General features: G+C 37.2%; 3 protein-coding genes and 1 long non-coding RNA gene across 7 annotated transcripts in view; 3 read left to right on the forward strand and 1 right to left on the reverse strand.

Moving 5' to 3' along the window:
• The first annotated feature begins 1,164 nt into the window (after positions 1-1,164).
• Positions 1,165-24,311, forward strand: LOC121257125 (protein BASIC PENTACYSTEINE2-like). 4 transcript variants are annotated; one of them, XM_041158023.1, is made up of 3 exons: positions 1,165-1,182; positions 22,369-22,458; positions 23,167-24,311. In XM_041158023.1, exon 3 carries the CDS (start codon positions 23,172-23,174, stop codon positions 24,012-24,014), a length of 843 nt encoding a protein of 280 aa, XP_041013957.1. In that variant the 5' UTR covers positions 1,165-1,182; positions 22,369-22,458; positions 23,167-23,171; the 3' UTR covers positions 24,015-24,311. The 4 variants fall into 4 exon arrangements, with proteins under 4 accessions (XP_041013957.1, XP_041013955.1, XP_041013956.1 ...); XM_041158021.1 differs by lacking the exon at positions 1,165-1,182 and adding an exon at positions 22,853-22,969 and having other exon boundaries at positions 22,300-22,458; XM_041158022.1 differs by lacking the exon at positions 1,165-1,182 and having other exon boundaries at positions 22,302-22,458.
• A 7,299-nt stretch (positions 24,312-31,610) lies between these two features.
• On the forward strand, positions 31,611-35,563 carry LOC121257126. The gene is made up of 3 exons (XR_005939158.1): positions 31,611-31,621; positions 31,945-31,949; positions 35,337-35,563. It is a non-coding gene; the product is annotated as an uncharacterized LOC121257126 (long non-coding RNA).
• Positions 35,564-66,655: 31,092 nt separating this feature from the next.
• On the reverse strand, positions 66,656-67,525 carry LOC121258689. Its single transcript, XM_041160232.1, has 2 exons — positions 67,304-67,525; positions 66,656-67,213 (listed from the first exon to the last, which is right to left on the reverse strand). Exons 1-2 carry the CDS (start codon positions 67,523-67,525, stop codon positions 66,656-66,658), a joined length of 780 nt encoding a protein of 259 aa, XP_041016166.1.
• Positions 67,526-67,831: 306 nt separating this feature from the next.
• LOC121258690 overlaps positions 67,832-72,089 on the forward strand; it is a 4,308-nt gene continuing 50 nt past the window's right edge. The window contains exons 1-2 of the mRNA XM_041160233.1: positions 67,832-67,984; positions 71,804-72,089. The exon at positions 71,804-72,089 is cut by the window's right edge and continues 50 nt beyond it. Of these exons, the coding sequence (XP_041016167.1) occupies positions 67,832-67,984; positions 71,804-72,089 (439 nt within the window). The remainder of the gene's footprint in view (positions 67,985-71,803) is intronic.

Consider the following 72,089-nt stretch of genomic DNA (forward strand, 5'->3'; position numbering starts at 1 on the left):
GCTCAGTGCCTTAATCATTCTTATAACTCATGGTTGGATACCTCATGGCTCCCCTATGCACCGTGTGTTCCCCGTTAGTTACCGCATCATCCAACAGTCCACTTAACCTTGGTGACTACGTCATATTCTTTAACATAATTACAGCAGTTCGCATATTTTGCCTTCACCGTATGGCACCCACTAGGTTTTTGTGCAACCTCGCTCTGGTAGCCTTTCTACAAGGATCCATTCAAGGTCCGTCGACTGTACTTCATCGACCCAGGGGCTACCACTCTATTTTAAACACTCCAGAGTGGACAAAGGAGTTCCACTAAAGCATTTCCTCGTCCTAGCATTTGGGGTCATGATAAAACGTTTATTGACTCATTTTCTTGAAAACAACACAAACCCAATGCATGTGACATGGACTTATGATGCTTTGTTCCTTACATGGATCATGTAATCATCTATGTCGAGATTCATGCATTCATAAAAACAATATACATCCCGCATTACGTATTGAAAATATTAGAACATGCGAATACTTGATTTACACATACAAACAATGGCATTCAACGATTAACAAAGGGTAAAACTGATTCACAACATCATTCACTATGCTTGGCTGAAATATATAGTACCTGAAAGTATGATTTTACGAAGGTAACATGGACTTATAACATCTAACATGTTTGGTATAACATCATCAAGCAACATGGCAACATAGTTATATAGATCCAAATACAAGGCATGGTATTCCAAGAGATTTCATTCAACCAATGATCAATATGGCAACACATAGGTAGGTAAAATTGAGTATACAACATGATAAGAGATTTCATACAATCAAATACTAAGCAAATGCAAGTTCACATGTCATATATACATATTATCCAAGAGTAGGTTGAAGGTCTACATACAAAAATCCAATTATTACAAATAGCAAGCTGAAAATGCATATCGAGATTCATTAGACATCTTCATCCGAAACCCTAATTTCTTTTGTGAGTGTGTGTCGTGTACATAGCTCATGAAACTCATTCCCGCAGTAAGAAGGGCTCCTTAGCATTTGGACTTCACTCTCAAATCCCAAACTTCATGAAGAAATAAACCGTAGCTTATCTAAGTGTAGTGGTTGTGGATCTCCTTCCTTTTCAAAGCTTATCTAAGCAAGTGGTGGTTCAGCTCTCTCTCTCCCCCTTGAAGAAAAACCCTAGCACTCCCGAATGTATGTGTTCGCGTGTATGTGAAAACTCATAAAATTCAAAACCCTATTGTTGTTTCTCTCTTTGATCAGTAGGTGCGTGTGTGGTGTTGGATGGAGGGAAAATAGTGAGAAAGAAAGAGAAAGGTGTAGCCGTGTGTTACAAGGGAAAAATTAGAAAATAACCAAAGGACTATCCATTTTTTACTCCACCCTTCTTATAGGCATCTCCACCCTCGTTGCAAAGCCAAAAGTCTTAGTGCATGGATGCCACTTGGCATCTTGGTTGAGTATCTCTTCACCTTCCTCATGATGGGATTGTGTTGGAAAACTAAAGGTCTTTTGGACAAGTGGCGTGTGGCTTCCCCAATCCGAAATCCTAATTCCATCTATGCCCTCCTCCATGTGTCTAGGTTCATTGATGTCGACGACTCCCAACCCCTGCTTGGGATTGGACGGTGACTAAAGCATCAGGACATGTAACTCAAGGCTACATACCTTCGTACATGACAGTTGAGATGCAATGTACCTACTGATCTAGCAGTATGCAATAAATCGCAACGAAAAAATTTTCTTAACTACATAAGACTTGTGGCAATATAATAACATGGTACCAAAGTGTAAGCATCCCAATAGTTTTAAATTTCATCGCAACACTTCTAAAATAGACGTTGTTTCAAAAGTCTCCCAAAAGAGGGGACCATCAAAAGTTGATTTCACAAAAAACCCGAGTCATTTCTTTTTCTACCACTATTTCCATGGTCCTTTTTTCCAAAATACAATTAGTCCGGCTTCTTTATCTTCTCAAAAAATTGGTCCATGTCTCGATTCCTTAACCTCTTACACTCGTCAATGTACTGTAATGCCTTGGTAATGAGCCGGTCGGCGTTCTCTACCTTATCCAACAAAGAGGCCTCCATTGAGCTCTCATTGATCTTAGGTACCTCCTTGATGGTCGGGGATACCATCCTCTTTCTTTTCACCATGGGGTGATCTTCTATACCTATCACAACTTCTACCATTCCATGTGGGGAATGGTAATGGAAACTACCACAGTGAGATTTCAAGAAATTTCAGCAAGTAAACAAGTAACAAATAGCAGATAACATAAGCTTATAAGAGCAAACCATAATGAAAGCATGGACATGTACTTTGATATAAAACTTGACTTATTTACGCAACATCGACTTTTTCAAAATAACGTGTAACATAAGTCTTTTAACCTCTTTCAAAAAAATGTCATTTCATCTTTTCATTCGTGGTTCTTAAGCATATAACATATCATAGGAGCTCAAGTTATTGGTCATTCACATATCATATCATATCATATCTAGTCATATCCTATCATTACATGTCATATCATATCATATCTTGTCGTATCATGTCATATCATATCATATTTTGTTGTATCATGTCATAACATGTCGTATCATATCATATCATTGAGCTCAGTGCCTTAATCATTCTTATAACACATGGTTGGATACCTCACGGCTCCCCTATGCACCTGTGTTCCCTGCTAGTTACTACATCATCCAATGGCTCACTTGACTGTGGTAACTACGTCATATTCTTTAATATGCTTATTAGAGCAGTTCACATATTTCGCCTTCATCGTATGGCACCTACTAGGTTTAGGTGCAACTCCACTCTGGTATCCTTTCCACAAGGATCCATTCGAGGTCTGTTGACTGTACTTCATCGACCTAGGGGTTACGACTTTATTTTAAACACTTCACAGTGGATAAAGGAGTTCCATTAGGGCATTCCCCTGTCCTAGCATTTGGGGTCGTGACAAAACGTTTACTGACTCATTTTCCTTAAAACAGTGCACAAACACAATGCATGTGACATAGACTTATGATGCAATCATACAAACAATATACATCCCACGTTATTGCTTGAAAATATTAGAACATGCAAAGACTTAATTTACACATACGACAATGGTATTCAACGATTAACAAGACTAAAGCCAATTCACAACAACATTCACTATGCTTGGCCGAAACATGTAGTACTTGAAAGCATTATTTTACAACTTTGATATGGACTAATAACATCTAACATGTTCGGTATAATATCATTAAGCAACATGGCAACGCATAGTATTACAAGAGATTTCATTCAACCAAAGATCAAAATGTGGTAACACATAGGTAGGTAAAACCGAGTATAAAATATGTTACGAGATTTCATCCAATCAAATATCAAGCAACCCAAGTTCACACATCATACACACATATTATCCGAGAGCAGGTTGAAGGTCTACTTACAAAAATCCAACGATTATAAATAGAATGCTGAAAAAAATAAATATTGGAAATCATTAGATACGAACATATGAAAACCCTAATCTCATTTGTGAGTGTGTGCCGTGTATATGGCTCATAGCTCTCCTTCCTTTCCAAAGTTTCGTGCTCATGTACATAGTGCTAAGGGTAGATTGGTTCTTTCCTTGATAAGAAAACCCTAGCCCTTTTCCTAGTTTCCAAGTACAAAAGAAGGCATGGATCACCTTCTTTACTCAAGATAGATGTGTGTGTGTGTGGATCTTCATGGGCATGTAAAACCCATCAAGTCTGAAACTCTCTTTTTCTTTGGCCGTGTGTGTGGGTGTAAGAAACAAGCGAATGGTTCTCACCTCGTGTGCTTCTCCTCCGTATGTGGCTTTGGTACTCCTTGGTGTGCTTGAAATGGTGTTTGGGTGAAGAGCAAATATTGAAAAGTAAGAGACTTGTGTGAGGATGGTGTAGCCGTGTGACACAAGAGAGAAAATTAGAAAACTGACAAAAGGATTTTTCACTTTCGGCCTCTCCCTTCTTATAGGCACCTCCTCCTTCTTTGGAAAGCCAAAAGTCATTGTGCATGGGTGCCACTTGGCATCTTGGCTGAATAGTCTCTTCATCTTCCTCATGAAGGAGTTGTGTGGGGAAACCAAAAGTCCTTTGGACAAGTGGCATGAAGCTCTCCCATCCGAACCCTAATTTCCACATATACCCTCCTCCATGCATCTAGGTTCATTGTATTTGATGGCAGAAAGGTCAAAAACTCAACTCTAAATCATCCTTGGGCAATTACACGTATGCATGCTTGCCATTTGGCAAGTGAGGCATGTGGGTGGGTGTGTTGGCCAAAAATCCCTTCCTCTTCTCAAGACAATCATTTATTCTTCATAGATCTAGGTTGGCGTGTGGTTGATTCCCTAGGTGGTTAGGTGGCATGTACAAGGCTCCTTGCACTAGCCGATCCTCTCTCTTCCTCTTGCCTCCATTTCCCATTAGGATTCTTCTAGAATCCTCAAGGGGCATGTGTGGGCTATTTCCCAAGCAACCTTTCATTATCATGATGATTCTTTCTCTAGTGTTTCCAAGTGAGTGAAAAGTGGCATGTGTAGGGAGTGTGTGTGTTGGCCGAAACCTAGATACTAGGATTTAGCCCATCCCATGCAACTCTTCCAGTTTCCTATCATTTCAATCTTCTAGAAAGCCATGCATGAGTAACACTTGGCAAAAAGTAGTTAAAACTCTTTGGTAGGCGTGACACTCTCTTGAAATCGAAACCCTATCTGCTTAATGGGTCATGCCTTAGCCCTTTGAACTCCCCTAGGCGCCACCTCCCTACAAGATTTTCTTTGAACTTACATGGTCTTGACAAGTGGCATGCAAACATGAGTGGTTTGGTGAGGGGTGCGTTGGCCGAGTGATCCTTGGCCTTCCCCATGTGTCCATTCATTTTCCTTCCTCTAGAAGTCCTCTAGGCTAAAGGTGTTTCTCATTAAATGAGGTATGTGGGGACTTTTAGGTTACCAAACCCTAAAGTCTCTCACCCCTTTTCCCTTATATCACATCCAGGTTCATCGCACCTAGAGTAGGACACAAATAGTTGACAAGTGGCACTAACTAATGGATTGGGCGTGTGCTCTAAGGTCCTCTAGGCTTCTAAGCCCTAATCCTATGCTGAGGCCAAAATACATGGGCCTTGTGTGCCTTTCTTGTGAGCTTTCATGTCTAATGCACCAAAGTCCAAGAATGTAAAAATATCTATAAGCATCTTCTATCACTTTGCATGGCCCAACAACTATACATAATGAAGACTTGACTAAGTCTGGGATGTCACAATTGAACTTGGTGGCAAAAAGGTCAAAATCAATCCCTAAATCAATCTTGGACAACTAGACGTGTGCATGCTTGACATTTGGCAAGTGGGGCATGTGTGTGAGTGGTTGTTGAAAATCCTGTCATCTCCCCAGGAAAACCTTTTCTGCTTCCTAGGTCTAGGGTAACGTTTGATTGGTTCCTAGGTGGGTGGTGGCATGTACCACTCCTTACTGTAGCCGACCCTCTCTCTTCTTCTTACCTCAAGATTCTTCTAGAATCCTCAATGGGCGTGTGTGTGTCATTTCACAAGCAAGCTTTTCCTCTTCCCTATGATTGTCTCTCTAGGGTTTTGACAAGTGAGTGACAAGTGGCACCATGTGAGTAAATGTAAGTGTTGGCCAAAACCTAGGGACTAGGTTTTTGCCCCATCCCAATGCAACTCTTCCACTTCTCAATCATTTTCACTCTTCTAGAAAGTGATGCATGAGTGACACTTGGCATTTCCCCCTTGAAACCGAAACTCCATCCTCTTAGTGGGTCGTGCCCTTTCCTTTTGAACTCCCCTAGCACCCCACTTCCCCATGGGATCCTCTTGGAACTGACACAATCTTGACAAGTGGCATGCAAGCATGAGTGGTTTGGTGAGGGTGCGTTGGCCGAGTGAAATCCTTGGCCTTCCCAATGTGTCTCATCTTTCCTTCCATTAGATGCTCTATAGGTTGGTGACAAGTGTCAAGTCAAGTGCTTTCCTCAAACAAGGTCTTCTGCATGCGTGAAAAATGGCAAAAGGTAGGTGAGCATCCCTTGATAGGCATGTGGGGCTTTTGGGTTACCAAAACCGTCAAGTCTCTCACCCCACTTTCCCCAGATCACATCTAGGTTCATTCCACCTAGTGTAGGACACAAGTGGAATGACATGTGGCACTATATGGGAAGTTGGGAGTGTGCCCTAAGGTCCACTGGGGTTTCCAAACCGTAAACCAATGTGATGGCCAACCTTGTGTGCTTCCCTTGTGGGATTTCATGCCTAATGCACCAACAACTAAACATGACCTGTTAATAAAAATATGAAGACTTGGCTAAGTTTGGGATGTCACATGAGATATAATGCCCCCAAACTCCCGCTCAGGATGTAACAGAGACTTGGAGTGTATGGACATACTACACAAGATTTCATACCCCCATTCATAACAGTTACTATGTAATGCATCCTAGAATGCAACTTACAGTATGCAATAATTGCAGCAAAATAAGGGTGAATAATTATAACTTATGCCATAATGAACTAAAACATCTCAATAGCATTAATATTCATCATGAGATAAAATGATAAGGTAGCATATCCTCAATACAATATACTTAAATAATAAGTCTCCATGATTAGATCTAATGCTGCATACGCTTGAAGGTACGAAGGGTTAGCGCTATGAACATCAAAATAAGATTTAATGTTTGATCAAGGTCTGGCTCCTCTTCAATCAATCAGATCCACTGGTCTATCATGTCCATCTTGGTCTGGTCCTAATACAACTTCTATCATCCCGAGAGGAATGATAGTGGGTCCATAAGGGATGAGATTTACTTGAAATTTCAGTATGTTAAACAACCAACATGCACAAAGATAAATTGTGCATGATAAATAATAAATATGAAATGCATGCTATGCAAAAGATTAGTATTTGTCTCCTATCTAGATACCTCAACTTTTTAGAAAAACTTTGACGCACATTTTCTTATAGAGAACGTTTTCTGAATTCAACTTTAAAAACATAACATTTTATCATTGTTATGTATCATTAGCAATCACATTAATCATAACATATGGTATCATCACAGTTCTCCATATGTATTGTGAGTACCTGTTGGTGACAATAGCACATCTCATGTTGAAACTACGTTATCTGTAGTCTCGTTTTCAATGCATTGGTAACATAACATAACATTATCATAACATCATAACATATACACCCACCAGCCTTACCTATCATAAAATTTTGACTTCGCTCTGGCGTTATTTTAAAAGAACTTATTCGAATCCCATTAACTATTTTCCGGCGATCCAGAGGTTACCACTCTATTTTTACTCACTCCAGAGTGGACAAAGGAGTTCCACTATGATAAATCCCATCCTAGCTCTTGGAGACGTGACAAAAATTAAGTTTCCATGCTAAGCTTGAGAATATTATTCATGACATGCATTTATAAGTATGTTTCATGTGAAAAATACAATTTTGTATAAAATGGCTAAATGAATGAAAAATTTCACGTTATGTAAGTAAGTAGTCATGTACTCATTGTATCATATAACATGATGTTTCATGCTCAAATGAAATTTATATAATGAATGTGGCATTTATCAATACATCATAAATAAATTATAAAAGTGTAAGTTAGAGGCCAACTTACAAACTGTCCGATTTTGGAAAATCATAATGGCTATAAACAAGGTTATACTTGGTTAGTATTTGAGCTTCTAAAGAAGATGTTCAAAATCAAAAGGGTTCCAAAAAAATAGGTATCTACAAAAATATCCCTAAACTTTCCAAAATTGCCACTAAGGCCCTAGATTTTCAGTATTTGTGAATGAGCCCCAAAATTAACAAAACTTCATAAAACCCATATTTTCTATGTTCTAAAACCATCTATGCCTTTAGAATTGCAATATTCAAATCAAAACTATGTTAATTAGACTCAATCCGTGGCATGCATCATTTTAAGGCCCATGTGTGATTTCATTCTGTTTAACCTCTGTGGACACATGTGTATTCAAATTCATTAAGTACCATCAATAATTACAACCTTAACGAAAAATTAAAAACTTAAGTTCAGATCATACAAGTTTATCCCAACACTTAAGCATGGATTAAGGCCAAATTATCACTTAAACCATCCATTAAGCATGCATGATGTTTCTAGCTTTATTCCCCAAGAGATGTTTCAAAAACTTAATCAAATCATACCTTTTCATTCTTACCCAAATCACAAGGCTTTTTCCAAATGCACCTAGGTAAATTAAAACTTCCATAAGTTAAGCATAAACTAATCAAAACCGATGCATGCTTAGACGATCAACACAAGATAGATTTAAAGCCTATCATGGCATGCTGCTAACTTCAAATTAAACCTTCAAGATTCACTAGAAGACATTCTTGAATCATATAAAATTATTCTAAGACATGCCACAACTAAAATTCAACTTAAAAACGATTCATGAAATCAATGATCCTAATTGACCTGGTTTTGAACTAAGCGGGTAATTCCTCAATTAAAGTAAATCAAACCTCATTCTAATGTCATATATTGAAACTTAACATATCATTATAACACTTAACAAAAGGATAATCATGAATACTTACAAAGGTCGTGGCCTTGAAAGCCCCCAAACACTCACTTCATGAACACACAAACTCTCACTCAATTTCACTCACTTGCACACTAAGGGGGAGAAATACTCTCAATAACTCAAGAGGAGACTTGGAGGAGAGGTGTGGAGAAATGAGGAAGTGATGGGAGGGGGACATTAGCTTTGGATGAAGAGGGAGCTTGGGATTGGTTGAAGTGGGCGGTGGAGTGTGGTGATGCAAGTTTCAGCTTGTGTCATCACTTGTACAGGTGAATAGTATTCAAACCTCCATCATTTCTTCATTCTTAGGTGTTGCATTGAGTTATGTCGGTGCAGGTGCTACCATGGTGTAGAAAAAAGATAGAAAAATTAAAAACCAAGGCATGTCAAGTCATGCTACGATGTCGTCAGGTAGAAATATGAAAATTTGGATAGATTTTCATCTCTTGCTTGCATTACTTTTGCTCTATCTCCTTGGCTAATTTGTGCAGGTATCATGACACTCTTTGAAAGATTTTTTAGGTGGAGGATTGGCTGCCAAGTGCTCAAGTATGTGCAGCTCATGGAAGAGGGTGAGGTTGCCAAGTGAAACAAGTTTGATGCCCTTCGGTTTGTGGTGTTTGGCTTGAGGGAAAATTTGGTCAAGACTTCATGATGTCTTTGAGGAGCTCATGGGGATTGGGGGGAAAGGGAGGTAGAGTGTGGTGTTGGCTTAAGGAAGAGTAGAAAAAAATCAAACCAAAACACCATGACACGTGGTGGCTCCAACTAGTTTTCCTAAGGGAATGGTTGGATTTTGGTTCGGTTTATTGGAAGAATTTTGCCCAATCTAGAACTGAACCATAGGGGATGTGAGGTGTAAATAGTTAAATTTCCCTTGAGAGAATGGTGCAAAAGGCGTGGGCTAGGGGGCTGATTAGGTGCACTGCACATGAAGGTGCATGTGTGCCAATTGGCCATTGACATGTCTATGCCTCTATTGACATGTGTTAGGTCAAGATTAAACTTCTATGTTAGTCTAAGAATAATGCAACTCAATAATAAAATCAATGAATTTCAGATAAAAAATGTGGAACATAATTAAAAATAAAATTAAGCTCAAAACATGGTTTAGAGGTCACTAATTGTGTGTAAGTTGATTATTGTCGTTAACTCAAGCTATAAGCTTAATTATATATTCAAGTGGGGACCTAAGGGGCATTGGGTACTTCTTGGGCTTAAGGGAAACCAATGGAATGGTGTATGTGAGTTTCAATTAGAAGTGTAAAAATGGAACTTGTAGGGCTATTTGTGTAAGTCTCTTGGTGTGGGTCATTGAGTGGACCTTATGTCCAGATTTTAAGGCTCATATAATGCCTCAAAGGTCTACCAAGATTGGATCAAAATGGCATGTCTTTCTAAGGTTGGGCCAAGGGCCTCTACTATCACCAAGTTAGGCCCAAGGACCTCATGCCTTCCTCATGTTTATGCATGAAGTTCTGTGACTTGACCTCTTCGGGCCTTAGCCTTTCTAGGATGGGCCCCTCCATTACAATACCCCGCAAATTCCTACCACGTGCACGTAGTGGGAATTCATAATATTCTAATCATGGTGCCACATGTTCGGCTTCTGTCGCTTCCAGTTCCCAAGGCCAACTACCTCTGGAGGGGCACCTTTCCCCTTCTCCCGAGGCGGTCCCATTTCTTGATGATCGATTGGACGTGTTGGCCACCCTTCCCTTTACATCTTGGGACCTCATTGGTCCATGCCACTCACTTTCTTGACATGACGCCTCCCATATCTACCATAGCTTCAGAGACCGTGCGCCGCCCGGTCGCTTTGTTTCCCTCCGCCTTCAGTATATAGGGCCCACCCCCTTCTTCCACACTATTTCCTCCTACCTTCGTCTATCATGTTTCTACCATTTCTCGCTCTCTTTCTCTCCAGTCGTCATGTTCCCCTCCTTTCTTTTTTCTCAGTCATTGTTTTCCTGTTGCTTCCCACAGCTAGGGCTGCAACTCGATGCCATCCAACCAGGTCTGGACTTGATCCGACCCGACTCGACATTGTTTGCACGCCAAGCCGGCCTGGGTCGGGTCTTCGGTTTTTTTTTTTTTTAAATCAACTTTGGTGAGCTATGTTAAGTTACAGCTGAATGTGACCTGTGTTAAGTTATAGCTGAATGGACGGAATATAGCATGCAAAACAGGTTCACTTAGATCTCAAATACATCAAAAAAATATTGACATAAACCAGATGAAAAAAAAACCAAAAGAACTAGAATATTAATTCTTCCAAGAAAGAAGTAAAGGTGCAAAGGCAGGATGTGAATTAAAAATAAGCATATGCAAAGACATCAAAAACAAGGAGCCCTTGGATAGACTTTATCCATACTGCCCATGATACCACTAATTAGTAATCACCCCAACTCCCTTCCTTAGAACTAATAAAAAAATGTACATAAGCCATCTATTACAAAAATTATCTAAATTACAAAAATATGAACATCAACGGATAAATGAATGAGGAGCATCCAACGATCAAATAACAGCAGCTTCCCATCTCTTCCTCTATATCTGCCATTATGAAAAAGTCTAACACCAAATCAATAATCGCACATCAAATAATTCAAGTCAACACAAAGTGGTTTAGTTTCTCTAACAAAGAAGTGAAAATGAAAAACATACCATCATGCAGAGCATAAGCCTTGAGTTACTCCTCATCAACGTAAGTAAAACTTGATTTTGGATCAAACTCTAAAAAAACACATGATAATTATTAAAATATATAAAAATAAACATTATGAAAAATTTTAAAAAATATGTAAATAAGAAATAAGTTTATTACCCAATTCTGCCTCAAAACTTTCAATATTATCCAAGAAGGCACGAAGATCAATGGGTATTGGATCCCTCAACCAATTTTGTGTACAAACGAGTGCCTCGACTGTTCTTGGAGATAGTGAACTACGAAATGGGTCAAGCACCCGACCCCCTGTACTGAAGGCTGACTCATAAGAAACAGTAGAAACGAGAATGACCATCACATCCCATGCAACTCTTGCCAAAATAGGATACTTTAGTTCATTTATTTTCCACCAATCTAAAATATCAAAATTTGGAGCTCGTGTCTCACAACCATGTTCCAAGTACTGATCGATCTCCGATTTGTTCATCAAATTAGATTCAATTATTTCTTGCTCATACTCAATCCAAAAACTCTGTTGAGAATCAAAATCAATCATACTAGGATCAACTGAGGAAGGAGGCTCAGAATAGGAAACTCCACTTGAACTCTCATACACAACCTATCCTTGTTTGTTGAGTAAAGATGTCAGAATACTATCCTTGTCTATCCAAAGACTAACGATGTCGGAATACTATCCTTGTTCGTTGAGTAACTCGCGTAAATCAACTAACGATATCGGAATACTATCCAAAGACCTAACTATGGAGGCTGCAAGCTCCATGTTGCGTCTACGACGTCTAGTCAACCTCCTCCAGTCTGCCAGTGTAAAAGTTAGAAATTAAATTCTAACAACTAGAAATATAAAAAGAGACAATTTAGAGTAAAATGACCATTTTACCCTCTACACGTGAAAAAAATGACCATTTTATCCCGAACTTAAGGATTTTTACATCCTAACTCCAAAAATTACCAAAATTTACGTTCCTCATGTAAATTTTGTCTTAAACTCAAACATCAACTCAGAAAAATTTAAAACCATTCACAACTATGGAAAACTCACTATGGCCAAAACATCCTTAGGATTTTTCCCTTGGTTTTTTGTTGTAATTTCTTCCATCTTCAAAACCCATGATTAAACCAAAATTTTGTAAGAAAAATCTTCCTATCATAAGTTTAAAAACACACTTAAAATATCCATTAAGAAAAAGTTAATAATCAACACCAAACTTTTTGTAAAAAGACCCAAACTTTTTAACAAAAAGTACTCTCTTAAATCACAAGTTTTGACCTTAATAAAAACATCTCCAACAATTCCAAAAAAATCAAATCTTACTTCTAACATATTCATAATATCATCCTAAGATCAATCATGCTTTAAATCATCAAACAAAAGTCCCCAAAAATCACAAAATAACATTTGGAGTTTTTGGTTTTACACTTGGTCCAAAACAGAAACTTTTCTCTCAACTAATTTTGATCAATCACTTAATCCATGACTTAAAGACATGTGATCTTCAAACTCCAACATCACATGGTTTAAAAATATGTCCTAAAGACCATCATTCTTAAAATCACATGGGTAAAACTCAATAAAACATGGATCTAACCCAAAAAATCAAATCTTAAGCCTAACCAAAATCCTGTTGCATAGAAAAATCAAATCTTTAAAACTAATACTAAATATTTTCAAAATAACATCCTAACATGTATGTAAGAGGCTTAGGATCATCACATAAAAATATCAAAACCTTTGGAATAAGATTAAACTACGAAATATTCAAACTTTCACACAAATCAAAAACTTTATTCATGCAACAAAACCTCAATGAACATTCATAAACACATGCTAAAAACACTCCATAAAATTTTCGGACCATGATATGTCCATTAGCTTGGTCAAAAATTCCAAAACATAACATACTCTCCAGTTTCACACCCAGAATGACCTTTCCATGGTTAAAAGTACTTTTGACCGACCAATGAGCCTGGAATGAAACTAATAAGATATCCATGGAAACTATACTCAAAGATGAACAACTTTTATGAGGAGTCATCTTGCAAAACTACTTACAAATGGTCGAAAATCTCCACGCAAAAAGACCAAGAAATCTGCCTGAGAGAGCTCTTTTGAGTTTCTCTCTAAGAACGGGGTGAAGAAGTGATAAAAGGGAGTGAAATGTGTCTTGCACGACTTTAGACTTCTGGAGGGGGAAGTTATAGGCTTAAATGACCCTTGATTGGAGGTGGTTATGTAACATAAAGTGAAAAATAGAAAGGAGCAAGCACTGCCTCTAGCAGCTGTGAGATACGGAGTTTGATGGGGTGAATTTCTTCTTCACATCAAGGCACTATTGTGTGCAACAAATGGTAGTGGATGGTCTGTCATGTAGGGGCAGAAACATCTTCAAAAAACTTTGGTAAGGTGGCCAAATTCATGGGCCTTAGTGGGCCTCAACTAAGTGGGCTTTAATTTGAGGTTTAAAAGGAGTTTGATTAGGGTTCGGGATGCTATCAACCCCAAATCTAATTTTTCTTGACCCAATCAAATTTTCAAGGTTTAAAATGTTGGATAATGATGTCATAACAAGTTTTGATTACTTAATAGCATGTGTATCAAGTGATTAAACACAATGCTAGAAATCGGATTAAAAAGGGTTTGGAGGCCAACTTTAGGGTTTGGGAAACCGTTTAGGATTTTGGTTTCAACCAAAATTTTGGGGTTTCAATTGAAGTCCAACCATTTAGGGTTTCATTAGGATTGAAACCCTCTTTAGTCTACCACAATTTGGTTGATCAGATGAAACAAAGTTTTGCTTGGATGACATGATTTCACTACCTAATGGTTTCTCATGGTGCCAAGTGTCTAATACTATTTACTATGTGTGGCTAAGTTCTTTCCAGGTGTCCAAATAAAACTTCTTTAACCTAATTTGGATATTCCACACTGTAATTCTAAAAACACTACACTGGGTGCGCTTATTGAGATTACTATTCATTCTAAAAAAAATGCATAATAAACTTAATATTGAAAAATCCTAAATATTTATATTAACCTATAGTGAAAATTGTTTACCGAAATTCAACCCTGAAGTACCCCTAAAAGTAATTTCATAATTTATAATAGGCGTTTCGTTCGGAATTATGAAAATGGGTTATTGGGCCATAAAATCCTAAATATTCAATTGAGTTTAATGGCGTAGAGCAAAACACATTATGATAGTTCCAACTACCTCAAATAATTAAACTCATATTTCAAATACCATAGTGAGTGATAAAACTGACTATGTTGACAGACTAAAACCTGTGCAATTGGTCGATTCGTAAAAACTTATGGGGTTTTCACGAAATTCCTAAAATCAATAGAAATTCCACTAGTGAATTTCTAGCGGGCTGTTACAGCGCCCCCCAGTAGCTCTTCGTTGGTGCGTTTAAGGGTCGCATTCTCCTGTCGTAGCATCCCAGCTTCTTCCGTCAATTTCCTTATTGTCTCCTCCATGCTCGCGAGTCTCGCTTCCATCGTCCCTTCCTCGTCATCTCCCCTTCGTATAGCTTGGGACGGCATCGTTGCCAGCATTCTAAGTACACGCTTTTATGAAAAATTTATCCCACAGACGGTGCCACTGTTGATGTCGTGTTTCGCAACCTGAGCACTTTTGTGATAACCAAGCTCACGCAACTTGCAACTAAGAAGAAAGGGCTTCGGTGACATACAGGGTCACTCCGATGCCAAAGTCAGCGAACAATCCTCTAATGATAAGAACAACTCCGAAGAATAGTAAGAGCAATCAAAATTAAGAGAAGCCATCCCGTAGAAGGGATGACTGTTATTTATACCTGATATGGGTTCTGCTGCCGAGAGAGATCATGGCATGTCAGGTGTCAGACCTAGCACCACACATTTTCTACTACCTCATTGTGTTAGTCCATGGCTTAGGCGGTTAAGAGAGATCGTGGCGTGTCAGCTGTGCTAGGTTAGTCCTACTGCCACCTTTCTGCTAGGGTTGGTTGTTACATCGTGGGTGAGCCATCCTTTGTACATGGGGTGCATCGTTGCGTGCTGGGTTTCCTGACATATGCATTGAATTTGATGTACCTTGAGTCTGACGAGCCCCAAGACGATCCCATTGCTGGCACGTGGTCCTCTGGCCCGAACTCTTAGCCCACGGGAGGGTTTTGTCTTTAGGCCCTGAGTTCCGTGAATTGACAACCCCTTCAAGCCTGGGCCCGTCTGGGATGGGCTCTTCCCTCACTGACTCAATAGTAGAATAACTTATAAATGCCTTAAAGCTTTTTACAACTATGTACTAAGCATTTGTCAAAGGACACTTTTCTTATTTTGTGTACGAAGCTCCGTTTTGGATGCTAAGAATATCTCTGATCATTTGTGAATAATAGAAAAATAGTTTGTGGATAGTAGTGAATAGTAATAAACTATATGAATAGTAGTAAAATAATTTGAGAATGTCTGAAAACAATTATGGTCACAAACAATGCATGAAATAGTTCAAGTTTAATCATTGCTTTTGATGAGTTATTGTTATTTCCATACTTATTCTTGTTTTGGAGTTCAATTATGACTTTATAAATATTGGGTATTGAATGAGTATGATGAACCCAAATTTCTCTTTGTGAAAAGATGAACCTAAATTTCTCTTTGTGAAAAGGGAAAATCAAACCAAGCCATGATTTGGTCTTTTTATTAAGTACATAATTAATTATATACATAAGAAGTTGAAGAATATTATACATTAGTCACTATTCACTCTCACATTACACACCTATAACTTTTTTTTACATAATGTGTGAATGTTTTTATATAAGATATGGAGTGTAGAGTAGTAAATATTGACTGGTCAGAAGAATTTTTCTAAGAAGCTATGATTCTGAGACCAAATTGATAACAGACCAACCTAGGCAATGTAGGCATTACTTAATACTTCTTAATTGATCGATGCGGGGGTTACTTCTGAAAAGTCAAAACTCGTCGATTTACTTTCATTTATTATCTCTTTTATGTATATAAAAAAGAAAAGAAATACTTGGTCTATACGAAAATTTTATACAATAAAGTTTACAAATAGACATGATTTAATATAATTCGTCAAATTATAAAAAAAAATTATTGTAATGTGAATTTAACGTATTAATTAAAGTATATCAATTTATAAACTTTCTTATATAAGATTTATACGTAGACCAAATGCTCTAAGAAAATAATTTACAATTTCTTTTTTTTATATATATAGAAAAAATAATTTACAATTTCAATGTTCGTATTTACTTATAAAATATATTAATACGAGTCAAATTATAAGATTTATACTATTCGTTGGAAGTTTTTAGGTGTCAAATTCATCCGCATCGAATTATGCGATAACTAATAAGCATGACGAATTAACTCATTAATACCATTTATTTGCAACCTGATATTAGTTATACAACTTATAAAAGCATGTAAAAATTAAAATGATCGTCTCCGATTGGTTGAAATATTAATAGGGGTTAGTTTCCATAGTATTCCACACTAAAAGGGGTTACCATTGGAGAAAAGTTTTTCAGTTCAGTCTATGTAAACTTTGTTTTTAAATGTTCGAAAAACATGTATTAAAAAACGGTGAATCTCATATATGTAAAAAAGATTTATTCTATTATCAAGTCGATGTGTATGTAAAGCATACCATCACATCATTTAAATGATAAAATTTGATTTGTAAGATTCAAATTTTAAAATTTATTTTCGAAATCAAATTATGGCATTTAATTAGGGGTGTAAATTTAAACCGGGAAACTGGTTTGGACCGGATCAAACCAAACCATTTAGTCTGGTTTTGAACCGGCCGGTTTGGTCTGAAACCGATTCCTATATTATGAAAACCGATTGGATCTAGTCCAGTTTCGATTTTGTAGTTTCCGGGACCAGACCGGACCAGTTGAAAAAAATATATATATAAAAATTAATTTTATATATTATACAAAATATTTATATATATAAGTTTTATATATAATATATAATTAAATATTACATTTGTATATATAATATATGAAATAATTTCATATTATAATTTATAAATTATAACATAAAATGTTAATTTTAAATATGGACATTTGTAATTTGTTTGATCATATGTTATTAATATAATTATATATAAGATAATGTTATTATAATTTATAAAATAAAAGTTTAATTTTAAAGATGAAAATTTAATTGATCATATGCTTTAAACATAATATATATATATTAAATTATTAATAACATTTTATCATAAGAAATAACACTTTATTATATGTTTTTTACATTTTAAAATTTTCAAAAAATAGGACTGGACCAGATTGAAAATTGGTAAAACCGAAGGTACCGGTTTAAGAGGGTATCCAGGACGTAATCGGTTTTGAAAAATACAAAATTGGTACATACCAGTTCGGTCCTAGATTTTGTCTAAAACTGGACCGAACCGAACCAGTTACACCCCTACATATAAACATTTTGCTAGGTGTACCTACACACAAGCTTGATAATAAAATTTTTCATATAAGAAAATATAATAATTTAATAGGCTGGATTCAAAGAATTTTCTTCATGAATTCAGAATAGAAGAAAACTCTCTTTATGTCTTGTGATGAGATATAACAATGAAGCCATGCATTTGATCTGTAGGGGCATATGGAAATTTCACAAAGACAACGAATAATGTTATGAAAATCTATATTTTTATTTAAAATGGACGATAATATTTTTTACCCATTTTAGCTAATCGGTTTTAAGCAAACCCCATCCACCCGTTTATCTGAATTTTATCTCTATTGCATCCAAAAAATAAACAAATGAAAATATAAGAATAGATGCATGAAAGGAAGGAGATAGAAATAATAAAGAAGAGAGATTGAGAAAGAGAGTTTATGTAAAAAAAACATGCACCGATAAAGAGTGTAGTAAAAAAAAGTGGGAATTTCGACAGATTGGCAGGGAAATGGGAATCAGTTGGATGGATTAGGGAGAATACAATAGAAATTGGCAGGATGCATGAGGGAATTAAAGAAGTGGAGTAAAAAAAAGGATTATGATTCGAAAGGAAGATTGACCCAGAAATTTCAAACTCTACAAGAATTACAGTAGTAAAAAACAGAAGAAACAATGCAAGAAGTAAAATATTTGCAAAAGGAAATTGAAGATATGTTGGAAAGAGATCATTTGACATGGAAGCAAAGAACTAAAGTTACTTGGCTACAACAAGGAGATAGAAACACAAGATATTATCATTTGTGTGCCAACCAGAAAAAGAAAAGGAATACTATTCAGTAGCTTGCAAATGAGCATGGGGTAACTTTATCTGATCCTATCTTAATTGGGAAGGCCTTCACTGACTATTACAAAGATATGTTTACAACCTCTCAGCCCTGCAACATTGAGGCCTTCATCAATGCAACTCCTAAAAAAGTAACTCAGTCCATGAATGAGAAGCTGCTCTTACCTTTTTGCAAAGAAGAGATCAAGAATGCAATATTCCAAATGGGTCCTTATAAAGCACCTGGTCTAGATGGGTATGGGGCTTGCTTTTATCAAAGGTATTGGTAAGTGGTGAAAGAAGAGGTATGTCAAGCAACTTTAACTTTTTTAAACTCTGACCAGAATATGGAAGCCATCAATTTCACTTATCTTGTGATGATACCAAAACATTCTAATCCACAAAATATTTTAGAGTATCGACCAATTAGTTTGTGCAATGTATTATACAAGATCATCACAAAAGTGTTGGCTAATCGACTGAAACAAATCCTTCCAACAATTATTTCAGAAAACCAATGTGCATTTGTCCTAGGAAGGCTTATTTCTGATAACATCTTAGCAGCTTATAAAACACTCCACACGATGAGAACAAAAATGCATGGACAGAAAGGATATATGTCATTAAAATTGGATATGAGCAAGGCATATGACAGGATAGAATGGAGTTTTTTGAGGAAAACAATGCTGAAAATGGGATTTGATGAAAGATGGACAAATCTGATTCAAAGGTGTATTAATTCCCCTTCATTCTCAGTTTTGCTTAATGGGGTTCCACAAGAAGTATTTAAATCTTCAAGGGGCTTAAGACAAGGATGCCCTTTATCTCATTTTTTGTTTATTATTTGTGCTGAAGCTTTAACTGCACAGCTTCAAGAAGCAGAAATGAAAGGTACTATTTCAGGGGTCCCATTGGCTAGAGGGAAAGTAAAGATGAATTATGTATTTTTTGCCGATGATAGCCTGCATTTTTGTCAAGCCAATATGCAAGAATGGATGAGTCTAAATCGGATTTTAAATGGATATGAGCAAGCTTCTGGACAAAAGCTCAATAGACAAAAGAGTGCCTTGTTTTTCAGCAAAAATACCAAGCAACTAGCAAGAATTTATATCAACAAGTTACTAGGTTAGCAGATTCATCCAATTTGGAAAAGTACTTAGGCTTGCCATCTCTCATAGGTAGGTCTAAGGTAAGAGAGTTCCAAGGTATAACTGAAAGGGCTAGCAAAAGAATTGGAAATTGGAAAACTAAATTCCTCTCACAAGCTGGAAAGGAAATACTACTCAAGGCTATCAGTCAAGCTATCCCAACTTATAGCATGAGTGTCTTTCTCTTACCTAAACTTCTTTGTAATAAGCTAAGTTCTATGATATCAAATTTCTAGTGGGACTCTCAGGATAAAGCTACTAAGTTGCTCTGGAAAAATTGGGAGAATTTGAGTTTAAGAAAAAGGGAAGGAGGGCTTGGCTTTAGAGACCTAGGGTCCTTCAACTTAGCATTATTGGCTAAACAAGCATGGAGGCTGCTCACAAAGGAAACATCATTAGCAGCTCGAATCCTAAAACTATTTATTATCGTCATACTTCTATTTTACAGGCTCAAGTTGGTTCTAGACCTTCTTTTGCATGGAAGAGTATATGTGCAACAATTCCTATTATTAAGGAAGGTTACATATGGCAAGTTGGGGATGGAAAGAGTATTAAATTGTGGGAAGATAAATGGATTAAGAGAGAGGGGTCCTGTACAATTCAATCACAAAGGAAAATTCTATCTGAAAGTGCAATGGTTGCAGATTTAATTGACATACATGAAGGATTGTGGAATATTCAGCTCATAAAAGATATTTTCATGGCAGGAGAAGTGGAGGAGATCTTACAAATACCTGTTTCACAAACTGGCTCTTCAGATAGATTGGCTTGGAAAGGCACATCAGATGGAAGTTTTTCTGTACAAAGTGCTTATCACCTGCAAAGACAAAAACAAGGAATTAGAAAAAGGGGAATCTTCAAATACAAGTGACAAGAGAGAATTGTGGAAGGGTATATGGAATATGGAGACCACAAATGCTGTTAACGTCTTTATATGCCGTGCTTGCAAGGATGCACTACCCACCAAACAAAATTTATGCAAGAAAAGAATAATCACAGACCCTACATGTCCCATTTGCCTTAACTCACAAGAAACACCAAGACATATTCTCTGGTCATGCTCCTCTGCACAAGATGTTTTGCTGCTGGGTAACAAGAAACTACAAAAAGCTCCTATTACAGATGAGGAGTTTGGAAATATTTTTATACAAGTGCTTAACATAATTGGACCTGTGGAGATTGTTTTTTTTGCAGAAACAACAAGGTCTATATGGATTAGAAGAAATAAGTTTATATTTGATAATATTTTCTTACATCCATCAATTCTATACATTAGATCCTTAATAGCACATGAAGAATTTATCCAAGCTCATAATCAGATCAGAGGCTCAAGCAGTATCCGAAACTAGCAGACTGGTATACAATGGCAACCTCGTCCAACAAATTGGTTAAAATTGAATTGGGATGTGGCAATCAGGAAGACAGACCAGAAGATAGGTGTTGGAGTAGTATTAAGAGACCAAGAAGAGGAAGTTTTGGCAACTATTATGCAACCTGTAACTTTTTGTGTGTAGCCTGGTATAGTAGAGGCTAGGGTTTGGTCACAGTAGCAAGTTGCTGTAAAAATATCAAAATGTACTCTTTGAAGGAGACTCGAGGCAGGTTGTAAATGCAGTAAAAAAGAATAGTGATCAACATAGTATTTTGAATTGCATGGTGAGAGATACAAAAATTATTCTGGCAGATACAATGTGGGATATTAAACATACTAAGAGGGATGGAAACAAAGTGGCACATCTGTTGGCTCAACAAGCAGCTTCACTATGCAATGGAGTTATTCACCTAGCTAATGTAATACCAAGTATTCTGCCAAAGCCATAGAACCGTTTGATGAAATGCGGATGAGGTTTTATTCAAAAAAAAAAAAAAAAAAAAGTACATGTTTGAATTGGTACGGTAGCACATATTCTTTTTACAGTATTTTTGAATAGGATAATGGAAATCAGTTCTATTTAGAATGCTCTAAAAAAATTCAAAATCTAATTTAAAAACGAAAAATTTTAATCCCAAAGAAATTTTATAAAAATAAATAAATTATACTACATACATTCATTTTTACATATTATTTGCGCATTCTATTTATGTAATTAGCTAAAACACTTATTTTATATTAAAAAAATGTGATGTAGTCAATCGTATCAGTGAAGTACGTAAAAAATAAATAAAAATGACTGCACATAAAATATTTGAAAATAAATTTATAAACTAACATAATTTGATACTATACGCCAAATTATAAAATAAACTTCACGTATCACATAAAATTATATAAATTTATAGAATGATTTTTATAAATAAATAAAAATAATTGTGCCAGTAGCTCTTTCATTTAAAAAAAAAAATTAAATCGTGCAATTTAGCATATTATAAACGGAGGAAAGGAATAATGAAAAGGGAGAAAGTGGCGCCTCCAAATTGAACAAAAAGATAGAAGAATTTTAAGGCTTTTGTTGTCACTTCAGAGTTTGGCATACATTACACCCTACTGGTCCTCGCCCCCGCACCCACCTTTACCGCTTCCAACATTGTTTTTTTCCTCGATATTTTTATATTTGACAAAAAATATATGTTGATAGATACCACATTGTTAGCTCTCTCTCTGGTCTCTCTCTCTATTTCCTGGTCTCTCTCTCTTTCTCTTTCTCTTTCTCTTTCCCTGTCTCTCTTCATTTCTCTCTCCTCTCTCCTCTCTCCAGAAGGGCAAACCTTAAAGAGCCGTTTATACCCAACCAAGTAAGTTTTCTCTCTCCTCTCTCTTCTCTGTCTCTCTCTCTCCTCCTAGATTTGAATATATGGGTCCTTCTCCTACTAAACCTGCCATTTGCTTCCTTATTTTTCTTACCTTTCATATTTGCTTGAAGCTTAAATTGTGACTAGAGTATTTGATCTTCATATTGCTAAGATCTAGACCTTTTCAGCATCAGATTTGATTTTCACCTATTTGTTAAAATTTATATAAATTGGGAATATAGAGATCTACTTTGTTTATATGTGTATCAGCCACGTTTGGTTGCCGAGAAAATGTGGGAAATGGAATGAATTTCAACGGCAAATCACATCTACCTGTCCCGGATTTTAGGATTTGGCTCGGTTGATTTGAGATCTCCATTTTTTTTTATGAATACAGCGGAAGAGAAAGGATGCAAACATTTTCCCCCGTTCTTTTCCTCCATTTTTCTGCATCCAATCAGCGGTTGATGTTCGTAACTGATGGGAATACCCATTCGATGCTTCCTGATGATCTGTCAGATTTCTCATATTAAAATCCTTGATGTGTTTTATCGACTTTTGTTTTCTAGTTTCTTTCTTCTCGTTTATGTTTATATGGTCCTGATGGGGTTTTCGATGGGCCCTGTTATCTCTTTTTCAAATGTTGATAATGGATGAAGTGGAAACATAGCGAATTTTGAATCATGGTTGCTTTTTTTGCTCCATATGTAGTTCTCATGGATGATGATGCATTGAACATGCGCAATTGGGGTTACTATGAGCCGTCCTTTAAAGGGCATCTTGGTCTGCAGCTGATGTCAACCATGGCAGACCGTGACACAAAACATTTTCTTCCCGGTCGTGACCCCAATAGCATTATGGTTAACACAGCAAATGGAAACTTTCATCCCCGGGATTGTGTTGTTTCTGAAGCTTCTGTCCCCATGAACTATGTGAGAGACAGTTGGGCAAACCAGAGAGACAAGTTTCTCAATATGTTGCCTGCTAATCCTAATTATGGCGTTCTCCCAGAAACTTCTGGAGCTCACTCCTTACAGATTTTACAACCACAGGATCCATCAATGGATGAGAGAGTGGTTAAAATTGAAGAGCCTCTTGTTAAAAGTGAGGGTGGCCAAATGAAGAAAAGGCAGAGTGGAGGTGCCCCAAAAACACCAAGAGCGAAAAAGCCTAGGAAGCCAAGGGATAATAACAATCCTTCGGTTCAGCGTGTGAAGCCAGTGAAAAAGAATATGGATGTTGTTATAAATGGGATTGATATGGACATCTCGGGTATTCCTATTCCGGTTTGCTCATGTACTGGAACTCCCCAACAATGTTATCGTTGGGGCTGTGGTGGTTGGCAGTCGGCTTGTTGTACCACAAATGTGTCTATGTATCCTTTGCCAATGAGTACCAAAAGGCGTGGTGCCAGGATTGCTGGCCGTAAAATGAGCCAGGGCGCATTTAAGAAGGTGTTGGAGAGATTAGCAGCTGATGGTTATAATTTTTCTAACCCAATTGATCTGAGGACTCACTGGGCAAGACATGGGACCAACAAGTTCGTCACTATCAGGTAGAGTTATATGGATGGTGCCATTAGTGGGATTCACATTGCATTAGGTCTGCTTTCATATGTGTATATATATGTGGCCTTTTGCAGATATCTGCCTGTTACTATGTAGTCCATGAGTTTTCAGTGTCACTGAAGCATTCGCAAAATTCAGGCATCTGGTCTGGGTTCCATTTTTTCTTTTTACTTGTTTTGTTTCTGCTTATGTGGTAAAGGCGACCTGAAAACTTTGGCCACCAGGATTTATTCAAGAGTTGTCATTTGTTGGACCATTACTTTTATATAATTTCTTTTCAGCTGTCAATTGATTTTGTGAAAGGTTAGCTATCACATAATTTTTTCTTAATGTTTATGGCACGCTATGCTACTCCATCAAAACTTGTTTCCTCATTTCTTTTCTCTGCATGCAAATGTGCACAACTTGTTGTTAAGGGAATATGTGATTCCGGTGGTTCAATGCTGCATGTCACTTGTCCTTGGTGCGAAATGCATGAGCAAGTGATTAATACTTGTAGAAAATATAATTTTATTTTTATATTGTTTTTCAGCTAATTTACCCATTATTCATGGGACTAGAACTATTGGGTTGTATTCTTCATTACCTTGATTTTTAGAGGATGAAAAAGGAAATTTTAAACCAGAGTGGAATTTATGCTTTTGCCCTCCTTAATCCCAACAATGATCATGTCTATTTTGACTAATTCCAATGTTGTTGTCTGTCTGCATCATTGCACTTTTATACCATTGGGATGGTGTGTCGGGTGGGCAAGTTCCTGACCAGCTTGATGTCTATGAGCATCTGCCTGTGTTTCATATACGTCTTGCATGTAGTCTTACAAATTTTGTGGAGGAGATATTTGGTATATCTCTAGGTGAATATGTCAAGCAAAGAAGTAAATATGTGGTATATCTGTCATTGTTGACATGTTAAGACATGGTATGAATTACAGTGTTGAACTATTCAACAAGATGAAAGAAAAGTAATTTATTTTCGAATGGAAGAATACCTAAAGTATAATTGATCTTTCGATTAAGCCTGTAAAACTTACTTTGTATTTAATATAATTGATCTTTTTTATAGAAGTACACACTGGGATATGCTAATATGTGGTGTCTTTCAGTGTTGCCATTTTCAGATATGATATGTGAATTACAGTGTTGAACTATTCAAGAAGATGAAAGAAAAGTAATTTATTTTGGAATGGAAGAATCCCTAAAGTACAATTGATCTTTTAATTAAGCCCGTATAACTTTCTTTTTTTCTTTATTTAGTTTGCATTTTTTTTAGAAGAAATATGTATGCTTTATTAATCAAGACTCTGTAAAAAAGTAGCAATACAATGAAGAATTTCCTCTACATCAATGATAGTTTCAGAAATATGGAAAGCATCTCTTGCCAAAACATGAGCTATATGATTGGAGCCTCTATGAACATGTGAAATAGTCTACTGCTGGAACTGTGAAAGAGCTTTCCTAGCATCAGATATTTTCATACTTGATGTATCTCATTTTGAGTCCCATTTTTTATTGTTGTAACCACATTTGCAGCATCTCCTTCCAAAACAATCCTTTGGAAACCCAACTCAACAGCAAACCTTGAAGCATGATAAGTAGCCATCGCTTCAGCAAGAAGATGGTCAGGGTAGAGTGCTCTCTTCATTCTCATTGTAGCCATGATTTGTCCCTCACAATCCCTTGCCACAGCTCCAAAACCAGCCATGCAATTATGTTTGTCAACTGCTCCATCCCAATTGATTTTGATCATACCTTGAGGAGGTCCACCTAATTAGATGGAGCATTAGTAGATCCAAGAACACTCTTTTGCTGCTCCTGAAAACTGGCTTTAATCAACATTCTTTTGCTTGTTTGGTTAAACAGAGAGAGAGGATTAGTAAATTGTTTTTCAAAGATAACTTCATTCCTCCTTTTCCATAGTTTCCACATGACTACTGCAACCTCCATTAGCTCCCCTTCCCTAAGTGTTTCCAAAAGGTTAGACATTATATCCTGGAAACACTGATTGACAATTTTGCACTTGTGCAACTTTTTAGAGTAGTAAGCCCACACGTCTCTAGCTGAAACACATGACCATAGAATGTGCTCAATAGTCTCTCCTCTTCTACTTCACATAATGGGCACATAGGATTATCAATAATCTTCCTCTGGTATAGCTTCATTCTTGTAGGTAACCCATAATTACAAACCTTCCACAAAAATAGCTTTGCAGAACTGGGGAGTTTTAGACCCCATAACATAGCCCATTGCTTGTGAGAATTAGACTTGGTAGAACATTGACCTCTCTTTCTCCCCTCGAGCTCAACTTGCAGATGATATAGGATGACTTAACAGGGAATGTGCCATCCTTAGTGCATCTCCATATTTGTTTATCTGACTACACTTTGACTAATAGGCATTCTAACAATCATATCTGCTTCTTCAGTGCTAAATATCTGTCTAACAAGCTGTATCTTCCACTCTCTTGTAAGATCATCAATAAGCTCTGATACAAAAGCATTTTCAAGCAGTATGCTAGGTGTACTTTGAACTTTGAATGAGCTGTCTTTAGGAATCCACCTGTCAAACCAAACCTTTATCTCCCTTCCATTGCCAACTCTCCAAAATAAGCCTTCCTTCAGTAATGGCATTGCTAACAGAAAATTTCTCCAAAGGTAAAACGGATTCCTTCCCAACTTGGCATGCAAGAAATCACTATTAGGAAAATACTTTGATGCTAAAACCTGAGTAGCAATTGAGGTTGGATTTTGCGTCAATCTCTAATTTTGCTTAGCCAACATTGCTATGTTGAAATGCTCAAGACCTCTAAAATCAAGACCCCACACAACCTTCCTTCTGTCCAATTGGTCCCAAGAAATCCGTTGAATTCTCCTCTCAACACCTTTTTATCCCCACCAATAAGCTTGCATAATCTTGTTGATCTCCGGCAAAATGGACTTAGGAATCTTAAAGACCCCCTGTAACAACCCATTTCCATGGGATAGAGGTATTACTAGCAATCATAACATAATGCCCGGTAAGAGATTCATTTCCTGAAATACCTCATTTATTGAAAAGCATCAAAATATTAAAACTGAATTGAACATGATTGTTTGAAAAGTGAACGTAAAATAAAAGAACATAAATTAATCCTATGAATGACATAAAAGAAATTTAATTCTTGTGTGAATATCAATTATTCTTCCTAAGACTTTGTACTAAATCTATTCCTGGCCATCCAGCTCTGCGTCATCATAATCACCATCTGGGAGAATTAAACATGGAAGAAAACAGAAAGACAAATAAAAATGAGTCGAATACTCAGTAAGTAGCACATCATACTATAAAATATAGTTTGGCCTGCATGGACTTAATTTTTGAAGACTTTTCATAACATACATACAGCTTCATAGATTTACAATCATACACGTAACATGACTTTCTGAAAGACTTTACATGCATATATCGTGACAGATTCATATAACATACGTATTCATCTTTAACATGAGCGAAATCATATATAATCATGGCAAATATGTAACGTGAATGCATAATATCTTGTTTTAATCATGGAGTGAAACACGCTTGAGTCCGTGTTTCACCTAACTTGCATAACATAGAGTGAAACACACTTGAGTCCGTGTTTCACCCAACTGAATAACATGAAGTGAAATACGCTTGAGTTTGTGTTTCACTTAATTGAGTAACATGGAGTGAAACATGCTTGGGTCCGTGTTTCACTTAACTTGCATGGGTCCGTGTTTCACTTAACTTGTGGTTAACCATGCTTGAGTCCGTGGCACCGTAACATTTCTTATCTTTCTTAAGGCATGATAATTTATTAGGCTTCATGAACATTTCTAACATGGCATATTCTTGTACATGACATAACATAGCATGACATAATATGACATATTCTTGTACATGGCATAGCATAGCATAGCATGGCATATTCTTGTACATGGTATAGCATGACATAGCATAACATGGCATTTTCTTATACATGACATAGCATAACATGACATGACATAACATGCTTTGAACGTTTTATGACATTCCATGGCATACATGATCAAAGGATTACATGAACATGGCATACATGATCTAAGTAGTACATGAACATGGCATATGTAATCTAAGTATTACATGGACATGGCTATTCCATTATATGGCATACTTGACTTGAATTACTATATGAGCATCTCATGGCTTTCATATGATTTTAGCAACATTTAATTAATCGAACAACAAATTCATTCATTCAAGCATAATCTCATATTTCATCAAAGATCGTAAAATGACTCTAACCTTGACTTGCCTCTTAGCGTAGTGTAGTTAACCATCATAAGCACATCATATTTTCATACATAACAATAATATTCACAGTACGTATGCATTTATATGATCATACTATTTACCTCTTAGCGCTGCTTCTTGATTCCCTCTTTGTAGTGCGCTACCTATATCGGGTACTAGATGTTACTAATTCCTTAGTGAACGCATTTAGCGTTCTAATTTCTTTTCATACCATTGAGATAATCTAATACATATTCAATTAAAGATTATTACATATTAATATTATTCAAAATCCCTAACATATCCTTTAAAAATATAACTTAATAATTGTATTAAAATATTTGAAGGCCCAAGGCCAATTGGGAAAAACAATCCACTTAGAATTTTAAAGAGGCATTCGGCTGAATGGGCTTAAGGCCCACGGGCCCATTCTAGATTAAAAAGGAGAAGCTTCCTCTGGAAAGCACAAGGCTAATGCAGAGAGCTCGTGAATGTCGGTGGGAGTCGTGCAATAGCTTACCGAGAGATGGGCTGAGTGCGACGGTGGCTCTGGGTGGCTGGATGTGATGGCGGTGCAACTGGGAGGTCCCTATGGTGGTGCAACACCGAGAGGGAGAGAAAGAGAGAGAGTTTTAGAGAGATGAACCTGTCAAGCAAAGAACTGAAAATCACGGGGAGAGAGAGATCCTGTTTAGGACTTACCGGAAGGAAGTGGGTTCACCTGGTTTGGGCTTGTTGGTGATTTCTTGCTCCGAGAGTGGTACTCCGAAGTCCCTTGAGGTGGTTGGCAACAACAGCACAAGCACATAGCCAAAGAGTCACTGCCAATAAAGAGGGAGAGAGAAATCGACGGGTTGGGCTCAAACGGTGACGACATACGTCCAGGTGGGGGAAATGCTCACTGTCGGTGGCTTCTGTGGTAGTTTCCGGCGAGGTGGCTGACTTGGTTGAGGGAGGTGGGTTCTCAGTTTGTAGAAGCTGTTATGGTGGCTATGTGTATAAGGTTTCTTGTGTTTAATTTTTGGAGGTCTCGGGGTGGGTTTTATAGGCAAGGAGAAAGGGTATCATGGATTATAAGGAGATTGGATAGAGTTTGGAGTTGGGAGTTTGGTTTTCCATTAGGAAACTTGTTCAACTAGGAGATAAATACTGAGACTTTTGGGCGAAGATAGTGGAAGAAACTCACCCATTCTAATAAAATCACTATTTTAAAACATATCTTTAATTTAGTAATAGTAATAAAAATAAAAATAATAATTAAAATTACACTTTTGGGGTCTGGATGTTACACCCCCATGCAGCATGTTGGTATTGCTTATATGAAAGACTTGATTAAAACTTTCTTGTCAGACTGAGAAAGAAATTTCATTTTCCAATTTGAGATTCTTGCTCTAACTCTATCCAAAATGTTGTTGAAAGAGGCTGCTCAAGATCTACCCACCATAGCAGAAAGGTCAAGATACTTTTCATAAGATTCAATGACTCTCACACCAGCAATTCTGACCAAGATTTCCTTGATATTTGCCCTTGTATTTCTACTAAAACAAATGGAGGTTTTCTCTTTGTTAATCCTCTAACCATAGGCCCTTTCATTGATGCTCAATAAGCTTTGCAACCTGCTCTACTTATTTGAATTCTCTTTACAAAAAATCATGCTATCATCAGCAAAGAAGAGGTGATTTATGTGTATATGGTCTCTAGATAAAGGAAATCCAGTTATGTACCCATTTGCCTTTGCATGATTTAAAATTGAACTTAAAGCCTCAAAGCACAAAATAAAAAGGTAGGGTGAGAGAGGATCATCTTGCCTTATGCCTCTTGAAGGTTTAAAATTGTTTTGAGGACTACCATTGTTGAGTACCGGGGGGGGGGGGGGGGGGGGGGGGAGAGTAAGAAACAGTTGAGATACATCTCATTATCCATTCAATCAATTTCTTTGCAAAGCTCATTTTCATCATCATTTCTCGAAAAAAGGACCAATCAATTCTATCATAAGTTTTATTCATCACAAGCTTCAAAGCCATGCAACCATTCTTCCCTTTAATTCTATGCTTCATCGAGTGCAACACCTCATATACCACTATAAAGTTATCAATAATTAATCTGCTGGGAACAAAGGCACCACCTCAGTCTTGCAGGGGTCGGAAAGTTACTCATTGTCACTTAAACTCACATTCTAACAATATAGTCATAGAATCCAAAATCTCAATATCATATAAAACATTTTGATACTCCGAAAAGACCACGACAAGATTTCTTAACAAAAACGTCAATACTCAAAGAAACATTCTATACTTAATCCACTATGATTAAAAAAAATATCTCACATATGCTCCAAAATCTTGATCTTCAGTTGAAATATTCAAATCATTTGAAAAATATTGTGGAGTTAAGGGGTGAGTTATTAACAACTCAGTAAACAGAGGGCATATACTAGTATGTAAACATGAGCATTTTCAGAATTCAGAACGCAGAACAAAAATATTTACTTTCAGAATGCATAATAAATGCATGTTATCAAAATATCAGAACGAAGTTTTCAAAAAACATTTTTATTCAAAAATCCTTTAGCATATCAAAATCTAAAACATCATCTTCATATCATATCAATGCATCACATCGGGACAAATACCTTATTTAACTCTCGTGGTAGGGTTATAAACCACTATTATACCCGTGGTGGGGCCCCATACCATGTTTAACTCCCGTGTTAAGGTTATAAAACACCTTTATACCTGTGGCAGAGCCGTATACCATGTTTCACCCCTCGTGATAAGGTTATAAACCACCATTATACTTGTGGTTGCGCTATATACTATGTTTAACCCCCGTGGTTGGATTAGAAACTACCATTATATTCGTGGTTGGGCCATATACCACTATTATACCCGTGGCAGGGTCTTAACAAAAACAGAACAAAATATCATCAGAACCATATCATATTCAGATACAGAATCAGAAATTCGTGCCAAGGTTTTCAAATGCCATATCATATCAAAACCGAATACTGAACAACTTCAGATCATTTCACATGTTTGAAATAAACAAAATCAAAACATCTTCATTTATTCATAGCAAAAACTTTTAGAATTTCATATTCGCTCTTTTTGCATAGTTCAAAAACAGAATGCACAAAATTAGTTTATGTCTACATCAGTCATGACAAAAAATATTTTTTCTTATATAGAATTTATGCATATGCAGAGCAAACATCTAAGGTCGTTTTCTGATTTCTTTTAAAAAACAAATATGCTTATTTTCAAAGTCAACCTTATTCCATTTATTTTGTACAAAGCTAATATATGAATCCAACCTATATACCATGTTTAACCCCTGTGGTTGGATTAGAAACCACCATTATACCCGTGGTTGGACCGTATACCACTATTATACCCCTGACAGGGCCTTAACAAAAAACAGAAAAAAACATCATTAGAACCAGATCATATTCAGATACAGAATCAGAAATTCGTGCCAAGGTTTTCAGATGCCACATCATATCAAAACCGAATACTGAACAACTTCAGATCATTTCACATGTTTGAAATAAACAAAATCAAAACATCTTCATTTATTCATAGCAAAAACTTTTAGAATTTCATATTCGCTCTTTTTGCATAGTTCAAAAACAGAATGCACAAAATTAGTTCATGTCTACATCAGTCATGACAGAAAATACTTTTTCTTATATAGAATTTATGCATATGTAGAACAAACATCTGAGGTCGTTTTCTGATTTCTTTTAAAAAATAAATATGCTTATTTTCAAAGTCAACCTTATTCCATTTATTTTGTACAAAGCTAGTATATGAATCCTGCTTACCTGTACTTTTTAACTTTTCTGAATCTTTTCACAATCGTGTCGAATGAATCTCAGTTGTCACCTATACAAAACACTAAACGTTACTAAACTTCTAAAATGACTTGCTAAAACTCTCCATTTACTTGAATTCATACTACGAAAAATAGTTTTGATAATTATTTAGATATCAGAAATCTAATATATACTATTATCATTAAATATATTCTTAACTTATTATAATATAATTTTTTTTTCAAATAAGGTAAAAAAAATTAAATTCATTTCGAAAATTAACTTAATCATATTTAAAACACATCTCTCTATAAATTATTATTAAAAAGATAATTTAATACTGTCAACATATAATGTAGTAGGAAATCATAAATTTCTTAAGCAATAGTAATTCATAAAATATCCTTAATAATACTTTATATTAGAAATTCATGTAAACTACTAGTCATATCGAAATTAAACCATCAAAAATTTATTTCTATATAATAGGCTTAAAGCGTTTTAAAAATAAAAGATTGAACACTTACTATATACTACCAAACTAAGTATAAAATTAATACTAGGTAATTTATTAAAGTCTTTAAATATTTTTTGAGAAATCAAGATTATGGCTAATATTTTTATCCGAATAAGCTCATGCACAATTTAACAATACTAAACACAACCCGAATTAAAATAATACATTAGTCCCTTGATACAATAAAATAAAGCTCATTAAAAATCATTAACATAGTTTTTTGTAAAATACAACAAATCTATTTTAAACATCATGCTCATAAGAAGTCAGGTAATTTAAAAAATGTTTCAACAGTTTCTAAAATATAAAAGCTAATTTACACTTACAATTTACAACTTATTAGAATATTTATGTCAAATTCAACTAATGTAAAAAGCAGAAAAGCCCATTTAGTAAGATATACTCAAATCGATTTTAAAGCATTTAGAACAAAATAAAATCTTATTATTAACTTACTTCTAAAAATAGTTATAACAGTTATCACTATCTAACTAAAATTTTAGATCTTTAAATACTATCTATATAAAATTATAATTTCATGCTAAACATGACTTACAAGAAACATCTCAAATAAATCAAACTCAATATCAAAATAAACATGAAATGGCAAGAAAGCATACTGACTTATAAATTAGATCTAGTAATATAAATATACTTAAAACAATTTCTTTATAAATATCATGAGACCATCTAAATGAGAAGGGAGTTTTGGGAAAACTTCTTAAGCAGAACAAGGAAACAAAAAGAAATATGAGATTTTAACACTTCCAGAACAAGACCGTGCGACAGAAGAGAGTCTCTACTCAGCGAGAGAGAAAAAATGGCTAGGGATGATGGAAGCGGTGGTTGGCTAGGTCGACGGTGTACAACATGGTTGAAGAGCACAAAGAGAGAAAGAGAGAGAGAGGCGAGAGAGAGTAAACAGGGAGAGACAAAGAGAGTAAGCCATGAGAGAGAGAGAGAGACTGCATGGGATACTCATTGAGAGGGCAACAATGAGGCGGCGATAAGGTGGTTGGGCAGCGGCAAATCACAGAGTGGTTGGGGCATCGGCGTTGCTGGGCTTCCCTTGTTGTGGTTGGTGGCACCGAACGAAATGAAGTGCCTTGTTTTGAGATGCAAAAACAGATGTCTATGTTAAGGGTGGTGTTTTCCGACATGGGTTCACGGCTGGCTATGGCGGTGAGGTCTGGGCAGATGTTTATGTGGGGTGGACGAACTGCGCGGCATTGGAGTCTTGCATTGCAGCGTCTGGCTTTCCTGTGGTGGCTACAATGGTCAGCGTGGTTAGAGTCTTGCACTGCAGCGGACAACACACAGTGGCTAAGCAGGGGTGCTACGGTGGTGTAAGCCTATTTGCCAAGACCTTAGCTATAATTTTGTATTGCACATTACACAAACTAATATGTTTGTATTCAGAGACTTTGGTAGGCTTTTTAACTTTAGGGATCAAAGCTATGTAGGTTTCATGATCAACTTTTAATTTCGACTTCCAAGCGTAGAAGCTGTCAAAGTGATACAAGGGTAAATCCCAATATCGATTTCACAGGGACAATAGGAATTAAGCAGACATTTCATATTCGCAAGACAACATATTACCGTTTATGGTGACAATAAATTTTTAAAGGAGAAGAAAACATTAAACTAAATGATCTAGCAATGAACAAAAAAAAGAAATGAGAAATAAATTCCAAAGGGTAACCACTAACTATATCGACACCAAAATGGGGCTATTTACTAAGGGAGTGTGGATTGAATCAAGAGTGAAATTGTTTGCTGTTCTAGAAGTTCGAGCACGAGTAAAGCTGAAAATAAATGTAAATCTATTTTTCTAAAATTACTAAGAATCAAGAGATTTAAATTAAATGTATAGAAGTTGACTTAAACTTGTAAGAAGCAATAAAACAAACACTTGGGATGCAATATTCACCAACTGATTTGGTGATGGATTTACTTCTCTTTTTATCTTCTCTCAACCATTCTCTCATTCCTAGAAATCATGGTCGGATGATATAGCAATAAACTACAACTTTTTAGTATAATAAAACCACTTGACAGATTATCTCACAACTGAAAAAACAGTGAAAGAAAACCATCAAAATCTTGTTACTTAGTCAAGTATCAATTGTGCCTTTACATCTACAACTGAGCTAAACCAAGAACAAAGAACTTCAATCCTTTCTAAATGCAAATTGAAAAGTAATCCAACAAGTTAATTATCAAAATCACAAAATATCAAAGAAAATCCAACCCCGAACAGTCATGGGTTACTCCTTAAATCCCAAGCTAAATATCTAGCCTATCATCTCTAGATTAACAAGACGCCCAAAAGGATTAAATTCTAACATCTCTATCTACTGCTCCAAACGAAAATTGCAGGAATAAAAAAAATAAAAATGTTGTAGCCGAAGGTTCCTCCCAGTAAAAGCGAAAAAAAAAAAAACCAAAGAAGAAGAAAAAAAGCACCAGTGCACAGCAAAAATCTTCCTTTTATACTGTGCATCCGTCTCATTCCAGCTCCCCTGCGTTTCACGTCTCCAAGTCCGAATTTTAGTCCACTGCCCGCGTGCGTGAATCTGCTCAAGCCACATTCCAGCCTGCCCTTTTCTTTCATCTACAGTGCGCTGCTCTCAGCCCAGCATCTCGTGTGAGTGGGTCTGCCCTGTGTTAGGCTACGATCCAGCCTCCATTGCAGTGCATTTCGTGAGATCCATCCCCTGCGTTTCCGCGTGACATGCGTTGCTATGTAGCCCATCTCCAATATGCTGCTCCACTTCCGCACTTGAGGATGCCTCCATTTCTGCTCTTTTGCCATGCGTGAATCTGCCCAGCACTTGCTGGCAAGTGACCTAGCCTTTCCGCGTGGTACCCCTCTCTCTTTCATGAATTAGCACACTTCATCTTCCAAAAATGCCCTCTGCTCTCATCCTTTCCATAAATGCCCTGCATATATAATTATGATATGAGTGTTTAATTATTTTAGAGGCAAATGTGAAACTTTTGTGTAAAAAATATTGGCATCCATTGACTTGGAGTCTAATACTAAAACTTGATGTGTAATTAAGTTGCTTAACTCTTATTTGATGAATATATCATTCGCTTAAACAACTTAATTATGCATTTCCAACACTTTATCATTTCATTGATGGTCTCAACCCAAGAATCAGATTTAAAAGCTTACAACACTACTCCACGCACCCCTTTACCCACAGTTTGCCAATGTTGTTGATAGAATATAGCATTAGGACTTGGGATCCTTGCCATTCATCTGGAAAATAGCATCCTCAATCCCATTTATATTGATCTCTCTTTTCAAATAATCATTCATTTATGCTATTTTCCAGATGAATGGTCTGGGATTGAATCCCAGACCAATTTCAAGACACTTCTCAATATTTCTACTCTCCCCATTAACAATATTGTTAATGAAATTAGTCTTTGTTCTCTGGTTTGTGCACTTGTGAAAGAAGCTAGTATTTCTATCCCCTTAAGCCACTATTGCTTTACCCTTTGCTTCCAATTTAGATCTACCTCTTCAAGCAATTGGTTGACTTCTTGTTTTAAAACTCTGATTTGCTCACCATGGAGTCCCTGGTTGTCATTCTGAAGACTCTTATTGTGGTACAACTTCGTATTCATGAGCTTCTTCTACCCTTTAAAAACCGCAGAACTCCATTTGAGCAAGAATTCCTTACATCTATTAAGGTCCCTTGAGGTATCACAAAGATTTTTAATAGAAGGGGAATTAAAATGCCAAGCCTACTTGACCACATTTGTACACTCATCTCTCAAGGCCCATTTAGGTTCACATCTAAAAGGTTTCTTGAAGCTACTGCCATGCTGATTCTTAGTGGCAAAATCAATAAAAAGAGGATGATGATGAAATGTAGCAGCACTGAACCTTGGTATCATTATAAGATAAGAACCAACAAGAGTTGCCCAAAACTCGATCCAACATTTTCTTAGCAAAACTAGGTCCCTCTCAATTATTGCTCCATGTGTACTTACCCCCTTGGTATCCCAGATCACGGAGGTCACAAGCCAAGATACCCTCTCCAAACTCTTCCATTTGTTTGTAAGGTCCCAAGGGTCCACCAAATTTTTCATGCTGACTCAATATTTCATTAATGTCACCAAAACATATCCATGGAAAATTAGTAGAAGGCTTAATAGCATGCAAAAGTTTCCAACTATCTGACCTCCTTGCAGTAATGGGACTACCATAGAACCAGCCAAGAGCCATGTCATTTTTGTATTGAGAAACTCTTAGAGATATGTGGCATTGAGTATAAGAGTCCAAATTCACCACAACTTTTCTAAATGAGTGATTTATTTAGTTTACATAATGCATCCTTATATAGTCCTATTTTTTTCCTTCTTTTTTTGATAACTATCACATCTATCCAGTACTCTCATGTGCCTCTTCTTCTGCATTTTTATTCATGCTTCTTTCTATCTGAGTATTAGTTTCTCTAGTTTGAAACCGACTAATTAATAGCAATTAAAATGAAAATTAATGAGGTGGAGCTTGTTTTCCATTGTGCCATATAATATTCATGTGCATTGAAAAAGATGTTGCTTGTGGAACTAGGACGATCCTTGCCACATTTCATTCTCCAAGAAATGGGTTTTTGAAAAGAGTTTTTAGGCATCAAGCTATATGAATAATTCGGAAATTTGTTCTTCTGTTTCAATAAAACTCATGTGACTTTTCGTAATCAGCACAACATCTAGTTTCAACCATTCTCACGATAAATCCGCATTAATTAACATGCATAAATTTATGAGTAACAAGTGTAAGGAGCATATATCGTCAGGAAAAAAAAAAAAAAAATACAACATATATAAGTGGGACATTGATGACTCTTGAATGTCTGTTCTACCCATATGGTAATTGTACCTGATTGTTCTAATATTTCAGATTTGTTATTCAACTGATTATTCTCTGCAGGTGCACCCCCCAATAAAGCAAGTATTTTTATGAAATTTTTTGGACCATGCTACAGTTCCCGCTTCCAATTACTGCTGGGAGTTACCGTTAGTTATAATTTTTATTTTTTTTTAATTTTTTCATACATGTATTTTTTAACACTTTTAAATATTTTTTAAAAAAATGAAAAAATATAATATTATTAAAAAAAATACTTTTTTAATTACTAAGTAAAAAAAATTAAAAAAATCAAAACGGTAGAATGGAGCGATAAAATAGAGTGATAAAAGTAGTATTATCCATTTCTTTTACGAATTCCTTGATTGCTTGCTTTTTGCAGTGCGATGGTCCGTGTGTTGAGCAGAAATTTAGGTCTAACAATGTTTTCCTTCCTCTTTTCGGCCGGGCCTCACTTTTTTTTTTCCTTTTCCTTTTTTGTGGGGGCTGGGACTGGAAAGGGGTTTACTGAAGCTCATATCTATATATATCTATATATATATATATATGTGCGTGTGTATAGACACACACGTACATATATATTATGGGATCTTAACCATGGTAGTTTGATTTTTAAGTTTTTTTTCCTTGGACTTGTATCGCTTGAGCATCTATAGGGTAAGACTTTATTTTCATTTATTTTTCTAATCAAGCATGCTTAATATTGAAATAATAATAAAGTTATTACAAAAAGCCTTAAGGAGGGTTCTTTCCGCTATTAATATACAAGATACATCTAGAAAGATTATCTAGAGGTATGTTAACAGAAATAAATTGATAGACTGAAAATCCATAATCCCAATTGTTACGGGAATACAGTTTAGTTGACCTGTGCCCGTTTGAACAGCCTCAGTTAATCCTGTCTTTCTTTGATAAGAATCAATACGATCTTTGTAGGGTTCACCCATTGTACTATTGAGTGCGCACATCGATTTTGAAATCAATAAATTTTGGTTACGCTCCATTTTTGTCGAGGTTGAAGGTTTTGCCTTATGTCTTCAATGACGAGGGTTATCTTCCATATTGGGGAAGGATTATCATTTGCAATAGTAGTTATAACCGTTTGCGCATTGCCTTCTAGTATCGATGGAGTTTTTTGAAGATGTTTTGCCAACCGCGACGCTAAAAGGGCTACTGAAACTTTGGCTATCATTGGGTTGCATGATTGGATTTTAGATGTCAGAATTTTTATGATTTCACCATCACTATCTCGACATACTTCTGACACTGTTGAGAATGAATGTCTGGCCACAGTATCAAATGGGAAGCTCCAATAATTTTTTTTTTTTTTTTGGGGGGGGAATTTCTCCTCCCATGCATGTCTATATGCTTGATATGTTCTTTCCAGTTGATCATTTGCTTTTGTTGAGAGAGAAGAATGTGCCATTGTGAATATTGTTACTGCAAATAACTGAAATTGGTGTATTTCTGAATTATTTAAACCCAACGCTGGTTCCAAATTATTTTCCCAATCTGTCATAGAAGTTATCGGCAGAGAGTTGAGGTTTATAGGCCAACTGCTTTGGTTCCATAAGATCCTAACAATAGGATATTTGATGAATAAATGGGGGATAGATTCTTCTTCTTCATTACACACAGTGCAATTTGCATTGGACAGCTGAAGAATGACACAAAGTTCAATTTGCATTTTGATTTCCAGCCCTCTAGTTAATTTTTTCCACTTTGTCCAGAAGATCCTTGTAATTCTCTTTTCTTGTTTTGCTAAAGGTTGTTGGGAGTCCAAGATATTTCATTCTTGAAGAGGAAGACTTGTATGGCAATATTTGAGAAATTGTGGCCTTGCCCGCTTGATTGGTATTTCTTGTGATGAAAATGGATGATTTGTTGTGATTTATTTTGTCCCGACCAAAATTGATACTTGTCTAAATTTTCAGAGATGGTTTGGGAAATTTTTTGGCTAGCCTTTCCAAAAATGACTAAATCATCAGCAAAGAGGAAGTGCTAGATTGGGTGGGGGTGTTTGGTGGGGGGGATGCAGTTTCTACTCAATTTTAAACCTTCAAATTTCTCTTGGATTTCTGATCTGGCTGTTGATCTGGATAGCACCTCCATACTCAGTATGAACAAGAAATGTGAAATTGTGTTGCATTATCTGATACCTCTTTGAGCTTTAAAAAAAACCCTTTGCGACCCATTCGTAAGTTCGGAGAACATGGCTGTAGTGACACATTCATTCATCAGATCTATCCATTTGTCGCTATTTCCCAATACCTTCATCACCAAAAATAGAAAATTCCACTATAGATAATCAAAAGCCATTTTTCATATCTAGCTTTATTGCCATTAATCCCTTTCGACTAGGTTTCCTTTTCAGGTGATGAAATAACTCATGGGCTATCATAGTATTTTCTTTGATGTTTTGGACAGGAACAAAGGCTGCTTGGAGAGGAGAGCTAATATTGGGCAGGGTGGATTTGAAACAATTTGCTAAAATTTTGGTAATGATTTTATTAGTGACATTGGTCAGACTGATCAAACAGTAGTGTTGTGGAGAACTCGAGTTTGGAAGTTTTGGGATAAGGGCGATGTTTGTGTGGCTCATTTGTCTTAAGAGTTTGCCATTTTGAAAGAAATTTTGTACAGTTGCTATGACTTCATTTTTTATGCTGCTACAATAGTGTTTATAGAAAAGAATTGTCATGCAATCTGACCTCAAGGCTTTCTAGTTAGGAATCTGCTTTAGTGCTGCAAAAATTTCATCTTGATTTTACGTGGCACTAAGATGATCATTATCTTGTTCTGAAACTTGCCTTTCAAACAGATTTTTTAGTAACATAGTGTAACAATCCGATCTTAAGATAAGTTTTATGTATTTTTCTTATAACTATAAATATATATTATTATTATTATTATTATTATTATTATTATTATTATCATATTTGCATTTATTAATTTTAATAGGATTATTATCATTTTGTTATTGGTATTTTACTATGACTCGATTTTTGCATTAGCCACAAGAGTTTTATTTTGAATTTTAAGCCTTATTTCTTCCTATCTCAACCAGTAAGCTTCATCCTTATCCCCTTAATGATAAATCCTAATGGAAACCAACTCAAAAATCCTATCATCAATCCTCCCTTTTGTCTCTATAAAAGCTCACGAAGCCTCTGTTTAAATACAGCACAAAACAACAGACCTTCTCCATGCACGTCTCAGCCCTTACTTCGCCACAAACCACCTCCTCTTCTGGAAGCAAAAAAACCCCACCTTAAAGTCATCTACATCGCACCCACCAGTAGTGTCGTCGACCTCGTTAGGCCAAGATGAAAGCCACTATTCTATTAAACAGTGCACTTCTCTCTCACTCCAAAAGCTGCCACGGGGAGTCATCACAGGTTATGTTGCCAGCAACCACAGAAGACATCGGAGCACTATTCCGGATAGGCCAGAATTTACCGCCATTGCACCATGACGTTCAGACCAAGAGAAAGCTGATGCCCAACCACACAAGACCATAGCACTAGCACAACTCCTCCCCCTTTGCAGCAACTCCACGCTACCCAGATTACGCCGACGCACCACTGGCCACCTTGGAAGACATCGGACCACCCTTAGCCGCCAAGGCATGCCGCAGCAGCCACGAACGCGAAGCCCAAGGCCTCTGCTTCTCTTGCACAGTAGCCACCTCAGGATGCTGAAAAACCACTTGGGAAGCCACAAAAACTGTCGCATGGTTCACTTCCTTCAGCCTCTCACCGCCACAGTAAGCACATGACCATCAGTAACCCAGTTCAACCACGTGCTCCTCCTTCCTCTCGGTAAGCTCTGCCGACAGCTTTCTCTCCCTCTCTCAGTGTCGCATCACCACAAAGACCCTTTGATGGGCACCAACGTGGACCTAGTCTTAAAGATCCTTTGCAAGTTCCAAAGGGGCCAATTACATGGTGAATAGCTAAGAAGATCAAGGAGGCAACGCAAGGATTTATGCAATCCACTTGGGACGAGTTTAGCAAGAGCCCAACATTCAAGATGGGTTTGAAGGATGAAGATCCAGTTTTGATTCATTCGATAAGTTATGGAAGGAGGCAACAACATGACTTAAAGGCTTTGGGCACTTGAAGGCTTTCAACTTGTTTAATTCATTTAAATGACTTATTTTATTAGTTTAGAATAATTGGGTTTATTATAGGAAGGACTTAAGGGGGGCTAATGCAAGGGCATGTTGGGAAAGTTATTATTTTGTTGAATTAAGATTAGGGTTTTACTGTAGTCACGACACTGTTCATCCAGGAGCATTTTTTGTAAAAGGGGCTTTATTTTGGCTAGCGTTTAATTAGGTTTTGTTTTAAGTACTCTTTGTAACCTCATGTTAAGGAGTTAATGAAATTTGATAAATTTATTCATTGTGAGTTGAGTTTATCTCCTCTTGTTCTTGATTGAATTTTTTAACTTATTAAAGGTAAATCACAACCTTTGTGGTGTTCATCCTTGTAATCTGGGTCTTGAGACGGGTTATTCAATAGGTCTAAATTTTAATATAATCTAGGTTCTTGGAACGAGTTCTCATCGGATCTAGATTCTCCAACTATTGACTTGATTTTGGCTTTATTGGGTGAGTTTTCAAATTGATTGTGGGTTCAAAGGATTCCAACCCCGCGGGTTCATATCATTTGGTATTCAGAGCAAGGTTTTCAATCAGGTCTGATTCTATCTTTTAATTTCTTGCATCCTTAAATTTAATTCTAGGGCTTCATTGTTCTAGAGTTAGAAAAAAAATGCAGAAACAAAAAGTAGGCTGGCAAAATTTTTAGGATTTTGGATTTGGCTGAAATTTACATCACACCTAGGGTTTCAGAATTCTAGGATTTCTTGTATCTCTAAGTTTATTAATTGCTTGGAGTGCTGTTTCATTGTTTCCCATTGTCAATTCTTATGTGCTTGAATTCAATTGCTTGATTTTCACAATTGAATATTGTTGTTTATGATTGAATTAGAGAAGAAAAAGGAAAAGAAAAGGAAAAAAAGAACAAAAAATTCGAAAAAAAATGAGAAGAAGAAGAAAAGAAAATGTAGCATATTCAAAGGTTGCTACATAGTTACAACAAAGAGAAAGAAAAACATTTGTTGATTGAGCTTTATCATCAAAGGGGCCGAACATCTTTCTAGTTGGTTTCTTGGTTTATAATTACTCTTTCGCTCGTATAAATTCCTTGAGTCTTGTGTAATTTTATTCCTTCCTTGTTTTTTGAATCTATATTACTGGTTGAAATAATACAAGGTTGTATTTTCTTGATTTTAGTTCAACTAGTTCTTAAAGAACTTGAGCGGGAAAACTATTAAGGTAAAAGGCAAGAGAGGTGAGACTATTATCGGGAAAAAACCAGTTAAAAGTGAAACAAGAGTGGAGTGTCATTATTTGAGTGTAAACACGTAAGGGAGTATGTGAGGTTTTCCACTAACATTCTTTTTGTGCAGCACATTATGATGTCTCATAGGGGTGACTCATCACCAAAGGGGATGACAGATAACTCATCCTTTGTGTTACAAGCCATGCAACAACAGTTTGAGTGGTTGAACTTGGTGTTGGGTGAAGTGAGGGATAGGATGGATCATCAAGATGCGGTAATTAGAAATCTACAGCACAGGAGAGATAGGAGGCGACGTGAGTCTAGTGTTGAAAATGGGTATGAGAAAGAAGAGTATGGTGATTCTCTTGTTACTAGGCATGCACTCAATACACAAATTAAGATGGATGATACAGAGCAGCAGTGCGAGAATATTTTTCATACTAGATGCCACATCAACAATAAGGTATGTAGTATGATCATTGATTTGAGGAGTTGTATAAATTTGGCTAGCACTACTTTAGTTGAGAAATTGAGTTTACCTACTTTGAGACACCCTAGACCATACATGTTGCAGTGGTTAGTGATTGTGGGGAGATTAGGGTAAATAAGTAAGTGCTAGTTTCCTTTTCAATTGGGAAATACCAAGATATGGTCCTTTGTGATGACTATGCCTATGCATTCTGGCTATATTTTGTTGGGAAAACCATGGCAGTTTGATAGGAAGGTGATCCATGATGAGTTACAAAATATGTACAATTTTGAAATGGATGGAAAAGTAATCAAACTTGCTCCTATAACTCTAACACAAGTCCATGGGGACCAATTGAAACTAAAAAGTGAGGTTGCTCATAAAAGAAAGAGTGAAAGTGAGAGTGATCAAAAAAGAAAGAGTGAAAGTGAGAGTTATAAAAAAAGAAAAAGTGAAAAAGAGATTGAGCTAAAAAGAAGGAGTGAAAGTGAGATTGAGCTAAAAAGCAAGAGTGAATGTGAGATTGAGAAAAAAAGAAATACTGAGACTGAAAAGGAGAGAGAGAGAAAAATGAAAGAGAAAAAAGATGAGTGTAAGGCTGAGACTTCAAGGAAAAGAGAAAATGAGTTGAAAAATAATTGTCAGGTCGAGAGTTCAAAAAAAGATGAAGGAAAAGAAAGTGACAGAAAAAAAGAAAGTGAAAAGAAAAAAGAGAGTGAAAGGGAAAAAGAGAGTGGAAAAGAAAAAAGTGTCGAAAGAAAAGTGAGAGTGAAGAAAGTGAGAGAAAAATAAAGAGAAAAGTGAGTTTATGCTAAGGCGAGTCTTAATACTAACGAACTTGACGTATCTTTGCCTAGTGTTATTGTCTTTTTGTTGTAGGGATATGAGGTCATGTTTCCTAGCGGTCTGTTTAGTGGATTGCCACCTATTAGGGAGATAGAGCACTACATTGATTTTGTGTCAGGTGCGACAATTCTTACCCGACATTTCCTTGAAGAACATGAATCCTTGACGCACTTGAAGGGACAAGGTAAGTTGAATAGAATGCATGCCAAGTGGGTGCAATTCATTGAGACATTTCCTCATGTAATCAAGTACACACTAAAGGTAAGGAAAATTTCGTGGTTGATGCTTTAGCAAGAAGGTATGTCCTTATCATCATTTTAGATGCAAAGTTATTGAGACTTGAACATGATAAGAAATTATATATTAATGATGATCGCTTGGCGTGTGTATGGAGTACGTGAGAATACATCATTTGGTCAATTTTGTAGAGTAGATTGGTATTTGTTTAAAGAGAATAGACTTTGTTAGCCTACTAATCTTATGCATGGGTTGCTTATGCATGGATTTGGTTTGATGGATCAATTTGGACTAAAGATGATTTTTAATGTGTTGCATGAACGTTTATGGGAGTATCATTTACCATTCATTGATAAGTTGCATGAACATTTGTGGAAGTATCATTTGTCATTCATTAACATGTTACATGGACGTTTGTGGGAGTATTGCTTGCCATTCATTAAGTTTGCATATAATTGGAGTTGTCATTTTGGTGTAAGGAAAGCTTTAGGTGTATTGCATGAACGTTTGTGGGAGTACCATTTGCCATACATTGACTTATTGCATGAACGTTTGTAGGAGTATTATTTGCGTTTCATTGAGTTTGCATATAATTGGAGTGGTCATTTTGGTGTAAGGAAGACTTTAAATATGTTTCATGAATATTTGTGGGAGTATTGTTTGTCATTCATTGAGCTTACATACAATTGGAGTATTCATGCTACTACTAAATATTCACATTTTGAAATTGTTTATAGACTTCATCCATCTACTCCTTTAGATTTAATGTCTTTACCAGTTGATGACATGAGTATCTTGGATGGACTATTCCAAATTCTTAAACAAATTAATGATAATGCATATCAAGTGATTTTGCAGGTATGTATCATGTTTCTGTTATTTTCAATGTTACTAACATTTTTCGCTTTGATTCAGGGGGAGATTCGAGGTTGAATCTTTTTTAGGAGAAGGGGAATGATGGGTACCAACATGGACCTAGTCTTAAAGATCTCTTGCAAGTTTCAGATGGGCCAATTACAAGGTCAAGAGCTAAGAACATCAAGGAGGCAATGCAAGTATTGATGCAATCCACTAGAGATGAGTTTAGCAAGAGCCCAACATTCAAGATGAGCTTGAAGGATGAAGATCTAGTTTTGATTCATTTGATAAGCTATGGAAGAAGGCAACAACATAACTTAAAGGCTTTGGGCACTTGTAGGCTTTCAACTTATTTAGTTCATTTAAATGACTTGTTTTATTAGTTTATAATAATTGAGTTTATTATGGGAAGGACTTAAGGGGGCATATGCAAGGACATGTTGGGAAAGTTATTATTTTATTCAACTAGGGTTAGGGTTTTACTGTAGCAAGTACTGTAGTGTGACACTGTTCATCCAGGGGCATTTTGGGTAAAAGGGGCTTTATTTTGGCTAGGGTTTAATTAGGTTTTACTTGAAATAGTCTTTATAACCTCATGTTAAGGAGTTTATGAAATTTTGATGTATTTATTCATTGTGAGTTGAGTTTATCTCCTCTTGTTCTTGATTGAACTTTTGAACTTATCAAAGGTAAATCACAACCTTTGTGGTGTTCCTCCTTGCAATCTGGGTTCTTGAGACGGGTTATTCAACGGTCTAAATTTTAATACAATCTAGGTTCTTGAAATGAGTTCTTATCGGGTCTAGATTCTTTATTCATTGACTTGATTTTGACTTTCTTGGGTGAGTTTTCAAATTGATTGTGGGTTCAAGGGATTCCATTCCCACGGGTTCATATTACCCTCCAACTGCACCGCTGTGACCCCCACCAGCCACCCAGGATCGTCGCACGTCAGGCTCTCTCTCGGTGAGCCCCTGTATCGCACGCCTCCCTCTCGAGCTTCTGTTCTTTTCATGTTATAAATTGGGTTTTTTTAGGTTGTTGGTTTACTACAAATAGATGTTAATAATATTACAGATATTATTACTTTTATAACCTTGTTTTAAGTATAACTACTTTTATAATCTTGCACTTAAGTATATGATATTTATGAGACTATTACGTCATTCTATTTGAAGTTGAGTTTAATTTTATTAAATAAATATATTAGTCATAAGCTCATTTTTATAAGAAAGTATTTAAAGAATTTGAAATATACTTTAAGCCTAATATTTTAGTTAATATGTCCTTTGTCTATTTAGTCAGATTTTTTAATAAAATTATTATCTTATATTTTAAATAGAAAATTAAGGAATATGTTATGAGTTTTGAATAATTATGTTAAGAAAAGAAACCTATTTTAAGAATTGGGATTTTTATGACTTATTTAAAATAGTCCAAGTATTCTACTAAATTATAGTATGTTATTAGTATTTAAGTAATTTAAAATATCAGGATTTATTGATTATGGTGTTAAACAAAAGATTTATTCGACTATCTTATAGATTATGAATTTAATTAAGTAGGATATTAGTAGATGATCTTCTTAGACAGATTTAGTGATAATTAATACTGCATATAGGTGATGAGATACGAAGTAAGATTCAAGAAGAAGCATAACGAGGTAAGTAATTTGATCACAAATTTGGATCATCATAGTTCAACTTATATATAAGTATTATTAAAGCCAGTTCATTGACAACCATTATTTATGCACCACTAATGTCATATGCAAACATGTTATTCAGCATAACATACGATCATGTCATTCCGCATCATGTTCAAATTCAGAAATTATAATTATGTACGTATTATGTCATGCATCTCATGTGTATAAGACACGTAAGCCATCTTAAGTTCAAGTGAAAGATAAGATAAGATCAATTAATCAGATGGCCAATCAAATGCATGGTACAAATGCAGTTCAGTTTCAAGATGGATGTGCAAGCCACGGACCCAAGCATGGTCCACCATTATATGCCGGAATACTATCAGTGGCTCCCCTTGCGGTCGTTGGACGTGGGGCCGGTGCACAACCTCGCACATAGGGTTAAGTGTGTTGGCCAGTCAGATCAGTTAGTTAATTCAAATAAATCAATCATGCATAGCATAAACATCAGTATGAACAATCATGAATTTTAAGCTCTCAGCATGAAAACCTTATGTTTATTATGTTCACGTTGTGATGGATTTCTTACTGAGTCTTCAACTCATTTTAGCTTGTTTTCATGTTTTTAACCACCCAGGTGAGGATGATGAATACGAGCAAGCAAGCCAAGATTAGAAGGAGCAGGCCAGGATTGTGACATAAATTTATTCAGTTTATTCTTTTAAGTTTTTTTTTAGACATTTTATTAGACAAATCTCTTTATGAAATAAATGCTAATTGCATGTTATTTAATATGATATCTATTGTCGGGTTTATTTTATGAAAAACACGTGACACTCTTAGCCTACGGGAATAGGGTGTTACACATAGGGACTCACAGATTGTTTGAAGTATATATGGACCAAAAATAATTAATGAAAGAAGATGCAATAATAGATTGGTCCATAGTCCATTTACTTGATCCCAATTTAATGGAGTCGATAGCATTTCTTCTTCTCCAGATGGTTGTTGAGAGATGGAAGACTTTTGTGTTGAGATCCAATGAAGTTAGCCATGATATTATGGATTTTTGCCGCCATAAAATTTCTTTGTTCTTTATTTGATCCTAGAGGTTGAACTGAAGCTTTTTTTTTTTTTTTTTGGTCTTATTTGATTTTGCATAGTTGGTGGATTACATTGTACTTCAAGAAGTTTGTTATCTATTTTTTGAATATTGAATTGAATTTTTCCAAAATGAACTATGTTCCACTGTTTGAGTGTTTCCTTGGTAGCCTTGATTTTTTTTACGCAAAATATAGGTGGGGTGCCAAAGAATTTTTATCTCCAAGTTTCCTGAATAATTATTCGACTGAGAGATTGTGGATCCAAAATTCTTCAAATTTGAAAGAGGAGGCCCATTTTTGGTGAGAAATTGTATCTAATAAAAGCGGGTGGTGATTAAGGCCATTGTTGGTTCACTATACCATCATCTAACCTTTCTCGAATATGTGCATTGCCTTGTCTAGTATTTGTCCATGTAAATTAAGGCCTTGTGAAACCAATATCTACCAAACCATGCATCATTAGAGTTCGTAGTCCTCCTATAAATGAGGAAGTGACCGAGTGTACCCCGGATTTTTCGATTTGATTGAGTATGTCATTAAATTCCCTATGCAACACCAGGGGCTTGGAAATTCTTGATGCGTTGAGTCTAAGTGTTTCCATAAGCAATCTTTAAGTTGCCATCATGACTCTTCATCCGGGCCAAGTTTTTTCCAACCAGGTCCGAAATCCGGATAACCGAGTTTTAAGGTTCCTTTCAACATTTTGAGACTACGGCTTTCTTGAGCTTTCAAATATAGTATTTTCTCTTCTCCTTCGTACAAAACCATCTTGATGCCGATTCATTGGTCAGCAATGGATTATGATCTTACCAATGAGTTTATTGGTGCTACTATGGTTTTCCTAGTATTGATGGACCAGTTCATTCATGGGTTGATGCTATATATATATATATATATATATATATATATATATATATATATAATAACTGAGCTCTCTATATTGTCTTTATTGGGTCTGATATGAGATTTTTTTTCATACATATACATATTATGAAGTTGGAAGCTTGCATTTTCCCATCTTTTTTGAGCTAGAAGCTCCAAGTTTTTTAGCCAACTTTTCATCAAAATTAGATTTTTCTTGGCTATCAAAGGGGCTTGCCTCTTTGGTTGAAATTCTTGAATCATATGTTGTTTTTAATGGTTCTTGATGTATCTTTTTTATACACTTTTTATATTGAGGTTTTTTTCTTGTTATGATGTTCCACATCTTCTCCAAAATCTGTGAAATTGCTCATCTGGGTCTATTTTGCTCGTAGTTTTTTGGTTTGTTTGGATGAGTTACGGAGATAACCAAACATCAATGTTTTCTATGTCTATGTTTCTATGTCTCTTATTCACTTGGTAGACCAGAGCAGAAAACATGGATCTTAAAGAGTTTACAACTTGTATGACATGTACTCAATGACTAAAATAAAATAGAATATAATGGCATCTAACCCATGTGTTTATTTTTCATCACTATATGCTTGTAGGTGGTTAGAAGTCTAGGGATCACATTCCTACTACTTGTAAGGACTATGTGGCACTTTTGTTCATGTTTGATCTAACAAGTCGGTGTACACTAAATGGGTGAGTTTTTAATCTTCAATATTCTTTACGGGTTTCAAGATTGAGAATGAAGAGTCAATACATGGAGGGGTATGAAAGATAACTCTACTTCCTCTAATATGTAATGGTTCAAAATTAAGACTGAAGTGGTTTTCCTGACATGAATCTGGGTTCTTTATTAAGACTACCTGAGATTAGAATCAAAGTCTACTGCACCAGTTGAACTAAATTATTTGTGGTTAACTTTCACTTCTTCATTTCATTTTTCTTGAATATACTTGCAAAATATTTTTTTTATTTTCCTTGCTAAGTAATATGGTTTTGTGATGTTAGGAGATTCAAAAAATGCGCACTCTTCGTCAATTCATCAACTATAATCCATATTGACTTCTTCCCGGGGGACGTCCTTGGTAGACTTATAACGACATCCATCGACACATCCTCCCACTTCCATTCTGGGATTGGAAATGGTTGCAATTCTCCCATTGGCCTTTGGTGCTCAGCTTTCACCAAATGGCAAACATAGCATTTTGCTACGAATTGTGCCACATCTTTCTTGATTCTATCCCACCAAAACTAACCCTTCAAATCCAGAAACATCTTAGTGCTGTCGGGATGGGCCATGTAAGGGGCACAATGAGCTTCCTTCAAAATCTTTTCCTTTAGCTCGGTGATATTGAGAATCAGTTTCCTTTGCTTATAATACCTCATCTCATTTCTCCCAATAGTAAAATGATGAGGTCCTTCAGACTTCAAAATCTTCTATCAAAGTTTTTCTTGTTTGTCCTCCTTACGTTGACCTTCTAAGATTTTTTCTTTCAGTTACTGGTACAATCTCTTGCACTACTAATAACATAGCATCTCTAGGCAGGTCTCCAATCAACAAACTCCTCATCTTAGCCAATAGAGATGGCAAATCAACTTGAGCTTTGCAACTAAGGGCATCAACCACTACATTGACCTTGTCGGTGTGATACTTAATCTCACACTAGTAGTCGCTAATGGTCTCAACCCATCTTCTCTACCTCATATTAAGATTCTTATGAGTAAACAAGTACTTGAGGCTCTTATGATCCATGCATACCTCACACTTTTTCTCATACAAATAATGTCTCCAAATCTTTAGTGCGAAGACTACAACAACCAATTCTATGTTGTGAGTAGGATAGTTCTGCCTGGGATCCTTGAGTTGCCACGAAGCATAAGCGATGACTTGTCCTTCTTGCACCAGCACACTTCCTAATACCATCTTAGAGGCGTCACTATAAACTACATAAGACTTATGTGGTCTAGGTTAAGCCAACACTAGTGCCAAGGTCAATCTCCCATTCAGCTCCTAAAAACTTTTCTCGCACTCTTCACTCCATATATAGTTGGCATTTTTCCTTGTGAGTGCCGTCAAAGGACAAGAGAGTTTAGAAAACCCATCTACAAACCTCCAGTAGTATCATGCAAATCCAAGAAAACTACGTATTTCATGGGCATTAGTTGGCCTTTGCCATTTTGTTACAACGTCTATCTTAGAAAGGTCAACAACCACTCCTTCACTAGAAATGACGTGTCCAAAAATCTCACTTCTTGAAGCCAAAACTCACACTTGCTAAGCTTGGCATAAAGCTAATGTTCTTGCAAAGTTTCCAACACAATCGTCAGATGCCTCTTATATTCCTCATCATTTCGGGAATATATCAGTATATCATCTATGAACACTACCACAAAATTTTCTAAGTACTACCTAAAGATTCGATACATCAAATCCATAAATGCTGCTGGAGTATTTGTTAGCCCAAAAGGCACAACCAAAAACTCAAAATGTCCATAATGAGTCCAAAAGGCAGTCTTAGGTATGTCTCGATCCCTGATCTTGAGTTGGTGATATCCTGATTGTAGATCAAACTTCGAGAATATCAAAGCTCTCCTTGTAACTGATCAAACAAATCATCTATTCCTGGCAAAGGGTATTTGTTCTTGACAGTCACTTTGTTCAAATCCCGATAGTCGATGCACATCCCCAAAGTCTCATCCTTCTTCTTTACAAACAAGACCGGTGCTCCCCAAGGCAATGAAATAAGGCGAATAAATCCCTTCTCCAAGAGTTCTTTGATTTGAACATTGAGTTCCTTCAATCCTGCCTGGGTCCATTTGGATGGTGCCTTGTGCACTAGGGTCGTGGTCAGTTCAAGCTCAATCATGAACTCTGTTTCTCGATTCGGGGGGTAATCTAAGCAAATCATTGGTGAAAACCTTAGAAAAATCCTCTATCACTGGGATTCCCTAGACTCCCTTAGGTTCCTCCATCGTGCTTGTCATAATCACAAGATAAGCGGTAGCTTCTTCTGTCTAGCTCTTCTTAACTTGCCCAGTCATTACCACCGACAAAACTATCTTAACAGCTTCCCCTATATAACAGATTCTATCCCTTGAAGGTAAATCAAAGATCACTTCTTTCCTTCGACAATATATCTTGGCGTAATGCCTTGATAACCAATCCATTCCTAAGATTAGATCGAATTCCATTAAGTGGAAAACAATCAAGTCAACGGTCAAGGTTAAACTTGCGACTTCCAACGAACAATTCTTAACTACATGCGTGCACCCAATTATCTTTCCATCTTGAATAGCTATTAGAACCCTCTGAGACAAAGGTTAGGTATCTAATTCACATCTTTGCACACAACCAACAGAGACAAAAGGTCTTGATGCACCATAGTCAAATAGAGCACAGGCCATATGCTGCATCAATTTAACCTTACCAGTAATCACTTTTGCATCTGCCGTCTCATCGGCTTCCAAGTCCACCTCTCTTGATGTGATGGCATAAACTTTAGCCTTTACAGGAGTCTTTGCTCTTCCACTTGGTGTCACTGCTCCTTTAGGCATGTTCTGTGGTCAATTCCGGATCATATGGCAGGTTTGACCACATCTAAAACAAGCTCCCGTAGCTAGTTGACAATTGTCGTTATGCCTCTTCCCGCATCGTCGACATGGTGGTGGAGTGATGGGCACTAGGTTCTCGACTAGGACTCTCTTTCCCTTGTTCAAGGTGGAAGGGACTTTTCTTTTCTCCATGCTCCTTCTAGGAGAGTAAGGCAATCCCCTCTTTCAATCCGCTTGGGCTTGGGAGATCAGATTTCGTTGCTCCGCCTTTGCTATCCAAGCAACATTAACCAATTCTCTGAAATTTTCTATTCACTTGCAGGGGACTTGATTTAGAATACGTGGTTGTAAACCATCCTAGCTTGCATCTTTTTCGTACCAATCAAGTGATGTGCGAATCTCCCTAGCTCCATAAATCGGGCAGCATACTGTTCCACTGTCATGCTACCTTGCATCAAACGATTGTCGTCTTCGAAAAGAAATGATTTTCAAACTCCATCTAGAACTATTCCCATGTGAGAGCAACTAGGTCTCCTAGTTCTCAAGTCAGCAGCTATCGTTTCGTGTCCCATCATATGTCGGCTTCTCCCTAAAGCATGTGTCCAGAATACTGGACCTTCTGTTCCTCCATACATTCGCTGATAATGAAGGTTCTCTCCAAATCAATTAGCCACTTATTGGCCCTTTAAGGTCCTTCTGTTCCCATAAAATTAGGGTATCTATACACAAAAAATTTCTCATATGGACATCCTTGGTTTCCTCCTCTAGGTGGTTCTTGCCTAGCGTTCTGCCCTTGCACAATCTGATTGTCGCACTACCTTAGTCATTTGGCGAATAGCTTCCGCTATTGCCTGTCCTCCATCCAATGGAGGGTTTCTAGCCTCCTGGTCTCTACGTCTCAGAGAAGTATCCTCATGTCGATTTTGTACCATGGTTTCTACCTTCTCCTGAAACGCATAAAACCAACGTAGATCAGCCTCCTTTCCAAAGAAAATGATTTTTCTTCTACTTTCATTCGCAATCCTTAGCACATACTTCCCTTCTATTCCTATCTCCTAAAAGATTCAAGCCTATAGCTATAAGATTAAAGCCTATACCTACAGATCTCAAACCTAATTAGTGGTACCATGCATTCCTAGGACAACGTGTGGGTTTACCCAGAGACGTAATTGCTCTAATACCATGCCTCTGTGGCACCCCCAAGCCTAGATTGGGATTTAACGATGAATGAAATGTTAGGATATGCAACACAAGGCTGCATGCCCCTGGTACATGACAGATATGATGCAATGCACCTATGTATACTAGCAGTATGCAATAAATATCGCAGTGGAAAATGTAAGGTTTGTGTAAAACTAAGCAATGCTTAAAGCAATTGCATTAGCATATGTAACCGTAAGACTAAACATGACCCAAACAGTCTTAACATAACATCATTTTCAAGAAGTACCAGATAATATTTTCATTGTCTTCCAAAATATAAGTATTGATTCTCAAAACAAGAGACCATTTCCAAAAGTAAGTTTTAAACCTTAATCATTTTCCTATTACAAGCAACATGGTCCCTTTTAAAAATAGCAGGGCACCCCCCTTTACGTCTATTTTTTTTTCCTTTCAATTGTCCTTGCCTTGATTAAGTAACCTCCTCAACTCCTCGAAGAGTTGAAAAACCTTAGTGATAGATTGGTTGGCGGCCTTTAGTCTATCTACTAAAGAGGGCTCTGATGAGCTCTCAGTTCCCTTCGGTGCCTCCTTGACTGTCAGGGGTACCGAGCTCTTGCGCTTCCCCATGAGGGATTTCTTTGTATCTTGTTACAAATTCTACCATTCCAGGTGGGGAATGGTAGTGAAAACTACCACAATGAGATTTTGAGAAATCTCAGCAAGTGAACATACAATACACAATAGTTAACATAAGCATACAATGGTAAATCACGAAATGCGTGCATGGACATATACTTGACTTAAGACCTGACTTATGCAACTTGACCTTTTTCAAAACATGAGACAAAGATCCTTATAATTTTTAGAAAAACATCTTTAGACATCATTTTCATGTTGATCATTACACATTCATATCATATCATTTCAAGTGAGCTCATGGCCCTGTTCATTTCATATAACATATGGTGAACACATCACGGCTCCCCTAAGCACCACATGTTCCTGCTAGTTACTGCACCACCAACGGTCAGTACACAACAATGAATACGTCTTATTCATATTCATTATAACACGATAGTACTTCGTCAAGTTATTTCCCTTAGTCATGGCACCCACTAGCGTTAGGTGCTATCTCACGTCGGCATCCTTTCCGAAAAGATCCATTCAAGGTATGCTGATGGTTCTTTGTTGACCCAGGAGTTACCATTCCATTCTTAAGCACTCCAGAGTAGACAGGGGAGTTCCACTAGGACATTCCCCTATCCTAGCATTTAGGGTCGTGATAAAACATGTGCTTAACTTTTGAAAAATATTGTTTACCCAAATGCATGTGACATAAGACTTAAGACGTGTTTTTTCTTACAAAAGACATGTGACTTGTAAAATGCCGTGTATGCATGAACAAACATATCACATTTGGTTTCATGGCATGGTAACATATGAGCATAACATGATACATAGGCAATATCTGAAACATATTACAAATAAAACATCAAAATGCTCAAACCAAACATGCACAAACATACTTGGCCGAAACTTATAGGGTTCATTACCAAGTGACATTTATCTTTAACATGCATCAAGTCCAAAACAATAGACTATACATCATGGCAAAGACAATCACATAATCTGAGTCATGAAAACATGGCAATTTATCACACAAGCCAAAACCCTAATCTCTAACTGAAACCCGAAATCACATAAAATCATGGCATAACATCATGCAAACGAAAGCCCTAATACACATGATCTTAGCATGGCATCATACAAACTAAAACTTGTAATCATGGCATGTTCTTCTGCAACTCACAACAAGATATATTGTTCACAAAATTACTAAATAACAAACATACACAATACCAAACAAGGTGAAAGATTCACACAAGTATATATATATGTTAACCAAAAATAGGTTGAAGGTTTACTTACAAAAATCCTTCGAAATATTCACTAGCAAGATGTAATAGAGTTGATATGACTTATTAGAATAAGGGTCTAACCCTAATCTTTGTGTGTGTGTGTGTGTGTTATGGAGTTGCTAGGGTTTGTCATTTGCTCAAGGTGATTCCTTAATCACCAATATGCTTAAAACCGATTCATGCTTGATCATCAAAACAAGAAAGATTTAAAACCTATCATGACATGCTTCTAATCACAAATTTAACCTTCCATAATCATGTTAGGATAATGATAGCTCAAATCAAATCATGCTTAGGACATGCCATAACTAAATTTCCTATTAAGAACATTCAATCATTCAAACCTTCCTTTAATTGACTTGGTTTTGCATTAAGCATTATAACCTTCTCAAAAATCAACCAAATTTCATACCAACACTTGAAAACAAAGCTTGACATGCTAGCTAAGATCAAAAGGAAGAAAACTTACAAATTTAGTGGTCTTTCAAGCTCTTTAGACTGCCTTACACAAGAACACTCAAGAGCTCACCAAAACTCACTCGGTTTGCACTGTTTTGATCTCTAAAAGGGGGAAATGCTCTCAAGGCTCAAGATGATACTTGGAGCTGTGGTGTGGGTGAAATGAGAAGGGGAGAGAAGTATTTATAGGTGCCTAAGGGGTGAGTGATGTTGGCTTGGGTGCTTCGTGATTGGGTGAAGTGGGAGGTGCGCAAATTTGGAAAATTTCTAGATTTGCTTGCTTGAGCTTAGGTCACTTGTGCAGAATGAAATAGTGCCCTAAACCACCATCATTTCCTCTCCACAGTAGCTGCAAGGGTCCTATAGATGACTCCAGGTCGTGGGGCATCATTTGGATGGCAGAAGATCTCTCAAACCACCATTGAAAACAGGTGGATGAAGGTGGTTTTGTGGTTGCAGAAAATAAGTTCGGTTTTGGATGTTTTTGGGCCGCAAAAATGAGTCAAAATCCTTCATGATGGTCATGGGACTTGAAAAGGGCCAAGGATCCAATCTACACCAAAAGCCTTATGCCTTCCTATACTTAGGCCAAGACTAGCTTTAATTTCCTAAGGGTTGGTTCAAGGTTTTCTTGGGCTAGGCCCATGAATGCACTTGGGTCCTAAAAAGCCTTACCAAAATTACTAATGGGCTTGCCTCTCTAATCCTTAGCTCATTAACACTAAGTACCAACATTAATGTTAATCTCACTATCAACCTTAATGAAAGTGATTAACCCAAAAACAAAAGCCTAATCTAGAGTACTTAAGGGTTAATCAAGAGTTAATTAAGTGGGGTGTTATAGTAACCTTGTGTTTCATGTCCCGCCGCTCTAAGTCTCCGTTCAATCCGAAGTGGGGATTGGGTGTAACACCACGCTCCTTCTTTGTGACGTAAGCAAATTTCGAGGACGGAAATTATGTAACAGTCTGCCCTTCTCTCTAACGACTGCAAGTCTTGTTATACTTGCTAAACCCCAATGGTGTGTTTTCAAAGATACTATGTGATTTTTAAAGTACGCCCAGTGTTTTAAATGCACTGAAAATATTTATATGGAGTATTTCCAATGTTATTGAACTAAACTTGATTTTAAATAAGACAACTATAATATTTTTGAAGAGCTCCAAAAATATTATAATTGTTAGACATCATTTTAATATCATTTATTAAAATTATTCCAGTTATTTAAAATATTATGTGATTTAAAATTATGTTTACAACTATAATTAAATTAAATGGTTTATTCTTTTAAGGATTTTAAATAAGACTTCATCATTTTATTAATGATAAAGGAATATTATTTTATAAACTATAAGTTTAGTTTAAATAATATTCTACCTTAATTTCCTCTCAGTACTTTTAATTAAGTTAAGGTTTACGCATTTTGAATCAGTGTTTTAAAGCCCACCGTTAGATCGTTTTGAAGATCCCAAGATAAAGGGATCAAGATTAAAACCTAGTCCTCTCTCTTTCTCCCTCACTTTTCCCTCCCCTCTCTCTCTCTCTCCGGTTCTCCCTCCCACACGAAATGCCCCCCTCCCTCTCACCTGATTCTTCCCTCCTCTAGCCCAGCACCGCCGCACGCTGCCTAGCCTCACTGCCACCACCACCGGCATCCCCTCATGCTAGCTACCTCCAACCACCCCTACGCACAGCCCACTCTCTCTACTCACAGTGAGCAATCGAAATGGGTAAAACCCATTTCTCTCTTTCGTGTGCCGTGGTACATGGCCACTGCACCGCCACCAACGACCTCCCCCTCTCATCGGTGAACCCCTTCCATGGAACCCAGGCCATGACAACCTCCCTCTCCCCCTCTGTCGCACTCACACACCCAACCCATAAATGGGTTTCGCACGACTTCAATGTCACCGACGACCCTAGGACCCCCTAAGCCCTCCCCCTTCCTCCTCCCTTTGGTCCGAGGCCAATAGCCTCCCTCACGCACGGGTTCTCTCATTCACATGCACGGGTTTCTCCCCGTCCACCACCGTACGCTGCTACCCACGACGGCCAGCCACCGTCTCAAGATTCCTCTGGCCACCATCGGCCTACCTCAACCACCCATAGCCTCGATCCACCCCTCTTGCACGTCCTCTCTCTCAGGAACTCTCCCTCACACACGACTTAGATCTGCCGCAATAAAGCCACCATGGTGCCATCTCGATGCCACCATCACCTCGCCAAGTTCCTTCCAAGCCCCTCCATTGTCAACCCCTTCCAGAACCACCACCTTATGTGGTGGACAGCCACTGTACATGGCTAACCGCCACTGTACAAGGCTAGATATGCCGTGTTCCGCCCCTTCACAGCCACCACGAGGCCACCATGAGCCCTTCCAAGACCACACTTAGCTATCCAAATGCTCGAACAGCCACTATACATGGGTTAGCCACCACGTACGACCCTTCCGACATCATCAACTGTGACGATCAACAAGCAATGCAAGGGTTATCCAGTCAATGGTATAACCCTCTATCCCTCGTTATTTATGTTATTAGTTGATTGGTTAGGTTGTGGACTGTGCTGTTAGTATTGTGGAGTTCGCTGTGTAGTATAGAGATGTGATGTGCTGTGTATGTGAAGTGTTGGGCATATCTGTGTAGTGTGCTGTGTAGTGTTGTGGAATATGTGTTGTAATGGTGACGTGGCGTTATGTGGATTGGGAAGAGAGTGTGTACTCTCATGGCGTAGTGTGACACAAGGAGAGTATATGTAAAATATACCCTCCTGGTCTAATGTGGAATGGGAAGAGTACATGCAGAGTGTACTCTGTATGGCGTAGCATGTGTGAAAGGAGTACATGTGTAGTGTCCTCCATGTGATGGAATGATGCACCATATGGTAGGTATGCCGAAGTGGTGATGTGGTGTAGCGTGTGTGAAGGGAGTACACGTGGAGTATACTCCATGAGGTGCAGCGACACATCGTGTGGCATGTCGCAGAGATAAGGATGGTTGTGTGATTGATGGGCGTAGAGCGTGGTGAGTAGTGTCGGGATGTGGCCTGTAGTCTGAGGTGACAAGTGTCACCATGATTGACTTAAGGCTGGGAGTATGTGTGAAGTGGCAGAACAAGTGTAAGAGTGCGCAGCGGAAGCATGACTGGGGAATGTCACGAAGTGTCATGGTTACTGGCAGTCGTGCTTGTGATGGGTGAGGAGTAAGTGTGGGAATGGTGTGGCAGAAACATGATGAGATGTCACGATGTGACAGGACTACGTGAGGTACCGTACTCACGATGAGTTAGGAGTTGGCGTAGAAATGATGTAGCGGAATGTCAGGTGACGTGACAAGGTCATGGTGTAGCTTGGGAGTAATCTCGAGCTATATGACGTGACATAAGGCGTAGTTGTGAATGGAGTCTTGTCGTGCTAAGTGTTGGGATGAACTGTCAGAAAGGGACGGGTAGCATGAAGAGTCATGCTAGACGAGTTAAGAGAAGGTTGGTATCGGAGTATGGCGCTGTCCCTACAAGCATGTGATGAACGTATTATATGTTAATCCTAGGTGACAAAGGGGTAAGGTACATGTGTAATCTATTGAGACACATGTACCAGATGGATTCACCATATGTATTGGGTAATCTATTCTAATCACAGTTACACGGTGCTTAAGCCTCAGAGTTGGCTTGGAGCTGTGTGGCTTGCATGGATGGGAATGAGGATTAGTGTGAGCTAAGATGCATGGAGGCAGTGACGGGTGTATTGTCTAGGATTGGGATGTGTGATTCCGTCGGTCAGAATCATGCTTCAGAATGTGGTTAACAAGAAGAGTAAGACAAATGTCCTAGTGTCTTAATCCTAAGGTGAATCATGGGTTCACTTTAGTGGATGAGCACTAGAGACAAGACCTTGAGTTTGGAGGATTTAGTGATCGTAAGTAGATCCCGAATGTTTTAACATGGTAAAAGGCATGTAAGAGCACGGGATAGAAGGAGAGTGTCCCAATTGAAGTGTAGCTTTATTTCTAGTTTAAGTTGCTTATGCATTAGATAGAGAATGACGTCAAGGTTATGTGTATGTATGTAGGTTGTCATCTGACACACACATGAATGGACTGCATGACATGAAAGTAGCATGGAGTCCAAGTAAGTATTACGTTCATACTCTTCTAAAGTTTTCTAAAATATACGAAAATGAAAATGAAATGTTTTTCCTTTACGATACCTTACGAAATGATGTTTTTGCTAAAGCATGTTAAGTGTTCAAAGGTATAAGTATGTAAAGGCCCCTCCTTGGCAGTCCCTTTTTACACACCCAAAAGTATTAATTGTACATATGTGAATGGATGACTATACGCTGTATCTATTGTATGTATTTTCTAAGAAAAGAAATGTTGAGGCTTGTGCCTGATGCTTTAACTGATGGTTTAAACGATGCGAATAAAGTATGTTGTTTTAATGTATGCCCCTTTCCCCCCACAGGGACTGAATGAGCAGTACACGTCAGGGCAGACGGCCCATGGGGAAGAGCACAGAAGTCTAGGCAAGAGAGTTTTAATTGCATGAGAGGCCTTTTATTTTATTTTAAGATTAATGTTTTTCGCTGTAAACCTCTTTTATTCTCAAGCCACAATTATTTTATAACGTAGAGTCTTGCACCCTAGGTATGGAAGTAAAAAGTTTTAAATCGAACGGTAATTCCCGTCGTCTTTTCTAAAATCATTTTATAAAAAGTCTCACCAGAAGAACGGGCTTTACATTGGGGGTGTCACAACGGTGGTATCAGAGCATCTCGTCTCTGGGTAAACCCACATGTCCTTAGGAACCTTATGCCAAAATATAGGTTTGAATCATTAGTCTTGCATTGGCTTGAATCCTGCAGTTAGAGCTCGGTCTGATACGCATATATCGTAGGAGTCGGAAGGATTAAGACGAGATGACATGTGGCAAACACAAGAGGAACGCTGATGGATCTAACATCCACATAGATCAGGATCATTGTTTCGATGGAGGACGTGATTTGGCTGATGCAATTCGTCAAATGACGGAGACCATGAAGCATCAGCAGGAAGTAATACTGAGGTAGAACCAGCAACACCCATTGATTGAGAACCGAGGGTGTTCCTACGAGAAGTTCCTAATATATAAATACCCCAATTTCATGAGAACTGAGGGACCCATGAAAGCTAATAAGTGGCTAGCAGATCTCAATAGGACCTCCGAGATCAATGCTATATTGAGGAACATAAGGTACTATACGCAGGGCACTTACTACAGGGTGAAACTGGAATTTGGTGGGACACCAAGAGGCAACTTCTGATTAGAGAATTGGGAAATATCACCATTTTGACCTGGGAGAGGTTTAAGGAGGAATTTGATAATCGTTTCTTCCCAAAGTCAATGAAGACTCAGAAGGCCCAGGAGTTTGCCACATTGGTATAAGGCAATCTCATTGTTGAGCAGTACGCTGCAAAGTTTATGTAGCTGGGAAGGTTTTCCCCACACTTGATTGCTACTGAGAAAATGCAAGCCCAAAAGTTTCAAGCATGGCTGAATCCTAGAATTCGCAGGTATGTGGCTGGATTTCGCATCCTAATGTGGCTGCAATAGCGGAGGCAAAACAACGAAATGTGATAGCTCAGATCAACCACAAGAGAAAGAGGGCTTCTACCTTCACTACTACCGGGAATAATGCAACGAGGAGGATTATTCAAGGAGCTAACAAGGGAAAAGGTGTTAATAATGGCTCCACCTGTCACCTGCAAGAAATGTGGAAAGAACCATAGTGGTGAATGTCGTGTGGGCCTAGGAGTCTGCTACCAATGCGGACAGTCGGGGCATATGATCCGGGAATGCCCACAGAATGTTCAAGGAGGAAAGACATTCCTAACAAACTGCCTAATCAGAGGCCACTTACTCAACCCCGCGTTTACGCCATCAGCCCTAGTGATATCATCGAGGAAATCCCCGAGGATGAGGAAACAAACGTTATCCTTGGTATTTTTCTTCAATACCCCTCTTTAGAAATTATCTTTTTAAATAACTGCTTAGTACGTAGTAGTTGATTACACCTTAGGAAAAATCGCGTTATACGAATATACGGCTTGCTCTTTATTTGACTCCGGCGCCACGAAATCGCTTGTATCAGCGATGTTTGCGCGTACGTGTAACTTTCCGACTCAGACACTACCTCAAGCTGTAGTAGTGTCAATTCCCGATGGAAGCACGATCACCTGCACCCGTGTGTTGAAGAAATGTCCTCTGACCCTAAAAGGAAGATTGATGGACGTTGATATTATCGTCTTTGATCAACAAGGGTTCGACGTTATACTTGGGATGGACTGACTGTCCAAACATTGCGCTAGGATAGATTGTCGAAATAAGGAGATAATCTTTGATTCACCTGAGGGTAGACATATTCATCATACAGGAGGGATGGTGAAGGCTACCCCCTCTCTGATTTCAGTTTTGCAGGCAAGGAAGTGCATCGCTAATGGTGCCACGGCCTACTTAGCCCTTATAACAGAGAGTTATGGTGGTGATAAGGAGATACGAGGGATACCTGTAGTTGAGGAATACCCCAAGGTTTTCACTAACGGTCTACCTGGACTACCCCCCGATAGAGAAATCGAGTTCACCATAGAACTAGAACCCACAGCGACCCCTGTCCATAAAACCCCTTACCTTATGGCCCCTCTAGAACTGGAGGAGCTACAAGAGCAAATAGAAGAGCTATTGGAGAAGGGCTTCATCCGACCTAGTTCATCACCTTGGGGAGCGCCAGTTCTATTTGTTAAGAAGAAGGATGGATCATAGGGAATGGAACAAAGTAACGGTGAAGAACAAGTACCCGTTACCACGTATCGATAACCTACTAGATCAATTGAAAGGAGCATCAGTGTTCTCTAAGATAGACTTAAGGTCTGGTTATCATCAACTTAAGATTAGGGAGAAGGATATCCCCAGGACGGTGTTTCGAACCAGATATGAACATTACAAATTCTTAGTAATGTCTTTTGGTCTAACCAATGCGCCTGCTGCCTTCATGGATATAATGAACAGAGTATTTAGACCCTATCTGGATAGCTTTATTGTTGTATTCATCGACGATATATGGATTTATTCGAGCAGCGAAGAAGATCACAAGCAGTATCTCCGTATAGCATTGGAAAAGCTGAAGGAAAACCATCTGTATGCCAAATTCAGTAAGTGCGAGTTTTGGCTTGAGGTAAAATCTTTAGGACATGTGATTTCAAGTCAAGGAGTATCAGTTGATCCCAGCAAAAGTGAGGTTGTAGTAAGCTAGAAGTGACCGACGAATGTGCACAAAATTCAAAGTTTTTTGGGATTAGCTGGTTACTATTGGCGATTCGTGGAGGGATTCTCTAAGTTGTCAGGACCCCTCACTGCCCTAACTAAGAAGAATGCTAGGTATGTCTGGACAGAGAAGTGTAAGCAAAGTTTTGTGGAACTCAAGGAAAGTGTAATGCCCCAGTCCCGGAGGTCCGGAGAGTTAGCTCTTAATACTTAATATCAACTTCAATAACACAACTATGAAATCCAGAAAACTCCATAAAATATTAATTCATTTACTCAACCCAAAAATCTATGTTCCTTCACAGGGACAACAAAGAAATTCTCAATAACATAAATTAAAAACTCACCAAAGACTCGAAAATATCCTTAATTCATCAATGATACTCTGTTTTTGAAAGCCAAAACAGAGGTATTTACGATTTCGTGTGGACTGAGCATGGTGGTGATCTGAGGGGGAAGTAGCGACGTGGTTGGCTTGGCTTCGGGGTGGTGAGGTTGCTGGACATAACAGAGGCTGTAGGCTGCAGGGAGGTGACTCACTCAAAAATGAGTAGCACAAAGGCTATCCCAAGTGCAGGAGGGTGTCGCGTAATAATTAGGAATAAATTCCTAGATCGTCTCTTCAGGGAAAGTTACTTTAAATCAAACTCATTTAAAATGATGAAAATATTCACAAAGAGAAAATAAAAATGATGGTATGTACAATGGATGGAAGAGTACAACAAGAATGAAAAGGGCACTAGTCATGGACTAGATTCATATTTTTGAATTTTTGAGTGTCAAAATGAAATGTAAAAGACTAACAAATTGAAATTAACAATCAAAGAATCAACTAAACTAAAAAATCTTAATTAATCAGAAAATTAGACAATAAAATTGAAATTATTTAAGTCCTAATAAAACTTCAATCAATCTAATATGCAATGGAACTATGAGATTAATAAAATTAAGCTAAGAATTAAATTAGATTAGAAAGTAATTGACAAAATACGAACTGAAAATTGAAAAGCCCAAAAATCAAGATTCTAGGGTTTATCCTTGTATTCAAATCACAAATTCTCAAAATTAATCCATAGCAATTGTAATCACTGTTCAATGAAATCTTAAAAGAGCAAGAAAAATAGTGACATTAAGTAAAATAAATAGCAAATAAATTTTCCAAATTTCTAAGCCAAAAATCTCAAAATTACTCCATAAACTTTAAACTAAATTAAATAAATAGTAGCGAGTGACAAGAGCAAACCAAATGAATGAAGATGGAGGTGGTAGGCAATGGAGGAGGTGGATGGAGCGGTAATTGGACCCTGGAAGAGTTCTTCAAATATGCGGCACTGCTCTGCAAAAGTCTTCAATTTCGTGCTAATGATATGCTTAAATAGGGTAGGAAAGAAACCCTAATGTCTTCATATTCCCGCACACAAAATCGCTTAAATTTTAGGACTCAATTTGACAGCCACGTACGTGCTTCAGGAGTTCAAATTTGGAAATCCTTCTTAGGGACAACTTTGTAGCCCTTTAAGATAGCTTTTCAATGCATCAAGAATTATATCAATCCGATATTTGAGGGGAAAGTTATGACTAAAATACTAAAATGTGTCCATTCTATAAACTTGACTTTTCTCAAACTTTTCATTTCTTGACCTTTTAGTACCTTGACTTCTCTCAAGTTTTTCATTTCTTGACCTATAAAATAATCGAAATTAGAAATAAAAAAAATAAAAAAAAAAGAATGATAGAATGTCAAAAATATATTGTGCATGTGAATGAACATTATCCAATTAAATCACAAGTTATAAAATTAAGCATAAATTATGCTATTCACCAATTTAAATCACAACTCGGATTTATTCATCTTAACTATTTTTCCATCTAAAATCAATAGTAATGTAATGAAATAAATAAAATATATTGGTTCTAAATGTATAAAATATGCAATAACTCAGCTCAATCACATTCCCCAACTAGCTTTTTGCTAATCCTTGAGCAAAATAGTGAAAATAAATTGAGATGAATATTGCATAAAGATCGAAATCCAAACAGAAACAATCAAATACAATTTTGAATTCTCACAAAAGTGACACGTTGCTACTCAACCCCCAGGGGCTATACCCACCAAGACTATCTCAACAATCTTTCACATAGAATTAAGTCAAATGTCCCAGAACTCAAATGTGTGTGTCGAGCTAAACTAGTTGTGTGTTCCTCATTACTAGCCATGATTTGTCATAGGATTTTTCAACCTTAAGACTAATCATTGCTGATTCTAACTACCTCAAAATCCAAGGGACTAGCAATTTTCATGCCAGCTCTGTTTTTAAAGGTTGAACACTCAACCCTCAAAGTTATGGGTAACTGTTTCTAGCCCTTTACTTAGGAAATCTCACTAAGCTGCCTTTATCCATTTTTTTTTTATTCTTTTCAATTCTCTTTCTTTTTCTTTTCTTTTCCTTTTCTTTTTTTTATTTATTTTTTTTTAAAGCATAGCTCAGTAGTCCTACAGCTTACTTCTCCTATGTTAAATCAGTGAACAGTAAATAAGGAACACTACAAGTGTAAGCATGTGCAAAATGTCCTTCAAAATTTGCCCTTCGTTCTACAAAAATCTCACGAAGTCTCATCTCAATGAGTATAGCATCCCGGTGTTTCAAGCTACACATCAACAAAATATGATGCATCAAAAATCATGCTCTATGCTTAAGCTTAAAAATAAATCTTCACAAAATGATTCCGCTCAACTACTCCACCAAGATGCTCAGATTTCACAAAATACTAGAAATAGAGTTGTCAATCATGTGTGTATCAATGTACATCACATTAATGCAATTTTTTTTTTTTTGATTTTTGTTTTTTAAATCTGTGCACACACGCTACTCCCCAACTAGTGAGAGACATGATCATCAATAAATCGAACGAAAGAAAACAAAGTGCACAGAAATAAGCAAGCAAAACAAAAAAATCAACATGAAATATAAAATCAAAGCAAAACAACAAATAAAAACAAACAAAATGCAAGTAAAGAAAGCTGTAAAGGGGGAAAAGATCAAAACACTTCCCTCAAACCTTGCACAAGCAAGATCTCTTCATGTGGATCAAAGACCTTCAGAAATGGCTTTAGACGTTGTCCATTGACAGTGAAGCAATTGCCATTCTTCGGATTGACACTGTCTACCTCGCCGTGAGGATGAACCATCTTTACAATGTATGGCCCCTTCCATCGAGATTTCGGCTTCCTGGGAAAAAGATGCAGTCTTGGATTGTAGAGGAACACTTTTTTATCAGGGACAAGATGTTTGTCATGGATCTTCTTGTCTTGCAAGGCCTTCATTCGCTCCTTTGCCAAGCGGGAATTGTCATAGGCCTCTCACTTTATTTCATCAAGCTCTGAAATCAGATCAATAGCATGCACCTCTGACTCGTCGCAATCACCAGGCATCTTGCAAGTATTGAACACATTCATTTCCAATGTTATATTCCCGAAGGTGAGTTTTAGTACTCCACTTCCACAATTTATCAGTGCATTGGATGTAACAAGGAATGGGCACCCAAGGCTGACAGGCGCCTGGTAAATAGTAGTGGCTAGCTGTTGCATATTAAGAACTACAAAATCCACTGGGTAGTAAAATTTGTCCACTTGGATCAGCATATTCTCAACAATACCCCTCGGCTCCTTAATTGATCTGTCAGCCAACTGTAGCATGATGGAGGTCTTTTTCAACTCACCCAATCCCAACTGCTCATACACTGAGAATGGTAGCAAGTTCACACTACTCCCCAAATCAAGTAAAGCTCTCCCAATGCGTGACTCATCGATCATAATAGAAATGTTGGGAGAGTCGGGATCTCCAAACTTCTGAGGTGTCTCGCTCAATACCAATGTACTAACTTGCTCCGTTAGGAAAGCTTTCTTCTTTACATTCAGCTTCCTCTTCACTGTACACAAGTCCTTCAAAAATTTTGCATACGAAGGAACTTGTTGTATGACATCCAAGAGTGGAATATTAATCTTTACTTGCTTGAAGATCTCCTGAATCTTAGTGTGGTATTTATTCTTTTGGCCAGCTGCCAATCTTGGAGAATAGGGAACCACAGGTTGATACCCCCTACTAGTTTCAGCATCTGCACTCACAGGCTTCTTCAAGTATCGTCTCACCATCTCTGGTTCTTTTTCAACTTCATTAGTATTTGTTACATCTTCAGGTGTAGGAGCAACTACCTGTGTGTCCATAGTCATCTCTGGTTAGGGAACTTCCTTTCCATTTCTCAAAGTAAGAATGGCATTCGCTGTCTCAAAAACCTCCCCTGAGACATTATGCACTTGTTGTTATTGTTGCCGATATACTTGAGGATTAGGCTGAGGTTGTGCTGGAAATTTCCCTTTCTCTTGAGTGCTCAATGTTGTGTATTTTTTTATTGATGGTGCCCCGCAATTCATTTATGGCCTGAATGTTTTGATTGTTTGTGGTGGCTTGAATCTCCATGAATTGCTGAAGTGTATTGGCCATATGTGTCATACTATCATCTAGAGACTTCTTCGCAGATGATTGAGGCTGAGAACTCTATGCAGCTACATGAGGCTGAAATCCTGGAGATGCTACAAAAGGATAGTTCTGAGAACTCTGATATGGCTGATACTACTGCTGAGGAGCAGCCTGATGAAATGGCTGTTGAGAAGGTGGTGGATACCAGCCAGGTTGATCATTCCTCCATGAGAAATTTGGGTGATTCCTCCACCCCGGATTATATGTATTGGAGAAAGGTTGATTTTGTGCTTTATTTACCCGGTTCGCTGATTGCATCTGCTCAGAGCCACTCTCCTGAAATACTGGCATAATCGGGCAATCTTGGGTCTTGTGGTTTGAATCAGCGCATATAGAGCATGTCTCTACTGTTTTCACGGCCTTCACCTTTTCCATCTCCATGACCTCTAATCTTCTAGTCAATTCAGCTATTCGAGCTTGAATGTCAGTGTCCTCCTTAACCTCATATCTGGCCTCACCAACAATAGCCCTCAATGGCTGTGCTGTCAATGAAACTCGATCAGTGCGAGTGTTCCATTGTTGTGCACTCTCAGCAAGATAGTCAAAAAATGGCAATGCTTCATCAGGTTCCTTGCTAAAGAATTCTCCATTGCACATAGTCTGAACAAACTGCTTGCATTGTAGAGTGAGACCAGTGTAAAAATAATTCACCAACCTCCAGGATTCAAAACAGTGATGTGGACAGATGTTCACCAAATCCTTAAACCTTTCCCAGCTGGCCTGGAAAGTCTCGTTAGTTTTTTTTATTGAACTGGCAGATCTACTTTTGTAAATATTGAGTTCTCTGGAAAGGAAAAAATTTTTGTAAGAACTCATGCTGCATATCAGACCAACTAGAGATAGAATTAGGTCTCAAAGAATTAAACCAAATCTTCGCTTTATCCTTTAAAGAGAAAGGAAATAAACGAAGTCTAATAAATTCATCAATAGTAGCTCTACTAATAAAAGTAGTACAGGCCAACTCAAAATTTCTCAAGTGTTGATAAGGACTCTTAGAATCCATCCTGTGAAACTGAGGTATCACTGACATCATGCCATCCTTAATAGAAAAATTAGGTGCATCATCAGGTAAAATAATGCATGATGGTGTAGTGGTGCGAGTGGGCTGCAAATAATCCCTAAGAGTGTGTGGTGCAGGTGCAGCTATGGTTTGTTCAATTTTAATGTCCTCGTCTGTAGAAAAACCAGAAGAGCTATCTGTCTCTGGACTGTGTATACTACTCTCAGTGCTTGATGTAACTCTAACCAACCTATTTGAATTGTCTCCCACCCTTAATATTAAACATCAGTCCAAATAGCATAAGTAAGTTCAAGTGACTAAGTAGTAGGTCACAAGTGAAATGTGTAATCAGAGATCAGATAGTGAAAAAAAAACATTTGAAATAAAAAATAAAAAATAACGAGTCTAAATTTATGTCAAGCAACTATCCCCGGCAATGGCGCCAAAAACTTGACTCACTCAAAAATGAGTAGCATAAAGGCTATCCCAAGTACAGGAGGTTGTCGCGTAATAATTAAGAATAAATTCCTAGATCGTCTCCTCAGGGAAAGTTACTTAAAATCAAACTCGTTTAAAATGGTGAAAATATTCACAAAGAGAAAATAAAAATGATGGTATGTACAATGGATGGAAGAGTACAACAAGAATGAAAAGGGCACTAGTCATGGACTAGATTCAAATTTTTGGATTTTTGAGTGTCGAAATGAAATGTAAAAGACTAACAAATTGAAATTAACAATCAAAGACTCAACTAAACTAAACAATCTTAATTAATCTGAAAATCAAACATAATTATTTAAGTCATAATTAAACTTTAATCAACCTACTATGCAATGGAACTAAGAGATTAATAAAATTAAGCTAAGAATTAAACTAGATTAGAAAATAATTGACAAAATAAGAATTGAAAAGTGAAAAGCCCCAAAATCAAGATTCTAGGGTTCATCCTTGTACTCAAATCACAAATTCTCAAAATTAATCCATAGCAATTGTAATCACTGTTCAATGAAATCTTAAAAGAGCAAGAAAAATAGCGACATTAAGTAAAATAAATAGCAAATAAATTTTCCTAATTTCTAAGCCAAAAATCTCAAAAGTACTTCATAAATTTTAAACTACAATTAAATAAATAGTAGAGAGTGAAAAGAGTAAGCCAAATGAATGAAGATGGAGGTGGTAGGCAATGGAGGAGGCGGATGGAGCGGCAATTGGACCCTGGAAGAGTTCTTCAAATGTGCGGCGCTGCTTTTCAAAAAATCTCCAATTTCGTGCTAATGATATCCTTAAATAGGGTAGGAAAGAAACCCTAATGTCTTCATATTCCTACATACAAAATCCCTTAAATTTTAGGACTCATTTTGGCAGCCATGTACACACTTCAGGAGTTTGAATTTGGAAATTTTTATTAGAAACAACTTTGTAGCCCTTTAAGATAGATTTCAAATGCATCAAGAATCGTATCAATCCGATATTGGAGCGGAAAGTTATGACTAAAATACTAAAGTGTATCCATTCTGTAAACTTGACTTTTCTCAAGCTTTTCATTTCTTGACCTTTTGGTACCTTGACTTTTCTCAAACTTTTTATTTCTTGACCTATAAAAACAATAGAAATTAGAAATAATAAAAAAAAAAAGAATAATAGAATCTCAAAAATATATTGTGCATGTGAATGAACATTATCCAATTAAATCACAAGTTATAAAATTAAGCATAAATCATGCTATTAACCAATTTAAATCACAACTCGGATTTATTCATCTTAACCATTTTTTCATCTAAAACCAATAATAATGTAATGAAATAAATAAAATATATTGGTTCTAAATATATAAAATATGCAATAACTCAGCTCAATCAGGAGGCCGTGAGGGTGCAACTTCGTGGGAGGCTACGATGTAGTTTCAGTTTGTTCTTGACTCTTGGTGATGGTTAAGCAGTGTCTCTGTGGGTGGTGCACTGGCAGTGGCCTATGGCAGAGCAAGGTCTGCTCACGGTGGAACTACTCCAATGAGAATATTGCTGCCATGAAAGGGGCTTCCTGTGGGTTAGGGTGGTGTTTTTCGAGTGGGTGAGGACCGGGCTAGAAGGTGGTGCGCTGTTTGCAAGGAAGAGTTGCTGGCTACGATTTCGTGTGGCAAGGCAGCGGCGTGAGGTTTCTTCGTGCAGGAAGTATGTGTGTATATATAGGTGATTGAAACAAAACAAAAAACAAAACCCTAAAGCTGAGGAGAATAGAGGCGTATGTGCATGAGAGTGCAATTGTGCGAGGCGGCGAAAATATCATAAACTCAGATGGTTTTAATGGTTTAAAAGACACGAGTGTGGGCTTGGGTCTTGGTTTTTTTCTTGACTCATGGATCACGACTCAATTTCTAAAAATAATTCAACTAGTCCAAAAATTTTCTCGACTCATAAATAGATTTTTAACCTAATTATAAACACCAAAGAAAAATCATAACCTCCAAAACAAAGATTTTAAGCCCGTAGTCTATTCCAAAAAAAACTTGAACACTCAATTGGATTTTAATATGGATAAGCCCAAAAATATATAAAAATGGGGCTTGACTAGGTCCGAGTGTTACAGAAAGGCTCACAACTGCGCTGGTACTAGCCCTACCTGAACCTCATAAACCCTATGTTGTATTTAGTGACGCATCCAAATCAAGACTTGGATGTGTGCTCATGCAAGAGGAACGAGTTGTCGCCTACGCTTCGCGACAACTGAAGAACCATGAGCAAAACTACCCCACCCATGACCTAGAATTAGCCACCGTAGTTTTCGCCTTAAAGATATGGAGGCATTATTTATATGGCGCAAAGTGTGAAATCTACACTGATCACCAGAGCCTCAAGTCAAAAGACGCGAAGGGATAATTCCACAGGTCTTGCCTCGGAAGTAGAGTCCCTTCTGCATAGTATGAGAAGGTTGTTGATCAAGGATCTTCCTGTCGAAGTATCCCTAACCACAGTACAAGAAATGGGTGGAAATTCGACAGGAGATAGAGAAGAATGAAGGACCCGAAGGTTTCACCCTAAAAAATGATGGGTTGCTATACTACAAAGGCCAGAGAGTTATCCCAGCTGGTCAAGAGATCAAGGATAAGATACTATGGGAAGCACATCAGACTCCATACACAACCCACCCAGGGACCACCAAAATGTATCATGATTTGAAGCAACACTTTTGGAGGGAAGGATTAAAAAAGGACGTAGTGGATTATGTTAATAGATGCTCGATATGTAGAACAGTCAAGG

Source organism: Juglans microcarpa x Juglans regia, chromosome 3S (genome assembly GCF_004785595.1).
Source record: "Juglans microcarpa x Juglans regia isolate MS1-56 chromosome 3S, Jm3101_v1.0, whole genome shotgun sequence".
In the NCBI taxonomy this organism is placed as follows: Eukaryota; Viridiplantae; Streptophyta; class Magnoliopsida; order Fagales; family Juglandaceae; genus Juglans; species Juglans microcarpa x Juglans regia.

Coding starts and splice junctions, on each gene's coding strand:
- LOC121258689 (XM_041160232.1), bottom strand. CDS start 67,525: ATGACTATGGACACACAGGTAGTTGCTCCTACACCTGAAGATGTAACA. Junction 67,214..67,303: donor TTCAGGAGATCTTCAAGCAA/GTAAAGATTAAT, acceptor GTGAAGAGGAAG/CTGAATGTAAAGAAGAAAGC.
- LOC121257125 (XM_041158021.1), top strand. CDS start 22,936: ATGGGAATACCCATTCGATGCTTCCTGATGATCT. Junction 22,970..23,166: donor TCGATGCTTCCTGATGATCT/GTCAGATTTCTC, acceptor CTCCATATGTAG/TTCTCATGGATGATGATGCA.